At 45.2% G+C, this 70,022-nt stretch overlaps 4 protein-coding genes across 4 annotated transcripts; 2 read left to right on the top strand and 2 right to left on the bottom strand.

The window, feature by feature from the left end:
• Positions 1-8,384: 8,384 nt before the first annotated feature.
• On the top strand, positions 8,385-11,596 carry LOC132525957 (serum amyloid A-2 protein-like). Its single transcript, XM_060159557.1, has 4 exons — positions 8,385-8,472; positions 8,800-8,891; positions 10,796-10,934; positions 11,325-11,596. Exons 1-4 carry the CDS (start codon positions 8,468-8,470, stop codon positions 11,485-11,487), a joined length of 399 nt encoding a protein of 132 aa, XP_060015540.1. The 5' UTR covers positions 8,385-8,467; the 3' UTR covers positions 11,488-11,596.
• Positions 11,597-29,895: 18,299 nt separating this feature from the next.
• On the bottom strand, positions 29,896-32,689 carry LOC132525959 (serum amyloid A-2 protein). Its single transcript, XM_060159559.1, has 3 exons — positions 32,602-32,689; positions 30,558-30,696; positions 29,896-30,167 (listed from the first exon to the last, which is right to left on the bottom strand). The coding sequence occupies exons 1-3, from the start codon at positions 32,687-32,689 to the stop codon at positions 30,005-30,007; spliced, it is 390 nt and encodes a 129-aa protein (XP_060015542.1). The 3' UTR covers positions 29,896-30,004.
• An 11,322-nt stretch (positions 32,690-44,011) lies between these two features.
• On the top strand, positions 44,012-46,699 carry LOC132525226 (serum amyloid A-2 protein-like). The gene is made up of 3 exons (XM_060157761.1): positions 44,012-44,102; positions 46,008-46,146; positions 46,537-46,699. Exons 1-3 carry the CDS (start codon positions 44,015-44,017, stop codon positions 46,697-46,699), a joined length of 390 nt encoding a protein of 129 aa, XP_060013744.1. The 5' UTR covers positions 44,012-44,014.
• An 18,388-nt stretch (positions 46,700-65,087) lies between these two features.
• Positions 65,088-67,881, bottom strand: LOC132525225 (serum amyloid A-2 protein). Its single transcript, XM_060157760.1, has 3 exons — positions 67,794-67,881; positions 65,750-65,888; positions 65,088-65,359 (listed from the first exon to the last, which is right to left on the bottom strand). The coding sequence occupies exons 1-3, from the start codon at positions 67,879-67,881 to the stop codon at positions 65,197-65,199; spliced, it is 390 nt and encodes a 129-aa protein (XP_060013743.1). The 3' UTR covers positions 65,088-65,196.
• Positions 67,882-70,022: the final 2,141 nt, after the last annotated feature.

Below are 70,022 nucleotides of genomic sequence, written 5' to 3'. Positions count from 1 at the left end.
GCTGAGGCCTGGGCCACCTGGGCTGTGGAGAAGAGGGTGTGGAGCTCCAGGAAGGAGGCCCCCAGGCTGCTGGCAGGTGTGTGGTTAGAGGATACTCCTCCAGCCTGGACCTTGCTTTCCTGGTCGTTTCCTCAGGATGGTCCCTTCTGGACCAGACAGCCGATGTGTCAGAAATTAAATCCTTTGAACTCACGTGTAAAGCCCTTGAGCTTCAAAACTGACAGGCCACCCCACCGAATGTCGTGGGTGCCCCGAGCACTTTCCACCACTCTGTGTACCTGTGCTGAGCTCTCCGCTCCAGGGCAGAGAAAGCCCTCTCAGCCTCTCAGCCATGCATTTCATATGGGTCAGCACCTATCATGACAACAAAAAAGAGAGGTATTATAAAATAATGAGAGGCTTTTTGACTTGATAAAGGTTAAATACCAATAATCTATAGCAGCAGTTCTCACAGTGTGTTCTAGGGAAACCTGAGGGTCTCTTAAGACCCTTTCAGGGGAGTCTGTGGGATCAAAACTATTTTCACAGTAGCACTAAGATATTCTTTTCCTTTTTCATTCTCATTTTTTTCATGAGTGTACTGGGTATGAAATGTTCATTGATATGGTTTGAGATTTCTACATTGCAACTGACCTTTAAGAAACTACCACTTGTCAAGTTTTGGTATCGTATCAAAGAATTGCCTGAATTATCATAAAATGCTATTAAAATGCTCTCCAGTTTTCTACCTATATGTTATATCTGTGTGATGTTGAATTTTTTTGTATACTTCAACCCAAATAATGTATTGTGACAGACTGAGTGTAGGATCAGACATGTGAATCCAGCTATCTTCTATTAAGCTAGATATTTAAAATTTTTCAAAAATGTAAAGCTACTATTTTTGTTATTAATCTTTTTGTTTTGGAAAAAGATTATTTTCATTAAAATATATTATTTATGTTAACATAATGGATTTATTAATGTGCTTTTATTTATTCATTTATTTATTTGACCATTTTTTAGATACTCTGCAAAGGGTTTTTCATAAATTAACTCAATCCTCATAAAACTTCATAACAGCACAATATATTATTGTGTTTTTAAATGCTCAAACATTTTTTCTTTCCAGTGTGTTAAATCCTGATAGAGTCAGGATAAATTAAATTTCTTTGAGGTCCTCAATAATTTTTCAGAGTATAATGGGACCCTGAGACACAAAAGCTTGAGAATCATTGCTCTACAGCAAATCTTATGTGTAAAGAAGACACTTTAGGTGCATTCTCAAGAAGGCCAAGAAGGAGACATGGATGTCCTCTTCTGATCACCTCAGTTTCACATTCTCCTGGAGGACCTGCCCGTTGCTAAGACAAGAAACATGAGGACGATAAGAAATGGAAGAGAAGAAATGAAACTATCATTATTTCTAAATGATGCAAGCTTTTACGTAGAAAACCCATCAGAATCAAATGGTACACTAATGAAGCCATTAAGAGAATTCAGTGAGATTGCCATGTTTCACATAAAAATTCAATTGTGTGTCTCTACACCAATTCTTTTTGTGTTGTTTTTTTGGCTGCGTTGGGTCTTTGTTGCTGCCCGCGGGCTTTCTCTAGTTGCAGCGAGCTGAGGCTACTCTTCAATGCGGGGAATAGGCTTCTCACTGCGGTGGCTTCTCTTGTTGCAGAGCACAGGCTCTAGGTGTGCAGGCTTCAGTAGCTGTGGCTCGCGGGCTCAGTAATTGTAGCTCGCGGGCTCTAGAGCACAGGCTCAGTAGTTGTGGCACATGGGCTTAGTTGCTCCACAGCATGTGGGATCTTCCCGGACCAGGGCTCAAACCCGTGTCTCCTGCATTGGCAGGCGGATTACTGACTACTGCGCCACCAGGGAAGTCCCAACACCAATTCTTAACAGTTAAAAAAATACAATACAAAATAGTACCAAAAACATTAACTATCTAGGGAAAACTTTAAAAATACACAAATATTTACAGAGAAAATTTAAGTTTGTTAAAGGATAAAAAGTGGGGGATGTATGTCATGTTGATGGAGAGGATGTTTTGAGTTAGTAAAGATATCAGTTCTCCTTGGATTAATTTATAAATTCAGTGCAATGCTAATCAAAAATTCCCCGTGGAATTCTTTTAGGGACACAACAGATTTATGTTTTATGGATGAATAAAGGTCCATGAATAAGTAAGTTAAAAAAAATAAGGGCCTAGGGGAGACATACGCTGGTCTCTAAGATGCGTGATCTTGGGATTTACCCCAAGGGGGGAGACAACTGTGATGGTAAGGCCAACAGATCGGGAGACAACTGCCATGAAAAAGAAGTTTGTTACTCACAGATCCCCAAAGAAGGGGGCACATCACACCAAGGGGTGGCCACACGAGGAAGCACCCAGGGTGGGCCAGGGGACAGAGAGAGGGGCAGAAAACGTGACAAACGCCTTTATTGTGGTTTCTGTGGGAGGACCAGTGAGGCACAGTGAGCGGGTTAAGGACTGGCTCATGTGAACACTTTCAGCTCTCGCTCGGCATAGGGGCTGGTTCCTAGTTGTCTGGTACCTGGCTCTGCTGTGATCAGGGCAGGTGGATAGTGGCCCAGAGCGTGAGGGCGCAATGAAGGAGGTGGTTGAAGTGTGAGCTCTGGATTGGTTGGTTTGTATTTGAAAGGCTCACTCACAGGTTACTTTACTATCACAGGTTAGTTTACTAATCTGTAAGAATTGGCTACCTCTGGGAGAAGCAGTCCCTCCAGGGGCAGGGAGGCCCCAGGATGTGAAAGCATCAAAAACACAGATACAGAATGGAAAAACATGTTTAACACAACTTCTGAGGCATCCTTGGAGTGGCTCGGGCATCTCGCTGCTGTCAGATGAGCCAGGCTGTATGAAGCTCTTGTCAGTGGATGTTGGATCCTTGCCTGGCTTGCTTTATCTTGTTGTAAATCCCTGTAATCTCTACTCTTCTACCTAAATGTCTCCGGTCTCAATCCACACCCAGCGGTCCACTCTTCCTCCTCTGCAGAATGGTCAAGGACCTAGTGAACTCCTCAACGGCAGGTTCAACTATGTTCTAGAGTTCTTGTCAGTCAGAGTGCAAGTGCCTCCTTTTCTCGGCTTTTACACATTTTTGTCCCCAGCCTGCCACTCCACAATCACAACCCAAAAAGTGCACTCTCTCTGTCCTCCGCCACCTGCCTGCATCCATCCCACGGAAGCTTCCATTCCTACATCCCCAGTGTGTTCCATCCACTGTTCACACTCTTCTTTCCCCGGTCTGCACCACACCTCAAGGAACAATCCGGTCACCTTGATGCCACAGAGCACTGGCTGCACTACTTGTGCCTGTGCAGGGAGGATGAGATCGGGCGCCCATTGGGTCCTCACCATCTCTGCCACATCTCTCATGAACCGTTCCCGGGTGCAGTCCAACACCATTTTAACATTGCCTGTAGGATGGTGAGACGGAGGATGGTACACACACTTCTCCATGGGTACCCATTGCTTGATGTGAAATTGTTTCATCCACATCTGGGTTAAGGACGATCTTCAAAGCTGTGTGGCTCTACTTCTCTGGTGCCTATTCTGGACATAACTGGTGCTGCAAACATCTCTCAGTTCTCTTGGTCCCTGGGGATGCCCTCTGGCCCAAAGACAGAGACAGCAGTCACAGTTGTCTCCCCCCTTGGGGTAAATCCCAAGATCACGCATCTTAGAGACCAGTGCATGTCTCCTCTTGGTCCTTATTTTTTTTAATTTACTTATTCATGGACTTTTATTCATCTATAGAAAACAAATCTGGTGTGTCCCTAAAAGAATTCCACGGGGAATTTTGATTAGCATTGCACTGAATTTATAAATTAATCCAAGGAAACTGATACCTTTACTAAGTCAAAACATCCTCTCCATGAACATGACATACATCCCCCACTTTTTATCCTTTAACAAACTTAAATTTTCTCTGTAAATATTTGTGTATTTTTAAAGTTTTCCCTAGATAGTTAATGTTTTTGGTACTATTTTGTATTGTATTTTTTTAACTGTTAAGAATTGGTGTTGGGACTTCCCTGGTGGCGCAGTGGTCAGTAATCCGCCTGCCAGTGCAGGAGACACGGGTTTGAGCCCTGGTCCGGGAAGATCCCATATGCTGTGGAGCAACTAAGCCCGTGTGCCACAACTACTGAGCCTGTGCTCTAGAGCCCGTGAGCTACAACTACTGAGCCCGCAAGGCACAGCTACTGAAGCCTGCACACCTAGAGCCTGTGCTCTGCAACAAGAGAGCCACAGCAGTGAGAAGCCTGTGCACCGCATTGAAGAGTATCCCCCGTTCGCTGCAACTAGAGGAAGCCCGTGGGCAGCAACGAAGACCCAACGCAGCCAAAAACACGACAAAAAAAGAATTGGTGTAGAGAAACACAATTGATTTTTTATGTGAAACAAGGTAACGTTTCACATAAAACCCGGTGGAGCAGACCTGCTGGGGACAGGTGGCTGAATTTATACTGAGCCATCCCTGCTGGGGTCATGGGGTGAGAAGGAAAGCTGGACTGGTGCCTGGGGGAGAGTCCCTGCAGGTCATTTCTCCTACAAAACTGCAAAGGGTAACTTACTGGAGACCAGTGGCTGTCCTCATCCACAGGTCATATTCCGCATTGTGCAACCCTGAGAAAACAGCAAGGCCTGTTCTGCCTGGTGGCCACTGTCAGGGGTGGAGGGGCTGAGGCCTGGGCCACCTGGGCTGTGGAGAAGAGGGTGTGGAGCTCCAGGAAGGAGGCCCCCAGGCTGCTGGCAGGTGTGTGGTTAGAGGATACTCCTCCAGCCTGGACCTTGCTTTCCTGGTCGTTTCCTCAGGATGGTCCCTTCTGGACCAGACAGCCGATGTGTCAGAAATTAAATCCTTTGAACTCACGTGTAAAGCCCTTGAGCTTCAAAACTGACAGGCCACCCCACCGAATGTCGTGGGTGCCCCGAGCACTTTCCACCACTCTGTGTACCTGTGCTGAGCTCTCCGCTCCAGGGCAGAGAAAGCCCTCTCAGCCTCTCAGCCATGCATTTCATAAAGGTCAACACCTATTATGACAACAAAAAAGGGAGGTATTATAAAATAATGAGAGGCTTTTTGACTTGATAAAGGTTAAATACCAATAATCTATAGCAGCAGTTCTCACAGTGTGTTCTAGGGAAACCTGAGGGTCTCTTAAGACCCTTTCAGGGGAGTCTGTGGGATCAAAACTATTTTCACAGTAGCACTAAGATATTCTTTTCCTTTTTCATTCTCATTTTTTTCATGAGTGTACTGGGTATGAAATGTTCATTGATATGGTTTGAGATTTCTACATTGCAACTGACCTTTAAGATACTACCACTTGTCAAGTTTTGGTATCGTATCAAAGAATTGCCTGAATTATCATAAAATGCTATTAAAATGCTCTCCAGTTTTCTACCTATATGTTATATCTGTGTGATGTTGAATTTTTTTGTATACTTCAACCCAAATAATGTATTGTGACAGACTGAGTGTAGGATCAGACATGTGAATCCAGCTATCTTCTATTAAGCTAGATATTTAAAATTTTTCAAAAATGTAAAGCTACTATTTTTGTTATTAATCTTTTTGTTTTGGAAAAAGATTATTTTCATTAAAATATATTATTTATGTTAACATAATGGATTTATTAATGTGCTTTTATTTATTCATTTATTTATTTGACTATTTTTTAGATACTCTGCAAAGGGTTTTTCATAAATTAACTCAATCCTCATAAAACTTCATAACAGCACAATATATTATTGTGTTTTTAAATGCTCAAACATTTTTTCTTTCCAGTGTGTTAAATCCTGATAGAGTCAGGATAAATTAAATTTCTTTGAGGTCCTCAATAATTTTTCAGAGTATAATGGGACCCTGAGACACAAAAGCTTGAGAATCATTGCTCTACAGCAAATCTTATGTGTAAAGAAGACACTTTAGGTGCATTCTCAAGAAGGCCAAGAGGGAGACATGGATGTCCTCTTCTGATCACCTCAGTTTCACATTCTCCTGGAAGACCTGCCCGTTGCTAAGACAAGAAACATGAGGACAATAAAAATGGAAGAGAAGAAATGAAACTATCATTATTTCTAAGTGATGCAAGCTTTTACATAGAGAACCCATCAGAATCAAATGGCACACTAATGAAGCCATTAAGAGAATTCAGTGAGATTGCCATGTTTCACATAGTTAATGTTTTTGGTACTATTTTGTATTGTATTTTTTTAACTGTTAAGAATTGGTGTTGGGACTTCCCTGGTGGCGCAGTGGTCAGTAATCCGCCTGCCAATGCAGGAGACACGGGTTTGAGCCCTGGTCCGGGAAGATCCCACATGCCGTGGAGCAGCTAAGCCCGTGTGCCACAACTACTGAGCCTGTGCTCTAAAGCCCGCGAGCTATAACTACTGAGACCGCGAGCCACAGCTACTGAAGCCTGCACACGTAGAGCCTGTGCTCTGCAACAAGAGAAGCCACCGCAGTGAGAAGCCCATGCACCGCATTGAAGAGTAGCCTCAGCTCGCTGCAACTAGAGAAAGCCCGCGGGCAGCAACGAAGACCCAACGCAGCCAAAAAAACAACACAAAAAGAATTGGTGTAGAGAAACACAATTGATTTTTTATGTGAAACATGGCAATCTCACTGAATTCTCTTAATGGCTTCATTAGTGTGCCATTTGATTCTGATGGGTTCTCTACGTAAAAGCTTGCATCACTTAGAAATAATGATAGTTTCATTTCTTCTCTTCCATTTTTATTGTCCTCATGTTTCTTGTCTTAGCAATGGGCAGGTCTTCCAGGAGAATGTGAAACTGAGGTGATCAGAAGAGGACATCCATGTCTCCTTCTTGGCCTTCTTGAGAATGCACCTAAAGTGTCTTCTTTACACATAAGATTTGCTGTAGAGCAATGATTCTCAAGCTTTTGTGTCTCAGGGTCCCATTATACTCTGAAAACTTATTGAGGACCTCAAAGAAATTTAATTTATCCTGACTCTATCAGGATTTAACACACTGGAAAGAAAAAATGTTTGAGCATTTAAAAACACAATAATATATTGTGCTGTTATGAAGTTTTATGAGGATTGAGTTAATTTATGAAAAACTCTTTGCAGATTATCTAAAAAGTGGTCAAATAAATAAATGAATAAATAAAAACACAATAATAAATCCATTTGTTAACATAAGTAATATATTTTAATGAAAATAATCTTTTTCCAAAACAAAAAGATTAATAAGAAAAATAGTAGCTTTACATTTTTGAAAAATTTTAAATATCTAGCTTAATAGAAGATAGCTAGATTCACATGTCTGATCCTACACTCAGTCTGTCACAATACATTATTTGGGTTGAAGTATAGAAAAAAATTCAACATCACACAGATATAACATATAGGTAGAAAACTGGAGAGCATTTTAATAGCATTTTATGATAATTCAGGCAATTCTTTGATACGATACCAAAACTTGACAAGTGGTAGTTTCTTAAAGGTCAGTTGCAATGTAGAAATCTCAAACCATATCAATGAACATTTCATACCCAGTACACTCATGAAAAAAATGAGAATGAAAAAGGAAAAGAATATCTTAGTGCTACTGTGAAAATAGTTTTGATCCCACAGACTCCCCTGAAAGGGTCTTAAGAGACCCTCAGGTTTCCCTAGAACACACTGTGAGAACTGCTGCTATAGATTATTGGTATTTAACCTTTATCAAGTAAAAAGCCTCTCATTATTTTATAATACCTCTCTTTTTTGTTGTCATGATAGGTGCTGACCCATATGAAATGCATGGCTGAGAGGCTGAGAGGGCTTTCTCTGCCCTGGAGCGGAGAGCTCAGCACAGGTACACAGAGTGGTGGAAAGTGCTCGGGGCACCCACGACATTCGGTGGGGTGGCCTGTCAGTTTTGAAGCTCAAGGGCTTTACACGTGAGTTCAAAGGATTTAATTTCTGACACATCGGCTGTCTGGTCCAGAAGGGACCATCCTGAGGAAACGACCAGGAAAGCAAGGTCCAGGCTGGAGGAGTATCCTCTAACCACACACCTGCCAGCAGCCTGGGGGCCTCCTTCCTGGAGCTCCACACCCTCTTCTCCACAGCCCAGGTGGCCCAGGCCTCAGCCCCTCCACCCCTGACAGTGGCCACCAGGCAGAACAGGCCTTGCTGTTTTCTCAGGGTTGCACAATGCGGAATATGACCTGTGGATGAGGACAGCCACTGGTCTCCAGTAAGTTACCCTTTGCAGTTTTGTAGGAGAAATGACCTGCAGGGACTCTCCCCCAGGCACCAGTCCAGCTTTCCTTCTCACCCCATGACCCCAGCAGGGATGGCTCAGTATAAATTCAGCCACCTGTCCCCAGCAGGTCTGCTCCACCGGGTTCAGGTGAGAAAGTTCTCCAAGGAGTGATTTCTTTGAAAACACTTACTTTAATTCTTCTCTTCTGTATTTGTGCTGAATGAGGTCAGTGCTGGCAGCGTGGTGCATGGGAAATGCTTTTTGATTAATTACAGGCTGCTTTAGCAAGACACAGCTACGTCCCAGCTGCTCTCTTCTTCCACCATACACACCTTGGTGACCTCTTAGACAGGCTTGGGTTCAGGGTTGGTGGGTTCAGAGCTGAGGGCTAGTGGCTCCGAGTGAGGTCCTACTGCAATATTGCCTAGGTGGACCACTGAGAGTCTAATGAGAACAAGTGGAAAGAACAGCCGGGCTCTCCTCGACATACAAATCCCAAAGTGGGTGTACAAGGCTTGTCCGTGTCTCCCTGACCCTCTCCTTTCATTTCAGCACAATGAAGCTTTTCACAGGCCTCATTCTCTGCTCCTTGGTGCTGGGAGTCCACAGCCGATGGTTTTCCTTCCTTGGTGAGGCTTATGAAGGTAAGGCTGGTGGAGGGGGGATGACACCCATGGGCCTCTGGGATTCACCATGAGCGCTCTTAAGGGTTGGAGCTACTGTCTTAGGCGGTGCTGCCCTATGTGGTAGAATGTGCCAGGTGTTTGGGGAGCTTTTTTTCAGACAGATTGAAAACCACAGGATTTATGTCGATCAGTCACTAGAGAAAGAACAGTCATCATTCCCAGCTGAAATGGAAGTTTGAATGGAAGACATAAAATAAGTCTTGAAATGGTACAGCATTTCCCTCAGACCAATTGCATGAAGGAGGATGGAAGCTATCCATCTATTTCCCCTCTCTTCTTCTCTCCCTCCACTCATTTCTCCCTTCCTCCCTCCCTTTCCCTCTTCCTTCCTTCCTTCCTCTCTTCTTCTTCTCTTCCTTCTTACCTTCCATTTCCTAATTGGATAATTCAGGGACCTTCAGCTTAGCTCTTGCTCCTGCTTCCTATACTCAGTGACACTGTCCCTGTTCAGTCTGTTTCCTACCCTTTTATAGCCTTTTAACTGACAAAAAAACCCGTGTGCGACCGGGGTGGGGAACCTAATAACATATCTCAAGCTTCCGGTAGGAACTCGGCCCTTATATGCACTTCAGGGTGACCAACTCTCCTGCTTTGCCCAGGTCTGAGGACTTTTCCAGGACACTTTCAACGCTAACTGGGGCAGTTCCAGGAAAACAGGTGCAGTTCTGGTTAGGCTGGGACAGGTGGTCACCTACTTACCTGCAGAATACCTCCGTGAGGGAGGCATCTCCCCCCATCTGAAGGGGAGAAAACCGAGGCTGAGAGCAGCCGAGTCTGCTGCCCAGGGACTAAGTGCCAGTCAGCAGGTGGCAGGACAGAAGTTTGAACCCAGCTGTGCACGAGGCCACAGCTCTTGCTGGGCAGACTTGTCCCAGTGCCACTCCCTCAAGCTAGGGGCTTATCAATCTCAGCTGCATGTTGGATTCACCTGGGGAGCAGTGAAAACTATTGATGCCTGAGACCCACCCCAGAGAGTGTGAGGTAACTGGCCTGGGCTGTGAGGTAGGTCTCATGGGACTTTCAGTACCTCCCCAGCTGATTGGAAGGTGTAACCAGGCTGAGGCAAAGACCCACTGCTCGAGGGCTTGCTTCCTCAGGCAGCCCACGTCATCAATACCGTCCACTAGAAAGTCCTCAGGATGCCATTCACGTGCCTAACAGGCAGGGGAATCAAGTCACATTGAGTGCATTCGCGAAGCAGGAATACATTTCTTAGGCGTCAGGGCAGAGGTGCTGCATGTCTGCCCCTTTCTCAGAATCTGTCCTCCATGTCACCTCCTCACTCACCCAAATCCCCTGGATCTCATCCTATGCGGCTTCCTTTTATAACAGTGGTTCGGGGCCAAGGGCAATTTTGTGTCCTGGAGATATCTGGCAATGTTTGGAAACACTTTTGGTTGTCACACTTGGGGAATAGGTTGCCTGTTAGTGGGTAAAAGTGAGGGATGCTGTTAAACGTGTTACAATACCCAGGACAGCCCTGAACAGCAAAGAATTATCTGGCTTAAAATGTCAATAGTATGAAGCTGAGGAATCCTGCCCTATAAAGATAGCTCCCTTCTCTCCTTAAACGTATCACATAGAGCCCTAAATGAGATGCAGTCCAGAGACAGCATCGTAGGGGCCCGACAACCAGGTCCAACGCAGCTGTGCCCCTCCCCCCATAACGACTCTCATTCGAGTTACCAGGAGCAGGAAACTAGACACAAAGAATGCTCTGCTCAATCTATGGCACTCATGGTGCTATAGCCACAGGATGAAACTGAGTCAGTGGAAGATTTTTCATTCCTTGATTCTTCCCTAAGGTGTGTCACAGTTTTCTGTCCACCTGATAATCCTTTCTCTATGTGCTTTCCTCCCAGGGGCTAAAGACATGTGGCGAGCCTACTCTGACATGAAAGAATCCAGGTACAAAGATGCAGACAAGTACTTTCACGCCCGGGGCAACTATGACGCTGCCCAAAGGGGACCTGGGGGCGTCTGGGCTGCTGAAGTGATCAGGTACCAGGGGCCCTGAGGATGCAGGGATGGGTGTGAGAGCCTCGGACAGCCAGGAGGGGCCAAGCCCTGGAGAACTTCCTGTAGGGCTGTGGCCTCTCCTCCTCTTATCCACCCTCACCCTCTGTGTCCTGTGTGGGGTCTGAGTGGCTGAAGAGCAGAGCAAGGCTGGTGGGACAGACGATTCCCAAGCCTCCCCCATGGGTGCTGTTCACCCAGCATAAGGGGACCCGCAGGGCTGAGGTGGGCTGAGCCCGGGCAGCCTCAGGCTTCATTCCCTCTTTCCTAGCTCCTGTCAGAGTCCTCGATTCCTTGGAAAGAGGAGAGATGGGGAGGGTGGGCTGTTGCTCGTCAGCCCTGGAGTAATCCCCTACCTGCCCTCCTCCATTCCAGCGATGCCAGGGAGAATATTCAGAGAGTCACAGACCTTTTTAAGCATGGAGACAGTGGCCACGGACGGGAGGACTCGGAGGCCGACCAGTTGGCCAATAGATGGGGCCGGAGCGGCAAAGACCCCAATTACTTCCGACCTGCTGGCCTGCCCGACAAGTACTGAGCTGCCTCTCACTCTGCTCAGGAGACGACGGGGCTGTGAGCCCCCAAGGGCAGGGACGCTGAGCTAGTGAGTTCTCTGTCCACAGAAGCCAGCAGATCTAATAAATGCTTAAGAGATTGAATGTTGAAAACCGTGTATTATTCTTTGATATAAGGACAGCCTGTTTGTTCCCAAGGGGTGATGGCTGGACACCCACGTGAAGGCCGAGTCTGTGCCTGTGTCTTGGGTGTCGGGGCCACAATCTCAGCATCATACAGGGCAGACACCCTGCTCCACCCCTTCCCCTAATCAGACCCGCTCCCCTCCAGGCCCCTCTTTTTACAGTGGTGCTCTTTCTAAGCCCTTCTGTATTCAGGCCTCTTCACTCCCTGGCAGTAGGGTCCTGTCAGCTTCTCTGCCCTGGGGTCTAGTGCCCTTAGTGCGTCCTCAGTGGTGTCTGTGTGCGGGCAGGGGACACAGCCTCGGGACGACTGGATCGTGGAATCCTGCTCCAGCAGCTGCACCTTGATCTTCTGCTCATCTCTCAGCAACACCTACAAATCCATCTATGAACCAATTTCTGTCTGTGCCATCCAGAAGTGCCTCCAACGCTGTCTCCCTTCACTCTATATTCCTTGCCTGATGCAAGTGTCCAGGAATAAACATGTCCAGAAACGGAGGCATAGGGACGCCATCAAGATTAAGTATCAGGAGGTTTTGTATTGCATTGGATATGTATCAGGTCCTTGAGAAGAAGTCACTTTCCCTCCCTGGACCCTTCCCAACAGAGGAAAGCCAGCAGCATGTTACTCTTTTTCCAGTCATGCCGCATGGCTTGTGGGATCTTAGTTCTCCCCCCAGGGATTGAACCCAGGCCCACGGCAGTGAGAGCTCCAAGTCTTAACCACTGGACTGCCACGGAAGTCCCAGCATGTTACTTCTTACTGAGGAAAACGGTGTCTAATAAAAGGGGTTTGGGCCTGTTAGAGCACAGGAATTATGAGTGACTCTATAAATCACAAATTCCTAGAGAAACCAATAACCTTCTTCCTTGGATAAAAATTTGGTTTTGGTGTTTAGTTTTTTCAGATTAGAGATTCCAAGAAGTAAAATGATCTAACACTTTAAAGAGTGGGGAACAGGGGCTTCTGTGGTGGCACAGTGGTTAAGAATCCACCTGCCAATGCAGGGGACACGGGTTCGAGCCCTAGTCCGGGAAGATCCACATGCCGCAAAGCAACTAAGCCTGTGCACCACAACTACCGAGCCTGCGCTCTAGAGCCCGCGAGCCACAACTACTGATCCCACACGCCACAACTACAGAAGCCCGCGCGCCTAGAGCCCGTGCTCCGCAGCAAGAGAAGCCACCGCAATGAGAAGCCCACGCACCGCAACGAAGAGTAGCCCCCGCTCGCCGCAACTAGAGAAAGCCCGCGTGCAACAACGAAGACCCAATGCAGCCCCCAAAAAAAAAGAATGGTGAATAGACTTCTGTATCCAACTTTGATTTCAAGTAATAAAAAGGCTGATTATTAAATTTTTCCTATTTACAATAATTTGGAGAACTTGCTTTATCTAAACTTTCAAGTCATCCTTTCTCCTACTTCTCCTTTCTTTCCCCTCATTTTGCAAATTCTATACCTTCAGTACCTGGGATAGAAATCTAATAGTGAACATTCTCATAATAGGAGTCTCCTTACAACCTGGGGTCTGTTGAGACTTTACCACTAGAGCCCTAAACTCAGCAGTGCTTTGAGCCTGTTCTTGCCAGCCAATCTGCCACCACACTCTCCCTAATCCCGGTTACCCTGCTCCTGCTTTATTTTGTCAGACTCACTTTTCTGAGACACAGCCTTAATCCTCCTTAAACCTCCTCTACGTACACCTCTGACAGTGCCTTCTGATGGGAACTGTATGAGAAAGTTCTCCTGTGACTAACTACCTTACAGACACACTTTTTCTTCCTCCTTGACAAGGAAGTTAAACTTGTCTTTCCCCTACAGGGATCATTTCATCATGAATCGTCTCCCCTTAGGAGTGCTCCTGAATCCCACTTTCAGAGGAGAAGCGTGTGCCGGTTATCAGTTTATTTACTCTGAGCTCCACGTCCACCCTTCTTTGCCCCGCTTGTGGTGCTGGGACTGGTAAACATTTCCCCCGTGCCAGCTGGGCACGGTGTTAATCTCTGTCCTTTCAGGGCGCAGGAGGGACGTTGTAGGACACAAACACTTCCTGGTTTGTGCTCTCCTTCTGCCCAGCTCCTGTGGTGCTCTTCTCTTGCACAGGACACGCAGTGACACTCACGCCAGGGAGGAAAATGTGCTTGTTCCTCACATGGGCAAAACCTTGCAGAGTCCAGACAGTCAGTAACAGCTTTCCCAATAAAGCACCACATTGAAAACCCTGCGTTCAATCCACATCACTCTTCACTCTTGCACGTTTTCCTCTTCCTCTTTATAGTCAGACTTGTTGAAAACCTGCCCATCTGCACTTTCTGATTCCTCGCTTCTGACTCACACTTGAACCCACACCAGCCTGTCCTCTGTCCCCACCACTCAGCAAAACAGCTCTGGTCACCACTGACCTCCATGTTGCCAAAACAACTGACATGTTTCTCTCCTCCTATCAGGAGGCCTCTGAGCCATGCTCAGCACAGTTGTCCTCTCCCTCCTTCCTGGAAGGTTCTCTCTTGGCTTCATAGTACCACACTCTCCTTTTGCTTCCCTTCAGTTTTCCTTTATCTCCTTAGCTGGGTCTTTTCATCTCCCCAAACTCTAAGTGGCCCTCAGACTTGGTTCTGGGCTCGCACTTTTTATTTCTCTGTATTCTCCCCAACAAGCGCAGCTAATAGTATCTACATGCTGACGCCTCTGAAACTTATATCTCCCCCTCAGAACCTGGTTTCCAAGCTCCATGCTTGTTTATCTGATTGGCCTCCTGAAACCTCTGATTGGATGGCTTCCAGAGATCTCACACTCTGCTTGTCCAAAGGAAACGCTCATCTCCGTCCAGAACTCTTCACCCCCAGGCCACTCCAATTCAGCAAATGACACGACTCTTCCCTCTGTGGCTCACCCCAGATATTGGGAAATGTGCTTGATGCTTCCCTTGCCTTTACCTCCACATCCCATCCACTAGCAAGCCCTGTGATTCTACTTCCAAAATTCGTCTCTAGCCCATCAGCTTGGTCTCACGTGCACCTCCACGCTCCTGGCCACACCTGTTCTCACCTGGGTTCCTGCAACAGCTGTCTCAGTAGTCTCCCCATCTTCATGGCTTCCGCCTCTGCTTAAGTGTGACTGTATAGTTTATCATCTAAGCCAAGTCACTTTCCATTGTGAAAGGGACATTATTGATAATTATACCTGGATGACAGGAATAAGCTGGAACTGTCCTGGGCAAAAGAGAGCATGTAGTTACCCTACCTCTCAGTCTAGCATACAAACTATACTCAGATCATGTCTCTCCCCTGCTTAAAATCCTTCAATGGATTCCCATGTCCCTTAAAATATAATCCAGGTGCTTATCACGGCTTACAAAGCCCAGTGTGATCTGTCCCTGGCCACCCTCCAGCAGCATCTCATGCCACCCCTTCCTAAGCTCCCCACTCTCCAGTATCACCAACAAACCAAGATTTTCTTTGGCACAGGACGTTTGCAGGTGACATTTTCTCTGCCCACATACTCCTCTGCTCGCTTTTCACAAGGATGGGAATGTCTCACCTGTGGGGCTCTCCCGAATTCACTCTTTCTTGAGAGAGGCCTTCCTGGTCATCCTGGCTGGCTCACTCTGGTTATTCTTTACAGTTTACCAATTTTTAACATGTGGGATTCTTTTACTCAATTTTTGGTTTATTCTTCTAATTTTTGTTTGGGTTTTCTTTTGGTCCATCTTCCTCCCTTGTATTATAAAATCAGTGAGAGAAGTGACCATTTCTCTCTTGTTCACCCCTAATATCCAGTACCTGGCATATAATGGCATCTCAACAAATGCTTATTGAAAATGAATAATTGACCTAGTCTTTTATTTTACTAATACAAGAAAGGTTTTCTTTCAAAGAAGGTCAGACTAGTTATAAGGAACAGGAAGGCGCTAAGGAAGAGGGAGATAAGAAAGGTAAAGAAGAAGGAATAAGAGCAGAGTCAAGGGGAAGCAAGAGGCAGAGGGATCAAACCCACAAAGGATGGTTAACCCCAAGGGGAGCAGAAACTTCTCTGGCTCTGAGAAAGGAACGAGGGTGAAGAGAGTGGGGTCAGGGGATGCAGCACATTTGAGATGGACGACAGGGACCTGAGGGAATCTGGTTGTACCTGCTCTTGCTGTAGGTGAGTGTCCCCAGGACTCGTCACACTCCAGTGCGTTCGCCCGTTTTCTTGTCTGTCTTTAGAGCCAGTAGGTAGGGAACCCAAGGGCGAAGGCCTGTCTCTTTTATTGTGTGTTGTCATTGTATCCACAGTGCCTGTCATAGGGCCTCACAAATAGTAGCTGCTTTATACATATTTGTTGAAATGAATGAATAAAGTCTGAGAAGAGTATTGTTCAGAAGTGGACAGAACTGGGGGGAGGGTTTGGGAGTTGTAGAAAGTATGGATGTGGTTTGGATCTGCAGAATGTGGTAATGAGTCACTTTGAGGTGACTACTAAATCTGTACAAATATCATACTCACACCAGCCAAAATGATATAATTTTACTTCATCATAGAAAATATTCAGTTTTCTCCAACGATACTGTGCACACTCCCTCATAGAAATGAAAATGAGGAACGCCATGTGCAAATAAACTGTTAGTCGTTGTGGTAGCTGATGAGAAGCCTTGGGAGAAATAAATGAATATTTTGAATTTCCAAAGTACTGTGCTGATTATCAGAGGGGCAAGTTAGCAGAGAACACTCTGTGAGACTAGAGGAGGGGAAAAAGGACACACTGTATTTCTCTGAGTCTAAGACCCCTAGACTGAAAGATGTGTTACTATTTATACACCACCAAGAAAAAAGATGCTACCATTTAGATTCAGACATAATGTTTTCTTATCACTCTGAATTTTTACTTTACACTTACTGAGAGAGTTCTTTTAAACTTAGACATAGATTTTAATCTTACATCACTCTTGTGTATAAACAAAAAGGAAAGCATACACAAAATTAATATATTAATATATTTTATATTAATAATATAATAATAATATATTAATATATTTTTAAGGTTTTTCCAGTTTTTGAACTTTCTGTAAATAGATTTCTATTGTATGGATTCACTAGTCATTTGCTTATTTTGGTCAACAATATGTTCCTTAGACATAGGCATGTTGATGACTGTTGCAGTAGTTCTTCCATTTTCAATGCTGAAGACTATTGCCAAGCATGAATGTAACACAGCTTATTTCAACATTTGGGTTTTTTCTGTTTCGCTATTACAGTGTTGCTTCTGGCAATCTTGTGCAAATATTCCAGTACAAGAGTTCAAAAGGTAGAGACCTAGAAGTGAAATAGAATATGATTATGTTGAACCTTAGTTGGTAATACCAAATTATCTTTCCAAAATGGTTATATATATATATTTACAATACATATTTCTATATTTTATATATTTATATTCCCACAAGTAGTGGATACATGGCCCCCTTGCTCCACATCCTAGGCCATATTTGTTTTTTATGTCAAGTTGGTGAGTGATAAATAGTATCACATTGTAGTTTAAATTTGTGTTTTCCTGATTGTCAATGAGATTCCCCATTTTTACATATTGATGAGCCATTTGTACTTTCTCTTCTGTGAAATTTATATTTATTTCCTTTTCCTTTTTTATTGATTAGTAGGAGCTCTTTATATACTTCATATAAAGCCTTTTTGATTATGTATGTTACAAGTATCTTCCCCCAGCTTGTGGCTTTTATTTTCATGTTTTCAGTCATTTTCATGGGAGTAATGTATTTGGTTTTATATTTAACAAACTTACGATTCAACAAAATTATAATGTACAGCTATGCACTAATTCTTTTAAAATGCTTTCTTTCCCTTTATTTATCAATGTTTAGAGTAATAAGTTTAATCCCAGCAACTGCAAAGTTGTCTAATAAATTTGCTTTTTTAAAAAGTTTCTTTATGGTATCTTTTGATGAACACTAATGCTTACCTTTGTTGTAGCTTTTTTTCAATTAAGAACCATCTTTTAAAGTGGAAAATTATCTTATTCATTCTCTGACAACCAACTTCTATAACTTATTAATGTATTTGCTCAAGGTACAGAATATATATAACCTATGACGTAGCTATCTTTGCAAGCACTGTGGGAAGTAAACTTTAATTTTTCTCTCAACAGAGTTTTCTTAAAAAGCCAGTACTTTTTATTTTTTATTTATTTATTTATTTTTAGGCCATGCTGTGCCTCATGCAGGATGCTAGTTCCCCAACCAGGGATCAGACCCGTGCCCCCTGCATTGGGAGCTGAGAATCTTAACCACTGGACTGCCAGGGAAGTCCAAAGCCAGTGCTTTTTAAAAGAGTTTGGTTTGCTTCTTATTTTCACCTGGGAAATCTTTGAAACTTTCAACTTAGTTTCAAAGGTATAGCTGGTAGTCTCTACCCTTTGGAAGTGGATTACCTTCTGGTGTGCTGGAATCAGCTCATACTAGCTCAGGAGAGCTAACTGTTACATTTTCAGGGATTTTGCAAGCCAACTGTTAAGTCTTCGTCTTTTGAAATTAGCTGTGGTGGCAGTATTTACACCATGGAAATCGACAAACACTTAAGTCAGGGTTTTTTTTGTTTTGTTTTTTTGTTTTGCGGTACGCGGGCCTCTCACTGTTGTGGCCTCTCCTGTTGCGGAGCACGGGCTCCGGACGCGCAGGCTCAGCGGCCATGGCTCACGGGCCTAGCCGCTCCGCGGCATGTGGGATCTTCCCGGACCGGGGCACGAACCCGTGTCCCCTGAATCGGTAGGCGGACTCTCAACCACTGCGCCACTAGGGAAGCCCAAGTCAGTGTTTTTGTTTTTTCTTCCAGAGAGCCATCTCTTAATTCCCAGCACATGCCTGGGACTACTTCTAATTCCAAGTTCCACAGGTCCTTTCCTTTGTTCTTCTAGGCGCTGACAAACCAATCCTTGAGGCAAGGGCAGCTTCTGCAAATACACAGCTTCAGCACCAGAAAGGCTGGATTCCCCATTCCCTATCCTTCAGTTCACTCAGGGAGATTAAAAGAGATATTACATTCAAACAACTTAAGAAATATTAAATTCTTGTGTACACTCTTGATTATATGACTGCATTTTCTCCCCAAGAAAACAAACATGGGGGGCAAATGCATCCATCAGAAAAGGAAACATTTTTTACACAGCTGCTCTGAGCTTCCTGAGACCAGGACCTACACTTGCCTATATGTTTATCTGGTAGAGGGCAGCAGCTCCCTAATACTGAGGCGAGGCAACCTGCTAGGAGGTGGGTGGTTTCTGCTCTGGGGGGCTTCTCACTCTTCCCATGCTCCAAGAGTGCGGGAAAACACCCTCCACTGGACTGCAAGTGTCATAAAGAAATGACCGACTTCCTAGAATCACACACAAGTCTAACACAACTCACTATCAAACCTAGAAACAGCCATTTAAGAGAACAGATCTACCGCGTTTCTCCTCTCAGTCAACCACTGGTGGCTCACACGTAAGACTGCACCTGCATTCTTCTGGCAGAAGTCACAAGACAGCATTCAACAACAACAATGACTGGACTTCCCTGGTGGTCCGGTGGTTAAGACTCCATTTTTCCAATGCGGGGTACGTGGGTTTGATCCCTGGTGGGGGAATTGGGATCCTACATGTCACATGGCGCGGCAAGAAAACCCAACAACAATAACTGCAACACAACCAAACCCAATAATTATCCTACCTTTAAACGACTATAGCATTTCTCAGCATAAAAGCTCTTCAGCAGCATTATTCTGAGCTGGTTAGAACCAGTTCACAGAGACAGAGATTCCCTATACAGACCCAAATGAGATTAATCTGAGTTCCCCTTTCCTTGTTCAAATTTGGGCTTAATACAGAGTCACTGTTCTCAGATATTCATATAATCAACTTACTGGTGACACACCGTTTGTTAATTTAGATGAACCAACACCCTCAAGGTTATTTGTTTAAGTAAGCATCCTTTTGATGCAAAGAGACATAGACATCTTTAGGAAAACAAATAAGTATTAGATAAGTAGAAGTGGTTGTCAAAGATCTCTCCTCCCAGTATCCTCCACTAAAGCCAGATGGTTTTTCAAGACAGTCTGCTAAAATCTCAGGGGACAGTTAATTCTAAGTTACACAGATTGTTGTAGAAAACCGATAAAGAATGAAGCTGGACAGCCATTTTAAAGAAGCTAGAGTAACTTGGTTCTAAAACAAGAGTGGACAGTACAAGAAAACAATAGTCCCATTTCAATTCCAAAGGTGCAAAAAATTCAAAACACAGCATAGTGTTACCAAACCAAATATGAGTATTAAAGGTGCCTCATAATTGAGTGCGGTTTATTCTTGGAATGCCAACATTACAGAATCAATGTAATTCACCACAATGATAGCTTAAAGGAGAAAATAATATTATCTCAGCTGATTTTTAAAAAGCATTTGATAAAGCTGAAGGCATATTTATGGTTGCTTTTTAAAAATCCTTTAGAAAACTACGTATCAAAGTGAAATTTCTTAATTTTATAAGGTTATTTGCCAAAAAGCTATAGCACATATTTTATTTAATGGAAAAACCTTTAATTCATTGCCGTTCAGGATCTGGAATGAGAAAAGGAATGCTACTATCACCACTGTTGTGTAACACAGCTCTGGAAGCCCTGGCCAATGCCACAGAAAATTTCGAAAGTAAGAGATACAAGGATTGGAAAGGCAGAGATGAAACTGTCATATTTGCAGTTAGTATAATCTTCAACCTCAAAAAGCACACAAAATCAACAAACTATAGAATTACTAAGGAAATTTAATAAGGTTGCCCAACACTTGATCCAAAAGCCAAATCATTTCTCCATAGCAGAAATAACAAAATGGAAAATATGATTAATAATAATAAACAATTCATGGTAACAACATAACTATAAAATTCCTAAGGACTGGTTTCACCAGTAATACACAGCACCACAATGGAGATTTCAAACCTCTAACAAACACCTTAAAAGATGATTCAAACAAATGGAGAGAAGTTCCTGGCTCACTGATGGGATGACTTAATATTGTAGACATGTTGATTCTACCACAAATTAATCCACAAATTTAATGCAATTCTAATGAAAATTCCAGTTGAATTTTCCCAGAACTGAAGAAAATTACTCCAAAATTCATATCAAGAAGTAAAGGTTCATGCATACAAAAGTCAATCCTAAAAAAGGAGAATATTAAGAAGAGGCACTTACCATATGAGGTGTTAAGATGTACAGAAGAGCACAGTAAAAAACAGTAGTATTTGCTCAACAAAAGATATATTGACCAATGGAATAGAATAGAGAGTACAGAGCTAGGGTCACACATATAGGACATTAGTATACGATCAAGGAGACATCACAAATCATTGAAGACAGGATGGGTTACTTAATAGTTTTGGAAAGAGAAAAATAAAACTGGATCCTTACCTAATACGTATACAAATGTTCACTCCAGAAGTATTAAATACATAAACATGAAGGTAAAACTATAAAGTTAATAGAAAAGAATATCAAATAATATATTTGTGATGTAGAGATGAGGAAAAAATTCTTAAACAAAACTTCAAAAGCGGGCTTCCCTGGTGGCGCAGTGGTTGAGAGTCCGCCTGCCGATGCAGGGGACACAGGTTCGTGCCCCGGTCTGGGAAGATCCCACATGCCGCGGAGCGGCTGGGCCCGTGAGCCATGGCTGCTGAGCCTGCGCGTCTGGAGCCTGTGCTCCGCAACGGGAGAGGCCACAACAGTGAGAGGCCCGCGTACCACAAAAAAAAAAAAAGAAAAGAAAAAGAAAAAAATAAAACTTCAAAAGCACAAAACACAAGACATAAAATGGTATTTCATTACATGAAAATTAAGAATTTATTTTCAGATAGAGAATGGGAAAAGACAACGTCTAAATTACGGCAAGGGATTAATATTTCAAATATACAAGGAACTTCTGTGAATCATTAAGAAAAAGACGGCAACCCCAATAGAAAAATGGGTGAAAGGTACACAAAAAATAGTTTACAGACAACACACTAGAAGTAATAAGCTCACAGAGGGATGCACAAATCATTAGTAACCAGAAAAACGCAAATGAAACAAGCAGACGTTACATGCATTGGGCCAGAAAAAAGATGACATCCGCAATGTGCCATGTATATCAAAAGAGTGATATTGCTGGCGTGCACATCCTTGTTTTCACTGTGAAGTGTCACTCTGCTGTCCAGGAGGGCAGCCCGCCCATATGCCCTCCAACAGTTTTGAGGGTTTCTATAGCTCAGTGCCGTTGCCTTGGCATGACCCAGCTGTCCACTTTTCCAGTCTAAAAGCTTCCATCAAAAAAGAATTTTGCTTCAAATACACAGATTAGTGTCTAAATAATAAATAAAGTATTACAGGGTTGCTCTCACAGGACACAGTGACAATCTCTGATGTCTCTTTTGTCGTTGTTGTTGTTTTAAAAAACTCCTCTGTTAGAAATAACTTTTCTGGATACAGTTTTTGTGATCCTATCTGCTATTCTTGCAGCTCCAGGAGAGAGGGAACATTTTCTATTTCTTATCTTGAGGAGACTTCTTTTGCCAGAGACGAGTAGGGCCTATAGTTTTCAAGGTCAAGTGCTGGAAACACATTGTTTAACACTGAAAGAGATGCAGTCCTGAGAGAAAAAGAAATCATATGGAAAAGAAAAGGTCAGAATAGGATTATTAACAGATGGAATATGGCACATAAAGATTAGGGACATCTGGGCTTCCCTGCTGGCGCAGTGGTTGAGAGTCCGCCTGCCGATGCAGGGGACGCGGGCTCCTGCCCTGCTCAGGGAGGATCCCACATGCCGCGGTAGCGGCTGGGCCCGTGAGCCATGGCTGCTGAGCATGCGCGTCGGGAGCCTGTGCTCGGCAACGGGAGAGGCCGCAGCAGAGAAAAGATTAGGGACATCTTTTTTCCTCTTATCTTCCATTATAAATTTTTTATGTGACTCTGACAGGTTTATCGATTCTTATTTTATAATCGTTGTTCATTTCGGTGCGTTATTTATGTGTACGTATGTGTTTGCACATTTAGTGTTGTTGTGGGGAGGTGTGTGTGTAAAGAGAGAGAGGCATATACAAGTCAACTATATTATAAATGGACATTTGCTGTTTTTCCTTATCTCATCCTTGGAATCCCGATCAGGACAGGAACTGGGTTGTTGGTTTTCTTCATCATCATACTCAGTACCTAGGAAAATGCCTAGACACAGGCAGACTTAATGAATCTTATTGGACAAACATGTCCACTGAAGAAAAATCGAAAAATTTAAAATAAGTATAAAAATGAAAATAAAAGCAATACGAATTTCATCAGCCTAGACGGGGCGGGCGCGGTGGTGGGGGTGGGGGACCGGCGTGCAGGAAGAACCTCTGTAGAAACGTCATGTTTCCAATCTATTGTCTCAGTGCATGTAGACATACGAACCCATAAACAAAAACAGGGTGATATAACACTATCGTTTTATGTTCTGCTTTTTCACTCCACAGCTTATCATAATCATTTTTGCATGTTACTACCCTTACCTACCACAGTCAGTGGCAAAGCCGAAATTCAAATCCAGCCTGTGAAGCCTGGGTGTTTGGATTCTTAGCCGTAGGTTATAGAGTTGACACCTGAACTTGGCAGCCGTTATTAGCACATAAACAAGTAACTGGACAATATATTTTAATTCAATTTCATTAAATACTGATTAGCTTAATAATACCTCTCCAGTGGAATGTTACCCGCATGAGAGCACTGATCTTGTCTATCTCAGATTCCCAGCGCCCAGAACAGTTCCTGCCACATACTGGGGGGATCATTAAATGGGTGTTGAATAGTGAATAAAAGGACGAATGAGTTCCGCAGGCATCTTTACTGGAAGGATAAATTGAGGTTTTTAGAGACTCTTTGTTAGACTATTTTGGACAGTCCCAAGTCCACCCTGCAGAGAATAAAGGATGATCTCAGTGCACTGGCTCCCTCCCAGGTCAGATCGTCCAGGAACTAGGCACGCTGGCCAGCCTGAGTTATTGCCCATTTGTCCAACTCTTTCAGGAAACGTATCAGTGGGTCATTGACGGGCGATTTTGCAACTACGGTTTAAACAGAGTGGTTTGACAGGACTCCACAGGTAATAAATGTGTGTGTAAGCAAAGCACACTGTCCTCAGAGAGGACCTGGGTCTTCTTTCCCATAATTACAGATTTCAAAAAGCAAACCTGGGAAACTAGAGAATGGTGAAAGGGCTCCCTATGCACCCGAGAGTGAAAAACAGGCTGTTGAGTGATGCTTCTTTTCTATCACCCACAGCTGAGGACACAGCGGCTCCAAGAACCCCACATCCTAGAGAGGGCATCCAGGAAGCAGGGCCAGACCTCAGTAAACTCCCAAGGCTGACAAAGAGGCAGCAGTGCCGGCCTCTGCAATCAACACCTCTCCAACCCATTCCACCTCTGGTCCACTTAGGAAACGCCAGAGGAAAGGGAGGGAGAGACGGCAGTGTCGTCAGTCTTGTGGGGAGTGCAGTATTTGTGGAGATAGGTGATTTCCTCACATTGGTTCAGGGTGCCAAGAAGAATAGAAGAATGCCTGTTCAGTTCTCAGCTGGGTGCGTGCTCACTGCAAACACTCCCAGCTCATTCTGGTGCCCCTATCAAAGCAGAAGGGAGTACGGTGAGGGAGTTCTTGAGAGAGTTGACATGTGTAGGAGCCGGTGACTGTTCTGGGGATTTCTAAAAGGTTGGAGCACCCATGCCAGCAGAGCTTAAAGAGGCAGTGGTGGAGTGTGACTAGGAAGGAGATGGGGTGAGCTCTTTCCCATCTGCCATCTCTGCAGGAAGAGAAGAGGCCCTCAGTCATTCTGGGGTTAGAATAAAGGCAGTGCTGCGCCAGGTGAGGTGACACCTCAGCTAAGGAGGGAGCTTGGAACATGGACCATCATCAGGACCAGTTGTGGATAACCTGCTCCTCTCTGGGGAGGTCCTCCATAGCTGAGGGGCTGGTATGAAGCTGAACCTCACCTCAGGAGCACCCCCATCACACCTGATGATTAATAATAGCTCAAAGCTTATTATTATTTCTTCTCAGTAAATATAGTGAGAGAGAGAGAACTTGCATAGGTTTACATTTATATCTCATATTTCATCATTTCTAGGACACACATTTCTTGATTATACATTTCTGAAATTAGGATGTGTCTTACATTCACTAATGACCAGGCAGCACTCATGAAATTGTTGTCATTGCTTTAGGATTAATTTTGTGTATGCTTTCCTTTTTGTTTATACACAAGAGTGATGTAAGATTAAAATCTATGTCTAAGTTTAAAAGAACTCTCTCAGTAAGTGTAAAGTAAAAATTCAGAGTGATAAGAAAACATTATGTCTGAATCTAAATGGTAGCATCTTTTTTCTTGGTGGTGTATAAATAGTAACACATCTTTCAGTCTAGGGGTCTTAGACTCAGAGAAATACAGTGTGTCCTTTTTCCCCTCCTCTAGTCTCACAGAGTGTTCTCTGCTAACTTGCCCCTCTGATAATCAGCACAGTACTTTGGAAATTCAAAATATTCATTTATTTCTCCCAAGGCTTCTCATCAGCTACCACAACGACTAACAGTTTATTTGCACATGGCGTTCCTCATTTTCATTTCTATGAGGGAGTGTGCACAGTATCGTTGGAGAAAACTGAATATTTTCTATGATGAAGTAAAATTATATCATTTTGGCTGGTGTGAGTATGATATTTGTACAGATTTAGTAGTCACCTCAAAGTGACTCATTACCACATTCTGCAGATCCAAACCACATCCATACTTTCTACAACTCCCAAACCCTCCCCCCAGTTCTGTCCACTTCTGAACAATACTCTTCTCAGACTTTATTCATTCATTTCAACAAATATGTATAAAGCAGCTACTATTTGTGAGGCCCTATGACAGGCACTGTGGATACAATGACAACACACAATAAAAGAGACAGGCCTTCGCCCTTGGGTTCCCTACCTACTGGCTCTAAAGACAGACAAGAAAACGGGCGAACGCACTGGAGTGTGACGAGTCCTGGGGACACTCACCTACAGCAAGAGCAGGTACAACCAGATTCCCTCAGGTCCCTGTCGTCCATCTCAAATGTGCTGCATCCCCTGACCCCACTCTCTTCACCCTCGTTCCTTTCTCAGAGCCAGAGAAGTTTCTGCTCCCCTTGGGGTTAACCATCCTTTGTGGGTTTGATCCCTCTGCCTCTTGCTTCCCCTTGACTCTGCTCTTATTCCTTCTTCTTTACCTTTCTTATCTCCCTCTTCCTTAGCGCCTTCCTGTTCCTTATAACTAGTCTGACCTTCTTTGAAAGAAAACCTTTCTTGTATTAGTAAAATAAAAGACTAGGTCAATTATTCATTTTCAATAAGCATTTGTTGAGATGCCATTATATGCCAGGTACTGGATATTAGGGGTGAACAAGAGAGAAATGGTCACTTCTCTCACTGATTTTATAATACAAGGGAGGAAGATGGACCAAAAGAAAACCCAAACAAAAATTAGAAGAATAAACCAAAAATTGAGTAAAAGAATCCCACATGTTAAAAATTGGTAAACTGTAAAGAATAACCAGAGTGAGCCAGCCAGGATGACCAGGAAGGCCTCTCTCAAGAAAGAGTGAATTCGGGAGAGCCCCACAGGTGAGACATTCCCATCCTTGTGAAAAGCGAGCAGAGGAGTATGTGGGCAGAGAAAATGTCACCTGCAAACGTCCTGTGCCAAAGAAAATCTTGGTTTGTTGGTGATACTGGAGAGTGGGGAGCTTAGGAAGGGGTGGCATGAGATGCTGCTGGAGGGTGGCCAGGGACAGATCACACTGGGCTTTGTAAGCCGTGATAAGCACCTGGATTATATTTTAAGGGACATGGGAATCCATTGAAGGATTTTAAGCAGGGGAGAGACATGATCTGAGTATAGTTTGTATGCTAGACTGAGAGGTAGGGTAACTACATGCTCTCTTTTGCCCAGGACAGTTCCAGCTTATTCCTGTCATCCAGGTATAATTATCAATAATGTCCCTTTCACAATGGAAAGTGACTTGGCTTAGATGATAAACTATACAGTCACACTTAAGCAGAGGCGGAAGCCATGAAGATGGGGAGACTACTGAGACAGCTGTTGCAGGAACCCAGGTGAGAACAGGTGTGGCCAGGAGCGTGGAGGTGCACGTGAGACCAAGCTGATGGGCTAGAGATGAATTTTGGAAGTAGAATCACAGGGCTTGCTAGTGGATGGGATGTGGAGGTAAAGGCAAGGGAAGCATCAAGCACATTTCCCAATATCTGGGGTGAGCCACAGAGGGAAGAGTCGTGTCATTTGCTGAATTGGAGTGGCCTGGGGGTGAAGAGTTCTGGACGGAGATGAGCGTTTCCTTTGGACAAGCAGAGTGTGAGATCTCTGGAAGCCATCCAATCAGAGGTTTCAGGAGGCCAATCAGATAAACAAGCATGGAGCTTGGAAACCAGGTTCTGAGGGGGAGATATAAGTTTCAGAGGCGTCAGCATGTAGATACTATTAGCTGCGCTTGTTGGGGAGAATACAGAGAAATAAAAAGTGCGAGCCCAGAACCAAGTCTGAGGGCCACTTAGAGTTTGGGGAGATGAAAAGACCCAGCTAAGGAGATAAAGGAAAACTGAAGGGAAGCAAAAGGAGAGTGTGGTACTATGAAGCCAAGAGAGAACCTTCCAGGAAGGAGGGAGAGGACAACTGTGCTGAGCATGGCTCAGAGGCCTCCTGATAGGAGGAGAGAAACATGTCAGTTGTTTTGGCAACATGGAGGTCAGTGGTGACCAGAGCTGTTTTGCTGAGTGGTGGGGACAGAGGACAGGCTGGTGTGGGTTCAAGTGTGAGTCAGAAGCGAGGAATCAGAAAGTGCAGATGGGCAGGTTTTCAACAAGTCTGACTATAAAGAGGAAGAGGAAAACGTGCAAGAGTGAAGAGTGATGTGGATTGAACGCAGGGTTTTCAATGTGGTGCTTTATTGGGAAAGCTGTTACTGACTGTCTGGACTCTGCAAGGTTTTGCCCATGTGAGGAACAAGCACATTTTCCTCCCTGGCGTGAGTGTCACTGCGTGTCCTGTGCAAGAGAAGAGCACCACAGGAGCTGGGCAGAAGGAAAGCACAAACCAGGAAGTGTTTGTGTCCTACAACGTCCCTCCTGCGCCCTGAAAGGACAGAGATTAACACCGTGCCCAGCTGGCACGGGGGAAATGTTTACCAGTCCCAGCACCACAAGCGGGGCAAAGAAGGGTGGACGTGGAGCTCAGAGTAAATAAACTGATAACCGGCACACGCTTCTCCTCTGAAAGTGGGATTCAGGAGCACTCCTAAGGGGAGACGATTCATGATGAAATGATCCCTGTAGGGGAAAGACAAGTTTAACTTCCTTGTCAAGGAGGAAGAAAAAGTGTGTCTGTAAGGTAGTTAGTCACAGGAGAACTTTCTCATACAGTTCCCATCAGAAGGCACTGTCAGAGGTGTACGTAGAGGCTGTGTCTCAGAAAAGTGAGTCTGACAAAATAAAGCAGGAGCAGGGTAACCGGGATTAGGGAGAGTGTGGTGGCAGATTGGCTGGCAAGAACAGGCTCAAAGCACTGCTGAGTTTAGGGCTCTAGTGGTAAAGTCTCAACAGACCCCAGGTTGTAAGGAGACTCCTATTATGAGAATGTTCACTATTAGATTTCTATCCCAGGTACTGAAGGTATAGAATTTGCAAAATGAGGGGAAAGAAAGGAGAAGTAGGAGAAAGGATGACTTGAAAGTTTAGATAAAGCAAGTTCTCCAAATTATTGTAAATAGGAAAAATTTAATAATCAGCCTTTTTATTACTTGAAATAAAAGTTGGATACAGAAGTCTATTCACCATTCTTTTTTTTTTGGGGCTGCATTGGGTCTTCGTTGTTGCACGCGGGCTTTCTCTAGTTGCGGCGAGCGGGGGCTACTCTTCGTTGCGGTGCGTGGGCTTCTCATTGCGGTGGCTTCTCTTGCTGCGGAGCACGGGCTCTAGGCGCGCGGGCTTCTGTAGTTGTGGCGTGTGGGATCAGTAGTTGTGGCTCGCGGGCTCTAGAGCGCAGGCTCGGTAGTTGTGGTGCACAGGCTTAGTTGCTTTGCGGCATGTGGATCTTCCCGGACTAGGGCTCGAACCCGTGTCCCCTGCATTGGCAGGTGGATTCTTAACCACTGTGCCACCACAGAAGCCCCTGTTCCCCACTCTTTAAAGTGTTAGATCATTTTACTTCTTGGAATCTCTAATCTGAAAAAACTAAACACCAAAACCAAATTTTTATCCAAGGAAGAAGGTTATTGGTTTCTCTAGGAATTTGTGATTTATAGAGTCACTCATAATTCCTGTGCTCTAACAGGCCCAAACCCCTTTTATTAGACACCGTTTTCCTCAGTAAGAAGTAACATGCTGGGACTTCCGTGGCAGTCCAGTGGTTAAGACTTGGAGCTCTCACTGCCGTGGGCCTGGGTTCAATCCCTGGGGGGAGAACTAAGATCCCACAAGCCATGCGGCATGACTGGAAAAAGAGTAACATGCTGCTGGCTTTCCTCTGTTGGGAAGGGTCCAGGGAGGGAAAGTGACTTCTTCTCAAGGACCTGATACATATCCAATGCAATACAAAACCTCCTGATACTTAATCTTGATGGCGTCCCTATGCCTCCGTTTCTGGACATGTTTATTCCTGGACACTTGCATCAGGCAAGGAATATAGAGTGAAGGGAGACAGCGTTGGAGGCACTTCTGGATGGCACAGACAGAAATTGGTTCATAGATGGATTTGTAGGTGTTGCTGAGAGATGAACAGAAGATCAAGGTGCAGCTGCTGGAGCAGGATTCCACGATCCAGTCGTCCCGAGGCTGTGTCCCCTGCCCGCACACAGACACCACTGAGGACGCACTAAGGGCACTAGACCCCAGGGCAGAGAAGCTGACAGGACCCTACTGCCAGGGAGTGAAGAGGCCTGAATACAGAAGGGCTTAGAAAGAGCACCACTGTAAAAAGAGGGGCCTGGAGGGGAGCGGGTCTGATTAGGGGAAGGGGTGGAGCAGGGTGTCTGCCCTGTATGATGCTGAGATTGTGGCCCCGACACCCAAGACACAGGCACAGACTCGGCCTTCACGTGGGTGTCCAGCCATCACCCCTTGGGAACAAACAGGCTGTCCTTATATCAAAGAATAATACACGGTTTTCAACATTCAATCTCTTAAGCATTTATTAGATCTGCTGGCTTCTGTGGACAGAGAACTCACTAGCTCAGCGTCCCTGCCCTTGGGGGCTCACAGCCCCGTCGTCTCCTGAGCAGAGTGAGAGGCAGCTCAGTACTTGTCGGGCAGGCCAGCAGGTCGGAAGTAATTGGGGTCTTTGCCGCTCCGGCCCCATCTATTGGCCAACTGGTCGGCCTCCGAGTCCTCCCGTCCGTGGCCACTGTCTCCATGCTTAAAAAGGTCTGTGACTCTCTGAATATTCTCCCTGGCATCGCTGGAATGGAGGAGGGCAGGTAGGGGATTACTCCAGGGCTGACGAGCAACAGCCCACCCTCCCCATCTCTCCTCTTTCCAAGGAATCGAGGACTCTGACAGGAGCTAGGAAAGAGGGAATGAAGCCTGAGGCTGCCCGGGCTCAGCCCACCTCAGCCCTGCGGGTCCCCTTATGCTGGGTGAACAGCACCCATGGGGGAGGCTTGGGAATCGTCTGTCCCACCAGCCTTGCTCTGCTCTTCAGCCACTCAGACCCCACACAGGACACAGAGGGTGAGGGTGGATAAGAGGAGGAGAGGCCACAGCCCTACAGGAAGTTCTCCAGGGCTTGGCCCCTCCTGGCTGTCCGAGGCTCTCACACCCATCCCTGCATCCTCAGGGCCCCTGGTACCTGATCACTTCAGCAGCCCAGACGCCCCCAGGTCCCCTTTGGGCAGCGTCATAGTTGCCCCGGGCGTGGAAGTACTTGTCTGCATCTTTGTAATTGGCTTCTCTCATGTCAGAGTAGGCTCGCCACATGTCTTTAGCCCCTGGGAGGAAAGCACATAGAGAAAGAATTATCAGGTGGACAGAAAACTGTGACACACCTTAGGGAAGAATCAAGGAATGAAAAATCTTCCACTGACTCAGTTTCATCCTGTGGCTATAGCACCATGAGTGCCATAGATTGAGCAGAGCATTCTTTGTGTCTAGTTTCCTGCTCCTGGTAACTCGAATGAGAGTCGTTATGGGGGGAGGGGCACAGCTGCGTTGGACCTGGTTGTCGGGCCCCTACGATGCCGTCTCTGGACTGCATCTCACTTAGGGCTCTATGTGATACGTTTAAGGAGAGAAGGGAGCTATCTTTATAGGGCAGGATTCCTCAGCTTCATACTATTGACATTTTAAGCCAGATAATTCTTTGCTGTTCAGGGCTGTCCTGGGTATTGTAACACGTTTAACAGCATCCCTCACTTTTACCCACTAACGGGCAACCTATTCCCCAAGTGTGACAACCAAAAGTGTTTCCAAACATTGCCAGATATCTCCAGGACACAAAATTGCCCTTGGCCCCGAACCACTGTTATAAAAGGAAGCCGCATAGGATGAGATCCAGGGGATTTGGGTGAGTGAGGAGGTGACCTGGAGGACAGATTCTGAGAAAGGGGCAGACATGCAGCACCTCTGCCCTGACGCCTAAGAAATGTATTCCTGCTGCGCGAATGCGCTCAATGTGACTTGATTCCCCTGCCTGTTAGGCACGTGAATGGCATCCTGAGGACTTTCTAGTGGACGGTATTGATGACGTGGGCTGCCTGAGGAAGCAAGCCCTCGAGCAGTGGGTCTTTGCCTCAGCCTGGTTACACCTTCCAATCAGCTGGGGAGGTACTGAAAGTCCCACGAGACCTACCTCACAGCCCAGGCCAGTTACCTCACACTCTCTGGGGTGGGTCTCAGGCATCAATAGTTTTCACTGCTCCCCAGGTGAATCCAACATGCAGCTGAGATTGATAAGCCCCCAGCTTGAGGGAGTGGCACTGGGACAAGTCTGCCCAGCAAGAGCTGTGGCCTCGTGCACAGCTGGGTTCAAACTTCTGTCCTGCCACCTGCTGACTGGCACTTAGTCCCTGGGCAGCAGACTCGGCTGCTCTCAGCCTCGGTTTTCTCCCCTTCAGATGGGGGGAGATGCCTCCCTCACGGAGGTATTCTGCAGGTAAGTAGGTGACCAACTGTCCCAGCCTAACCAGAACTGCGCCTGTTTTCCTGGAACTGCCCCAGTTACCGTTGAAAGTGTCCTGGAAAAGTCCTCAGACCTGGGCAAAGCAGGAGAGTTGGTCACCCTGAAGTGCATATAAGGGCCGAGTTCCTACCGGAAGCTTGAGATATGTTATTAGGTTCCCCACCCCGGTCGCACACGGGTTTTTTTGTCAGTTAAAAGGCTATAAAAGGGTAGGAAACAGAGTGAACCAGGGACAGTGTCACTGAGTATAGGAAGCAGGAGCAAGAGCTAAGCTGAAGGTCCCTGAATTATCCAATTAGGAAATGGAAGGTAAGAAGGAAGAGAAGAGGAAGAGAGGAAGGAAGGAAGGAAGAGGGAAAGGGAGGGAGGAAGGGAGAAATGAGTGGAGGGAGAGAAGAAGAGAGGGGAAATAGATGGATAGCTTCCATCCTCCTTCATGCAATTGGTCTGAGGGAAATGCTGTACCATTTCAAGACTTATTTTATGTCTTCCATTCAAACTTCCATTTCAGCTGGGAATGATGACTGTTCTTTCTCTAGTGACTGATTGACATAAATCCTGTGGTTTTCAATCTGTCTGAAAAAAAGCTCCCCAAACACCTGGCACATTCTACCACATAGGGCAGCACCGCCTAAGACAGTAGCTCCAACCCTTAAGAGCGCTCATGGTGAATCCCAGAGGCCCATGGGTGTCATCCCCCCTCCACCAGCCTTACCGTCATAAGCCTCACCAAGGAAGGAAAACCATCGGCTGTGGACTCCCAGCACCAAGGAGCAGAGAATGAGGCCTGTGAAAAGCTTCATTGTGCTGAAATGAAAGGAGAGGGTCAGGGAGACACGGACAAGCCTTGTACACCCACTTTGGGATTTGTATGTCGAGGAGAGCCCGGCTGTTCTTTCCACTTGTTCTCATTAGACTCTCAGTGGTCCACCTAGGCAATATTGCAGTAGGACCTCACTCGGAGCCACTAGCCCTCAGCTCTGAACCCACCAACCCTGAACCCAAGCCTGTCTAAGAGGTCACCAAGGTGTGTATGGTGGAAGAAGAGAGCAGCTGGGACGTAGCTGTGTCTTGCTAAAGCAGCCTGTAATTAATCAAAAAGCATTTCCCATGCACCACGCTGCCAGCTCTGACCTCATTCAGCACAAATACAGAAGAGAAGATTTAAGTAAGTGTTTTCAAAGAAATCACTCCTTGGAGAACTTTCTCACCTGAACCCGGTGGAGCAGACCTGCTGGGGACAGGTGGCTGCATTTATACTGAGCCATCCCTGCTGGGGTCATGGGGTGAGAAGGAAAGCTGGACTGGTGCCTGGGGGAGAGTCCCTGCAGGTCATTTCTCCTACAAAACTGCAAAGGGTAACTTACTGGAGACCAGTGGCTGTCCTCATCCACAGGTCGTATTCCGCATTGTGCAACCCTGAGAAAACAGCAAGGCCTGTTCTGCCTGGTGGCCACTGTCAGGGGTGGAGGGGCTGAGGCCTGGGCCACCTGGGCTGTGGAGAAGAGGGTGTGGAGCTCCAGGAAGGAAGCCCCCAGGCTGCTGGCAGGTGTGTGGTTAGAGGATACTCCTCCAGCCTGGACCTTGCCTTCCTGGTCATTTCCTCAGGATGGTCCCTTCTGGACCAGACAGCCGATGTGTCAGAAATTAAATCCTTTGAACTCACGTGTAAAGCCCTTGAGCTTCAAAACTGACAGGCCACCCCAATGAATGTCGTGGGTGCCCCGAGCACTTTCCACCACTCTGTGTACCTGTGCTGAGCTCTCCGCTCCAGGGCAGAGAAAGCCCTCTCAGCCTCTCAGCCACGCATTTCATAAAGATCAGCACCTATCATGACAACAAAAAAGAGAGGTATTATAAAATAATGAGAGGCTTTTTGACTTGATAAAGGTTAAATACCAATAATCTATAGCAGCAGTTCTCACAGTGTGTTCTAGGGAAACCTGAGGGTCTCTTAAGACCCTTTCAGGGGAGTCTGTGGGATCAAAACTATTTTCACAGTAGCACTAAGATATTCTTTTCCTTTTTCATTCTCATTTTTTTCATGAGTGTACTGGGTATGAAATGTTCATTGATATGGTTTGAGATTTCTACATTGCAACTGACCTTTAAGAAACTACCACTTGTCAAGTTTTGGTATCGTATCAAAGAATTGCCTGAATTATGATAAAATGCTATTAAAATGCTCTCCTGTTTTCTACCTATATGTTATATCTGTGTGATGTTGAATTTTTTTCTATACTTCAACCCAAATAATGTATTGTGACAGACTGAGTGTAGGATCAGACGTGAGAATCCAGCTATCTTCTATTAAGCTAGATATTTAAAACTTTTCAAAAATGTAAAGCTACTATTTTTGTTATTTATCTTTTTGTTTTGGAAAAAGATTATTTTCATTAAAATATATTATTTATGTTAACATAATGGATTTATTATTGTGTTTTTATTTATTCATTTATTTATTTGACCATTTTTTAGATACTCTGCAAAGGGTTTTCCATAAATTAAATCAATCCTCATAAAACTTCATAACAGCACAATATATTATTGTGTTTTTAAATGCTCAAACATTTTTTCTTTCCAGTGTGTTAAATCCTGATAGAGTCAGGATAAATAAAATTTCTTTGAGGTCCTCAATAATTTTTCAGAGTATAATGGGACCCTGAGACACAAAAGCTTGAGAATCATTGCTCTACAGCAAATCTTATGTGTAAAGAAGACACTTTAGGTGCATTCTCAAGAAGGCCAAGAAGGAGACATGGATGTCCTCTTCTGATCACCTCAGTTTCACATTCTCCTGGAGGACCTGCCCGTTGCTAAGACAAGAAACATGAGGACGATAAGAAATGGAAGAGAAGAAATGAAACTATCATTATTTCTAAATGATGCAAGCTTTTACGTAGAAAACCCATCAGAATCAAATGGCACACTAATGAAGCCGTTAAGAGAATTCAGTGAGATTGCCATGTTTCACATAAAAATTCAATTGTGTTTCTCTACACCAATTCTTTTTGTGTTGTTTTTTTGGCTGCGTTGGGTCTTCGTTGCTGCCCGCGGGCTTTCTCTAGTTGCAGCGAGCTGAGGCTACTCTTCAATGCGGTGCATAGGCTTCTCACTGCGGTGGCTTCTCTTGTTGCGGAGCACAGGCTCTAGGTGTGCAGGCTTCAGTAGCTGTGGCTCGCGGGCTCAGTAGTTGTAGCTCACGGGCTCTAGAGCACAGGCTCAGTAGTTGTGGCACACGGGCTTAGCTGCTCCACAGCATGTGGGATCTTCCCGGACCAGGGCTCAAACCCGTGTCTCCTGCATTGGCAGGCGGATTACTGACCATTGCGCCACCAGGGAAGTCCCAACACCAATTCTTAACAGTTAAAAAAATACAATACAAAATACTACCAAAAACATTAACTATCTAGGGAAAACTTTAATAATACACAAATATTTACAGAGAAAATTTAAGTTTGTTAAAGGATAAAAAGTGGGGGATGTATGTCATGTTGATGGAGAGGATGTTTTGACTTAGTAAAGATATCAGTTCTCCTTGGATTAATTTATAAATTCAGTGCAATGCTAATCAAAATTCCCAGTGGAATTCTTTTAGGGACACAACAGATTTATGTTTTATGGATGAATAAAGGTCCATGAATAAGTAAGTTAAAAAAAATAAGGGCCTAGGGGAGACATACGCTGGTCTCTAAGATGCGTGATCGTGGGATTTACCTCAAGGGGGGAGACAACTGTGATGGTAAGGCCAACAGATCGGGAGACAACTGCCATGAAAAAGAAGTTTGTTACTCACAGATCCCCAAAGAAGGGGGCACATCACACCAAGGGGTGGCCACACGAGGAAGCACCCAGGGTGGGCCAGGGGACAGAGAGAGGGGCAGAAAACGTGACAAACGCCTTTATTGTGGTTTCTGTGGGAGGACCAGTGAGGCACAGTGAGCGGGTTAAGGACTGGCTCATGTGAACACTTTCAGCTCTTGCTCGGCATAGGGGCTGGTTCCTAGTTGTCTGGTACCTGGCTCTGCTGTGATCAGGGCAGGTGGATAGTGGCCCAGAGCGTGAGGGCGCAATGAAGGAGGTGGTTGAAGTGTGAGCTCTGGATTGGTTGGTTTGTATTTGAAAGGCTCACTCACAGGTTACTTTACTATCACAGGTTAGTTTACTAATCTGTAAGAATTGGCTACCTCTGGGAGAAGCAGTCCCTCCAGGGGCAGGGAGGCCCCAGGATGTGAAAGCATCAAAAACACAGATACAGAATGGAAAAACATGTTTAACACAACTTCTGAGGCATCCTTGGAGTGGCTCGGGCATCTCGCTGCTGTCAGATGAGCCAGGCTGTATGAAGCTCTTGTCAGTGGATGTTGGATCCTTGCCTGGCTTGCTTTATCTTGTTGTAAATCCCTGTAATCTCTACTCTTCTACCTAAATGTCTCCGGTCTCAATCCACACCCAGCGGTCCACTCTTCCTCCTCTGCAGAATGGTCAAGGACCTAGTGAACTCCTCAACGGCAGGTTCAACTATGTTCTAGAGTTCTTGTCAGGCAGAGTGCAAGTGCCTCCTCTTCTCGGCTTTTACACATTTTTGTCCCCAGCCTGCCACTCCACAATCACAACCCAAAAAGTGCACTCTCTCTGTCCTCCGCCACCTGCCTGCATCCATCCCACGGAAGCTTCCATTCCTACATCCCCAGTGTGTTCCATCCACTGTTCACACTCTTCTTTCCCCGGTCTGCACCACACCTCAAGGAACAATCCGGTCACCTTGATGCCACAGAGCACTGGCTGCACTACTTGTGCCTGTGCAGGGAGGATGAGATCGGGCGCCCACTGGGTCCTCACCATCTCTGCCACATCTCTCATGAACCGTTCCCGGGTGCAGTCCAACACCATTTTAACATTGCCTGTAGGATGGTGAGACGGAGGATGGTACACACACTTCTCCATGGGTACCCATTGCTTGATGTGAAATTGTTTCATCCACATCTGGGTTAAGGACGATCTTCAAAGCTGTGTGGCTCTACTTCTCTGGTGCCTATTCTGGACATAACTGGTGCTGCAAACATCTCTCAGTTCTCTTGGTCCCTGGGGATGCCCTCTGGCCCAAAGACAGAGACAGCAGTCACAGTTGTCTCCCCCCTTGGGGTAAATCCCAAGATCACGCATCTTAGAGACCAGTGCATGTCTCCTCTTGGTCCTTATTTTTTTTAATTTACTTATTCATGGACTTTTATTCATCTATAGAAAACAAATCTGGTGTGTCCCTAAAAGAATTCCACGGGGAATTTTGATTAGCATTGCACTGAATTTATAAATTACTCCAAGGAGAACTGACACCTTTACTAAGTCAAAACATCCTCTCCATGAACATGACATACATTCCCCACTTTTTTTCCTTTAACAAACTTAAATTTTCTCTGTAAATATTTGTGTATTTTTAAAGTTTTCCCTAGATAGTTAATGTTTTTGGTACTATTTTGTATTGTATTTTTTTAACTGTTAAGAATTGGTGTTGGGACTTCCCTGGTGGCGCAGTGGTCAGTAATCCGCCTGCCAGTGCAGGAGACACGGGTTTGAGCCCTGGTCCGGGAAGATCCCACATGCTGTGGAGCAACTAAGCCCGTGTGAAACAAGGTAATGTTTCACATAAAACCCGGTGGAGCAGACCTGCTAGGGACACATGGCTGCGATTATACTGAGCCATCCCTGCTGGGGTCATGGGGTGAGAAGGAAAGCTGGACTGGTGCCTGGGAGAGAGTCCCTGCAGGTCATTTCTCCTACAAAACTGCAAAGGGTAACTTACTGGAGACCAGTGGCTGTCCTCATCCACAGGTCGTATTCCGCATTGTGCAACCCTGAGAAAACAGCAAGGCCTGTTCTGCCTGGTGGCCACTGTCAGGGGTGGAGGGGCTGAGGCCTGGGCCACCTGGGCTGTGGAGAAGAGGGTGTGGAGCTCCAGGAAGCAGGCCCCCAGGCTGCTGGCAGGTGTGTGGTTAGAGGATACTCCTCCAGCCTGGACCTTGCTTTCCTGGTCGTTTCCTCAGGATGGTCCCTTCTGGACCAGACAGCCGATGTGTCAGAAATTAAATCCTTTGAACTCACGTGTAAAGCCCTTGAGCTTCAAAACTGACAGGCCACCCCAATGAATGTCGTGGGTGCCCCGAGCACTTTCCACCACTCTGTGTACCTGTGCTGAGCTCTCCGCTCCAGGGCAGAGAAAGCCCTCTCAGCCTCTCAGCCACGCGTTTCATATGGGTCAGCACCTATCATGACAACAAAAAAGAGAGGTATTATAAAATAATGAGAGGCTTTTTGACTTGATAAAGGTTAAATACCAATAATCTATAGCAGCAGTTCTCACAGTGTGTTCTAGGGAAACCTGAGGGTCTCTTAAGACCCTTTCAGGGGAGTCTGTGGGATCAAAACTATTTTCACAGTAGCACTAAGATATTCTTTTCCTTTTTCATTCTCATTTTTTTCATGAGTGTACTGGGTATGAAATGTTCATTGATATGGTTTGAGATTTCTACATTGCAACTGACCTTTAAGAAACTACCACTTGTCAAGTTTTGGTATCGTATCAAAGAATTGCCTGAATTATCATAAAATGCTATTAAAATGCTCTCCTGTTTTCTACCTATATGTTATATCTGTGTGATGTTGAATTTTTTTCTATACTTCAACCCAAATAATGTATTGTGACAGATTGAGTGCAGGATCAGACGTGAGAATCCAGCTATCTTCTATTAAGCTAGATATTTAAAATTTTTCAAAAATGTAAAGCTACTATTTTTGTTATTTATCTTTTTGTTTTGGAAAAAGATTATTTTCATTAAAATATATTATTTATGTTAACATAATGGATTTATTATTGTGTTTTTATTTATTCATTTATTTATTTGACCATTTTTTAGATACTCTGCAAAGGGTTTTCCATAAATTAAATCAATCCTCATAAAACTTCATAACAGCACAATATATTATTGTGTTTTTAAATGCTCAAACATTTTTTCTTTCCAGTGTGTTAAATCCTGATAGAGTCAGGATAAATAAAATTTCTTTGAGGTCCTCAATAATTTTTCAGAGTATAATGGGACCCTGAGACACAAAAGCTTGAGAATCATTGCTCTACAGCAAATCTTATGTGTAAAGAAGACACTTTAGGTGCATTCTCAAGAAGGCCAAGAAGGAGACATGGATGTCCTCTTCTGATCACCTCAGTTTCACATTCTCCTGGAGGACCTGCCCGTTGCTAAGACAAGAAACATGAGGACGATAAGAAATGGAAGAGAAGAAATGAAACTATCATTATTTCTAAATGATGCAAGCTTTTACGTAGAAAACCCATCAGAATCAAATGGCACACTAATGAAGCCGTTAAGAGAATTCAGTGAGATTGCCATGTTTCACATAAAAATTCAATTGTGTTTCTCTACACCAATTCTTTTTGTGTTGTTTTTTTGGCTGCGTTGGGTCTTCGTTGCTGCCCGCGGGCTTTCTCTAGTTGCAGCGAGCTGAGGCTACTCTTCAATGCGGTGCATAGGCTTCTCACTGCGGTGGCTTCTCTTGTTGCGGAGCACAGGCTCTAGGTGTGCAGGCTTCAGTAGCTGTGGCTCGCGGGCTCAGTAGTTGTAGCTCACGGGCTCTAGAGCACAGGCTCAGTAGTTGTGGCACACGGGCTTAGCTGCTCCACAGCATGTGGGATCTTCCCGGACCAGGGCTCAAACCCGTGTCTCCTGCATTGGCAGGCGGATTACTGACCACTGCGCCACCAGGGAAGTCCCAACACCAATTCTTAACAGTTAAAAAAATACAATACAAAATACTACCAAAAACATTAACTATCTAGGGAAAACTTTAATAATACACAAATATTTACAGAGAAAATTTAAGTTTGTTAAAGGATAAAAAGTGGGGGATGTATGTCATGTTGATGGAGAGGATGTTTTGACTTAGTAAAGATATCAGTTCTCCTTGGATTAATTTATAAATTCAGTGCAATGCTAATCAAAATTCCCAGTGGAATTCTTTTAGGGACACAACAGATTTATGTTTTATGGATGAATAAAGGTCCATGAATAAGTAAGTTAAAAAAAATAAGGGCCTAGGGGAGACATACGCTGGTCTCTAAGATGCGTGATCGTGGGATTTACCTCAAGGGGGGAGACAACTGTGATGGTAAGGCCAACAGATCGGGAGACAACTGCCATGAAAAAGAAGTTTGTTACTCACAGATCCCCAAAGAAGGGGGCACATCACACCAAGGGGTGGCCACACGAGGAAGCACCCAGGGTGGGCCAGGGGACAGAGAGAGGGGCAGAAAACGTGACAAACGCCTTTATTGTGGTTTCTATGGGAGGACCAGTGAGGCACAGTGAGCGGGTTAAGGACTGGCTCATGTGAACACTTTCAGCTCTCGCTCGGCATAGGGGCTGGTTCCTAGTTGTCTGGTACCTGGCTCTGCTGTGATCAGGGCAGGTGGATAGTGGCCCAGAGCGTGAGGGCGCAATGAAGGAGGTGGTTGAAGTGTGAGCTCTGGATTGGTTGGTTTGTATTTGAAAGGCTCACTCACAGGTTACTTTACTATCACAGGTTAGTTTACTAATCTGTAAGAATTGGCTACCTCTGGGAGAAGCAGTCCCTCCAGGGGCAGGGAGGCCCCAGGATGTGAAAGCATCAAAAACACAGATACAGAATGGAAAAACATGTTTAACACAACTTCTGAGGCATCCTTGGAGTGGCTCGGGCATCTCGCTGCTGTCAGATGAGCCAGGCTGTATGAAGCTCTTGTCAGTGGATGTTGGATCCTTGCCTGGCTTGCTTTATCTTGTTGTAAATCCCTGTAATCTCTACTCTTCTACCTAAATGTCTCCGGTCTCAATCCACACCCAGCGGTCCACTCTTCCTCCTCTGCAGAATGGTCAAGGACCTAGTGAACTCCTCAACGGCAGGTTCAACTATGTTCTAGAGTTCTTGTCAGGCAGAGTGCAAGTGCCTCCTCTTCTCGGCTTTTACACATTTTTGTCCCCAGCCTGCCACTCCACAATCACAACCCAAAAAGTGCACTCTCTCTGTCCTCCGCCACCTGCCTGCATCCATCCCACGGAAGCTTCCATTCCTACATCCCCAGTGTGTTCCATCCACTGTTCACACTCTTCTTTCCTCGGTCTGCACCACACCTCAAGGAACAATCCGGTCACCTTGATGCCACAGAGCACTGGCTGCACTACTTGTGCCTGTGCAGGGAGGATGAGATCGGGCGCCCACTGGGTCCTCACCATCTCTGCCACATCTCTCATGAACCGTTCCCGGGTGCAGTCCAACACCATTTTAACATTGCCTGTAGGATGGTGAGACGGAGGATGGTACACACACTTCTCCATGGGTACCCATTGCTTGATGTGAAATTGTTTCATCCACATCTGGGTTAAGGACGATCTTCAAAGCTGTGTGGCTCTACTTCTCTGGTGCCTATTCTGGACATAACTGGTGCTGCAAACATCTCTCAGTTCTCTTGGTCCCTGGGGATGCCCTCTGGCCCAAAGACAGAGACAGCAGTCACAGTTGTCTCCCCCCTTGGGGTAAATCCCAAGATCACGCATCTTAGAGACCAGTGCATGTCTCCTCTTGGTCCTTATTTTTTTTAATTTACTTATTCATGGACTTTTATTCATCTATAGAAAACAAATCTGTTGTGTCCCTAAAAGAATTCCACGGGGAATTTTGATTAGCATTGCACTGAATTTATAAATTACTCCAAGGAGAACTGACACCTTTACTAAGTCAAAACATCCTCTCCATGAACATGACATACATTCCCCACTTTTTTTCCTTTAACAAACTTAAATTTTCTCTGTAAATATTTGTGTATTTTTAAAGTTTTCCCTAGATAGTTAATGTTTTTGGTACTATTTTGTATTGTATTTTTTTAACTGTTAAGAATTGGTGTTGGGACTTCCCTGGTGGCGCAGTGGTCAGTAATCCGCCTGCCAATGCAGGAGACACGGGTTTGAGCCCTGATGGGTTTTCTACGTAAAAGCTTGCATCATTTAGAAATAATGATAGTTTCATTTCTTCTCTTCCATTTCTTATCGTCCTCATGTTTCTTGTCTTAGCAACGGGCAGGTCCTCCAGGAGAATGTGAAACTGAGGTGATCAGAAGAGGACATCCATGTCTCCTTCTTGGCCTTCTTGAGAATGCACCTAAAGTGTCTTCTTTACACATAAGATTTGCTGTAGAGCAATGATTCTCAAGCTTTTGTGTCTCAGGGTCCCATTATACTCTGAAAAATTATTGAGGACCTCAAAGAAATTTAATTTATCCTGACTCTATCAGGATTTAACACACTGGAAAGAAAAAATGTTTGAGCATTTAAAAACACAATAATATATTGTGCTGTTATGAAGTTTTATGAGGATTGAGTTAATTTATGAAAAACCCTTTGCAGAGTATCTAAAAAATGGTCAAATAAATAAATGAATAAATAAAAGCACATTAATAAATCCATTATGTTAACATAAATAATATATTTTAATGAAAATAATCTTTTTCCAAAACAAAAAGATTAATAACAAAAATAGTAGCTTTACATTTTTGAAAAATTTTAAATATCTAGCTTAATAGAAGATAGCTGGATTCACATGTCTGATCCTACACTCAGTCTGTCACAATACATTATTTGGGTTGAAGTATACAAAAAAATTCAACATCACACAGATATAACATATAGGTAGAAAACTGGAGAGCATTTTAATAGCATTTTATGATAATTCAGGCAATTCTTTGATACGATACCAAAACTTGACAAGTGGTAGTTTCTTAAAGGTCAGTTGCAATGTAGAAATCTCAAACCATATCAATGAACATTTCATACCCAGTACACTCATGAAAAAAATGAGAATGAAAAAGGAAAAGAATATCTTAGTGCTACTGTGAAAATAGTTTTGATCCCACAGACTCCCCTGAAAGGGTCTTAAGAGACCCTCAGGTTTCCCTAGAACACACTGTGAGAACTGCTGCTATAGATTATTGGTATTTAACCTTTATCAAGTCAAAAAGCCTCTCATTATTTTATAATACCTCTCTTTTTTGTTGTCATGATAGGTGCTGACCCATATGAAATGCATGGCTGAGAGGCTGAGAGGGCTTTCTCTGCCCTGGAGCGGAGAGCTCAGCACAGGTACACAGAGTGGTGGAAAGTGCTCGGGGCACCCACGACATTCGGTGGGGTGGCCTGTCAGTTTTGAAGCTCAAGGGCTTTACACGTGAGTTCAAAGGATTTAATTTCTGACACATCGGCTGTCTGGTCCAGAAGGGACCATCCTGAGGAAACGACCAGGAAAGCAAGGTCCAGGCTGGAGGAGTATCCTCTAACCACACACCTGCCAGCAGCCTGGGGGCCTGCTTCCTGGAGCTCCACACCCTCTTCTCCACAGCCCAGGTGGCCCAGGCCTCAGCCCCTCCACCCCTGACAGTGGCCACCAGGCAGAACAGGCCTTGCTGTTTTCTCAGGGTTGCACAATGCGGAATACGACCTGTGGATGAGGACAGCCACTGGTCTCCAGTAAGTTACCCTTTGCAGTTTTGTAGGAGAAATGACCTGCAGGGACTCTCTCCCAGGCACCAGTCCAACTTTCCTTCTCACCCCATGACCCCAGCAGGGATGGCTCAGTATAAATGCAGCCACCTGTCCCCAGCAGGTCTGCTCCACCGGGTTCAGGTGAGAAAGTTCTCCAAGGAGTGATTTCTTTGAAAACACTTACTTAAATCTTCTCTTCTGTATTTGTGCTGAATGAGGTCAGAGCTGGCAGCGTGGTACATGGGAAATGCTTTTTGATTAATTACAGGCTGCTTTAGCAAGACACAGCTACGTCCCAGCTGCTCTCTTCTTCCACCATACACACCTTGGTGACCTCTTAGACAGGCTTGGGTTCAGGGTTGGTGGGTTCAGAGCTGAGGGCTAGTGGCTCCGAGTGAGGTCCTACTGCAATATTGCCTAGGTGGACCACTGAGAGTCTAATGAGAACAAGTGGAAAGAACAGCCGGGCTCTCCTCGACATACAAATCCCAAAGTGGGTGTACAAGGCTTGTCCGTGTCTCCCTGACCCTCTCCTTTCATTTCAGCACAATGAAGCTTTTCACAGGCCTCATTCTCTGCTCCTTGGTGCTGGGAGTCCACAGCCGATGGTTTTCCTTCCTTGGTGAGGCTTATGACGGTAAGGCTGGTGGAGGGGGGATGACACCCATGGGCCTCTGGGATTCACCATGAGCGCTCTTAAGGGTTGGAGCTACTGTCTTAGGCGGTGCTGCCCTATGTGGTAGAATGTGCCAGGTGTTTGGGGAGCTTTTTTTCAGACAGATTGAAAACCACAGGATTTATGTCGATCAGTCACTAGAGAAAGAACAGTCATCATTCCCAGCTGAAATGGAAGTTTGAATGGAAGACATAAAATAAGTCTTGAAATGGTACAGCATTTCCCTCAGACCAATTGCATGAAGGAGGATGAAAGCTATCCATCTATTTCCCCTCTCTTCTTTTCTCCCTCCACTCATTTCTCCCTTCCTCCCTCCCTTTCCCTCTTCCTTCCTTCCTTCCTCTCTTCTTCTTCTCTTCCTTCTTACCTTCCATTTCCTAATTGGATAATTCAGGGACCTTCAGCTTAGCTCTTGCTCCTGCTTCCTATACTCAGTGACACTGTCCCTGTTCAGTCTGTTTCCTACCCTTTTATAGCCTTTTAACTGACAAAAAAACCCGTGTGCGACCGGGGTGGGGAACCTAATAACATATCTCAAGCTTCCGGTAGGAACTCGGCCCTTATATGCACTTCAGGGTGACCAACTCTCCTGCTTTGCCCAGGTCTGAGGACTTTTCCAGGACACTTTCAACGGTAACTGGGGCAGTTCCAGGAAAACAGGCGCAGTTCTGGTTAGGCTGGGACAGTTGGTCACCTACTTACCTGCAGAATACCTCCGTGAGGGAGGCATCTCCCCCCATCTGAAGGGGAGAAAACCGAGGCTGAGAGCAGCCGAGTCTGCTGCCCAGGGACTAAGTGCCAGTCAGCAGGTGGCAGGACAGAAGTTTGAACCCAGCTGTGCACGAGGCCACAGCTCTTGCTGGGCAGACTTGTCCCAGTGCCACTCTCTCAAGCTGGGGGCTTATCAATCTCAGCTGCATGTTGGATTCACCTGGGGAGCAGTGAAAACTATTGATGCCTGAGACCCACCCCAGAGAGTGTGAGGTAACTGGCCTGGGCTGTGAGGTAGGTCTCATGGGACTTTCAGTACCTCCCCAGCTGATTGGAAGGTGTAACCAGGCTGAGGCAAAGACCCACTGCTCGAGGGCTTGCTTCCTCAGGCAGCCCACGTCATCAATACCGTCCACTAGAAAGTCCTCAGGATGCCATTCACGTGCCTAACAGGCAGGGGAATCAAGTCACATTGAGCGCATTCGCACAGCAGGAATACATTTCTTAGGCGTCAGGGCAGAGGTGCTGCATGTCTGCCCCTTTCTCAGAATCTGTCCTCCAGGTCACCTCCTCACTCACCCCAATCCCCTGGATCTCATCCTATGCGGCTTCCTTTTATAACAGTGGTTCGGGGCCAAGGGCAATTTTGTGTCCTGGAGATATCTGGCAATGTTTGGAAACATTTTTGGTTGTCACACTTGGGGAATAGGTTGCCCGTTAGTGGGTAAAAGTGAGGGATGCTGTTAAACGTGTTACAATACCCAGGAGAGCCCTGAACAGCAAAGAATTATCTGGCTTAAAATGTCAATAGTATGAAGCTGAGGAATCCTGCCCTATAAAGATAGCTCCCTTCTCCCCTTTAAACATGTCACATGGAGCCCTAAGTGAGATGCAGTCCAGAGACAGCATCATAGGGGCCCGACAACCAGGTCCAACGCAGCTGTGCCCATCCCCCCCATAACGACTCTCATTCGAGTTACCAGGAGCAGGAAACTAGACACAAGAATGCTCTTCTCACTCTATGGCACTCATGGTGCTATAGCCACAGGATGAAACTGAGTCAGTGGAAGATTTTTCATTCCTTGATTCTTCCCTAAGGTGTGTCACAGTTTTCTGTCCACCTGATAATTCTTTCTCTATGTGCTTTCCTCCCAGGGGCTAAAGACATGTGGCGAGCCTACTCTGACATGAGAGAAGCCAATTACAAAAATTCCGACAAGTACTTCCACGCCCGGGGCAACTATGACGCTGCCCAAAGGGGACCTGGGGGCGTCTGGGCTGCTGAAGTGATCAGGTACCAGGGGCCCTGAGGATGCAGGGATGGGTGTGAGAGCCTCGGACAGCCAGGAGGGGCCAAGCCCTGGAGAACTTCCTGTAGGGCTGTGGCCTCTCCTCCTCTTATCCACCCTCACCCTCTGTGTCCTGTGTGGGGTCTGAGTGGCTGAAGAGCAGAGCAAGGCTGGTGGGACAGACGATTCCCAAGCCTCCCCCATGGGTGCTGTTCACCCAGCATAAGGGGACCCGCAGGGTTGAGGTGGGCTGAGCCCGGGCAGCCTCAGGCTTCATTCCCTCTTTCCTAGCTCCTGTCAGAGTCCTCGATTCCTTGGAAAGAGGAGAGATGGGGAGGGTGGGCTGTTGCTCGTCAGCCCTGGAGTAATCCCCTACCTGCCCTCCTCCATTCCAGCGATGCCAGGGAGAATCTTCAGAGAGTCACAGACCTTTTTAAGCATGGAGACAGTGGCCACGGACGGGAGGACTCGGAGGCCGACCAGTTGGCCAATAGAATGGGCCGGAGCGGTGTAGACCCCAATATCTTCCGACCTCCTGGCCTGCCCAGCAAGTACTGAGCTGCCTCTCACTCTGCTCAGGAGACGACGGGGCTGTGAGCCCCCAAGGGCAGGGACGCTGAGCTAGTGAGTTCTCTGTCCACAGAAGCCAGCAGATCTAATAAATGCTTAAGAGATTGAATGTTGAAAACCGTGTATTATTCTTTGATATAAGGACAGCCTGCTTGTTCCCAAGGGGTGATGGCTGGACACCCACGTGAAGGCCGAGTCTGTGCCTGTGTCTTGGGTGTCGGGGCCACAATCTCAGCATCATACAGGGCAGACACCCTGCTCCACCCCTTCCCCTAATCAGACCCGCTCCCCTCCAGGCCCCTCTGGTTACAGTGGTGCTCTTTCTAAGCCCTTCTGTATTCAGGCCTCTTCACTCCCTGGCAGTTGGGTCCTGTCAGCTTCTCTGCCCTGGGGTCTAGTGCCCTTAGTGCGTCCTCAGTGGTGTCTGTGTGCGGGCAGGGGACACAGCCTCGGGACGACTGGATCGTGGAATCCTGCTCCAGCAGCTGCACCTTGATCTTCTGTTCATCTCTCAGCAACACCTACAAATCCATCTATGAACCAATTTCTGTCTGTGCCATCCAGAAGTGCCTCCAACGCTGTCTCCCTTCACTCTATATTCCTTGCCTGATGCAAGTGTCCAGGAATAAACATGTCCAGAAACGGAGGCATAGGGACGCCATCAAGATTAAGTATCAGGAGGTTTTGTATTGCATTGGATATGTATCAGGTCCTTGAGAAGAAGTCACTTTCCCTCCCTGGACCCTTCCCAACAGAGGAAAGCCAGCAGCATGTTACTCTTTTTCCAGTCATGCCGCATGGCTTGTGGGATCTTAGTTCTCCCCCCAGGGATTGAACCCAGGCCCACGGCAGTGAGAGCTCCAAGTCTTAACCACTGGACTGCCACGGAAGTCCCAGCATGTTACTTCTTACTGAAGAAAACGGTGTCTAATAAAAGGGGTTTGGGCCTGTTAGAGCACAGGAATTATGAGTGACTCTATAAATCACAAATTCCTAGAGAAACCAATAACTTTCTTCCTTGGATAAAAATTTGGTTTTGGTGTTTGGTTTTTTCAGATTAGAGATTCCAAGAAGTAAAATGATCTAACACTTTAAAGAGTGGGGAACGGGGGCTTCTGTGGTGGCACAGTGGTTAAGAATCCACCTGCCAATGCAGGGGACACGGGTTCGAGCCCTAGTCCGGGAAGATCCACATGCCGCAAAGCAACTAAGCCTGTGCACCACAACTACCGAGCCTGCGCTCTAGAGCCCGCGAGCCACAACTACTGATCCCACACGCCACAACTACAGAAGCCCGCGCGCCTAGAGCCCGTGCTCCGCAGCAAGAGAAGCCACCGCAATGAGAAGCCCACGCACCGCAACGAAGAGTAGCCCCCGCTCGCCGCAACTAGAGAAAGCCCGCGTGCAACAACGAAGACCCAATGCAGCCCCAAAAAAAAAAGAATGGTGAATAGACTTCTGTATCCAACTTTTATTTCAAGTAATAAAAAGGCTGATTATTAAATTTTTCCTATTTACAATAATTTGGAGAACTTGCTTTATCTAAACTTTCAAGTCATCCTTTCTCCTACTTCTCCTTTCTTTCCCCTCATTTTGCAAATTCTATACCTTCAGTACCTGGGATAGAAATCTAATAGTGAACATTCTCATAATAGGAGTCTCCTTACAACCTGGGGTCTGTTGAGACTTTACCACTAGAGCCCTAAACTCAGCAGTGCTTTGAGCCTGTTCTTGCCAGCCAATCTGCCACCACACTCTCCCTAATCCCGGTTACCCTGCTCCTGCTTTATTTTGTCAGACTCACTTTTCTGAGACACAGCCTCTACGTACACCTCTGACAGTGCCTTCTGATGGGAACTGTATGAGAAAGTTCTCCTGTGACTAACTACCTTACAGACACACTTTTTCTTCCTCCTTGACAAGGAAGTTAAACTTGTCTTTCCCCTACAGGGATCATTTCATCATGAATCGTCTCCCCTTAGGAGTGCTCCTGAATCCCACTTTCAGAGGAGAAGCGTGTGCCGGTTATCAGTTTATTTACTCTGAGCTCCACGTCCACCCTTCTTTGCCCCGCTTGTGGTGCTGGGACTGGTAAACATTTCCCCCGTGCCAGCTGGGCACGGTGTTAATCTCTGTCCTTTCAGGGCGCAGGAGGGACGTTGTAGGACACAAACACTTCCTGGTTTGTGCTTTCCTTCTGCCCAGCTCCTGTGGTGCTCTTCTCTTGCACAGGACACGCAGTGACACTCACGCCAGGGAGGAAAATGTGCTTGTTCCTCACATGGGCAAAACCTTGCAGAGTCCAGACAGTCAGTAACAGCTTTCCCAATAAAGCACCACATTGAAAACCCTGCGTTCAATCCACATCACTCTTCACTCTTGCACGTTTTCCTCTTCCTCTTTATAGTCAGACTTGTTGAAAACCTGCCCATCTGCACTTTCTGATTCCTCGCTTCTGACTCACACTTGAACCCACACCAGCCTGTCCTCTGTCCCCACCACTCAGCAAAACAGCTCTGGTCACCACTGACCTCCATGTTGCCAAAACAACTGACATGTTTCTCTCCTCCTATCAGGAGGCCTCTGAGCCATGCTCAGCACAGTTGTCCTCTCCCTCCTTCCTGGAAGGTTCTCTCTTGGCTTCATAGTACCACACTCTCCTTTTGCTTCCCTTCAGTTTTCCTTTATCTCCTTAGCTGGGTCTTTTCATCTCCCCAAACTCTAAGTGGCCCTCAGACTTGGTTCTGGGCTCGCACTTTTTATTTCTCTGTATTCTCCCCAACAAGCGCAGCTAATAGTATCTACATGCTGACGCCTCTGAAACTTATATCTCCCCCTCAGAACCTGGTTTCCAAGCTCCATGCTTGTTTATCTGATTGGCCTCCTGAAACCTCTGATTGGATGGCTTCCAGAGATCTCACACTCTGCTTGTCCAAAGGAAACGCTCATCTCCGTCCAGAACTCTTCACCCCCAGGCCACTCCAATTCAGCAAATGACACGACTCTTCCCTCTGTGGCTCACCCCAGATATTGGGAAATGTGCTTGATGCTTCCCTTGCCTTTACCTCCACATCCCATCCACTAGCAAGCCCTGTGATTCTACTTCCAAAATTCATCTCTAGCCCATCAGCTTGGTCTCACGTGCACCTCCACGCTCCTGGCCACACCTGTTCTCACCTGGGTTCCTGCAACAGCTGTCTCAGTAGTCTCCCCATCTTCATGGCTTCCGCCTCTGCTTAAGTGTGACTGTATAGTTTATCATCTAAGCCAAGTCACTTTCCATTGTGAAAGGGACATTATTGATAATTATACCTGGATGACAGGAATAAGCTGGAACTGTCCTGGGCAAAAGAGAGCATGTAGTTACCCTACCTCTCAGTCTAGCATACAAACTATACTCAGATCATGTCTCTCCCCTGCTTAAAATCCTTCAATGGATTCCCATGTCCCTTAAAATATAATCCAGGTGCTTATCACGGCTTACAAAGCCCAGTGTGATCTGTCCCTGGCCACCCTCCAGCAGCATCTCATGCCACCCCTTCCTAAGCTCCCCACTCTCCAGTATCACCAACAAACCAAGATTTTCTTTGGCACAGGACGTTTGCAGGTGACATTTTCTCTGCCCACATACTCCTCTGCTCGCTTTTCACAAGGATGGGAATGTCTCACCTGTGGGGCTCTCCCGAATTCACTCTTTCTTGAGAGAGGCCTTCCTGGTCATCCTGGCTGGCTCACTCTGGTTATTCTTTACAGTTTACCAATTTTTAACATGTGGGATTCTTTTACTCAATTTTTGGTTTATTCTTCTAATTTTTGTTTGGGTTTTCTTTTGGTCCATCTTCCTCCCTTGTATTATAAAATCAGTGAGAGAAGTGACCATTTCTCTCTTGTTCACCCCTAATATCCAGTACCTGGCATATAATGGCATCTCAACAAATGCTTATTGAAAATGAATAATTGACCTAGTCTTTTATTTTACTAATACAAGAAAGGTTTTCTTTCAAAGAAGGTCAGACTAGTTATAAGGAACAGGAAGGCGCTAAGGAAGAGGGAGATAAGAAAGGTAAAGAAGAAGGAATAAGAGCAGAGTCAAGGGGAAGCAAGAGGCAGAGGGATCAAACCCACAAAGGATGGTTAACCCCAAGGGGAGCAGAAACTTCTCTGGCTCTGAGAAAGGAACGAGGGTGAAGAGAGTGGGGTCAGGGGATGCAGCACATTTGAGATGGACGACAGGGACCTGAGGGAATCTGGTTGTACCTGCTCTTGCTGTAGGTGAGTGTCCCCAGGACTCGTCACACTCCAGTGCGTTCGCCCGTTTTCTTGTCTGTCTTTAGAGCCAGTAGGTAGGGAACCCAAGGGCGAAGGCCTGTCTCTTTTATTGTGTGTTGTCATTGTATCCACAGTGCCTGTCATAGGGCCTCACAAATAGTAGCTGCTTTATACATATTTGTTGAAATGAATGAATAAAGTCTGAGAAGAGTATTGTTCAGAAGTGGACAGAACTGGGGGGAGGGTTTGGGAGTTGTAGAAAGTATGGATGTGGTTTGGATCTGCAGAATGTGGTAATGAGTCACTTTGAGGTGACTACTAAATCTGTACAAATATCATACTCACACCAGCCAAAATGATATAATTTTACTTCATCATAGAAAATATTCAGTTTTCTCCAACGATACTGTGCACACTCCCTCATAGAAATGAAAATGAGGAACGCCATGTGCAAATAAACTGTTAGTCGTTGTGGTAGCTGATGAGAAGCCTTGGGAGAAATAAATGAATATTTTGAATTTCCAAAGTACTGTGCTGATTATCAGAGGGGCAAGTTAGCAGAGAACACTCTGTGAGACTAGAGGAGGGGAAAAAGGACACACTGTATTTCTCTGAGTCTAAGACCCCTAGACTGAAAGATGTGTTACTATTTATACACCACCAAGAAAAAAGATGCTACCATTTAGATTCAGACATAATGTTTTCTTATCACTCTGAATTTTTACTTTACACTTACTGAGAGAGTTCTTTTAAACTTAGACATAGATTTTAATCTTACATCACTCTTGTGTATAAACAAAAAGGAAAGCATACACAAAATTAATCCTAAAGCAATGACAACAATTTCATGAGTGCTGCCTGGTCATTAGTGAATGTAAGACACATCCTAATTTCAGAAATGTATAATCAAGAAATGTGTGTCCTAGAAATGATGAAATATGAGATATAAATGTAAACCTATGCAAGTTCTCTCTCTCTCACTATATTTACTGAGAAGAAATAATAATAAGCTTTGAGCTATTATTAATCATCAGGTGTGATGGGGGTGCTCCTGAGGTGAGGTTCAGCTTCATACCAGCCCCTCAGCTATGGAGGACCTCCCCAGAGAGGAGCAGGTTATCCACAACTGGTCCTGATGATGGTCCATGTTCCAAGCTCCCTCCTTAGCTGAGGTGTCACCTCACCTGGCGCAGCACTGCCTTTATTCTAACCCCAGAATGACTGAGGGCCTCTTCTCTTCCTGCAGAGATGGCAGATGGGAAAGAGCTCACCCCATCTCCTTCCTAGTCACACTCCACCACTGCCTCTTTAAGCTCTGCTGGCATGGGTGCTCCAACCTTTTAGAAATCCCCAGAACAGTCACCGGCTCCTACACATGTCAACTCTCTCAAGAACTCCCTCACCGTACTCCCTTCTGCTTTGATAGGGGCACCAGAATGAGCTGGGAGTGTTTGCAGTGAGCACGCACCCAGCTGAGAACTGAACAGGCATTCTTCTATTCTTCTTGGCACCCTGAACCAATGTGAGGAAATCACCTATCTCCACAAATACTGCACTCCCCACAAGACTGACGACACTGCCGTCTCTCCCTCCCTTTCCTCTGGCGTTTCCTAAGTGGACCAGAGGTGGAATGGGTTGGAGAGGTGTTGATTGCAGAGGCCGGCACTGCTGCCTCTTTGTCAGCCTTGGGAGTTTACTGAGGTCTGGCCCTGCTTCCTGGATGCCCTCTCTAGGATGTGGGGTTCTTGGAGCCGCTGTGTCCTCAGCTGTGGGTGATAGAAAAGAAGCATCACTCAACAGCCTGTTTTTCACTCTCGGGTGCATAGGGAGCCCTTTCACCATTCTCTAGTTTCCCAGGTTTGCTTTTTGAAATCTGTAATTATGGGAAAGAAGACCCAGGTCCTCTCTGAGGACAGTGTGCTTTGCTTACACACACATTTATTACCTGTGGAGTCCTGTCAAACCACTCTGTTTAAACCGTAGTTGCAAAATCGCCCGTCAATGACCCACTGATACGTTTCCTGAAAGAGTTGGACAAATGGGCAATAACTCAGGCTGGCCAGCGTGCCTAGTTCCTGGACGATCTGACCTGGGAGGGAGCCAGTGCACTGAGATCATCCTTTATTCTCTGCAGGGTGGACTTGGGACTGTCCAAAATAGTCTAACAAAGAGTCTCTAAAAACCTCAATTTATCCTTCCAGTAAAGATGCCTGCGGAACTCATTCGTCCTTTTATTCACTATTCAACACCCATTTAATGATCCCCCCAGTATGTGGCAGGAACTGTTCTGGGCGCTGGGAATCTGAGATAGACAAGATCAGTGCTCTCATGCGGGTAACATTCCACTGGAGAGGTATTATTAAGCTAATCAGTATTTAATGAAATTGAATTAAAATATATTGTCCAGTTACTTGTTTATGTGCTAATAACGGCTGCCAAGTTCAGGTGTCAACTCTATAACCTACGGCTAAGAATCCAAACACCCAGGCTTCACAGGCTGGATTTGAATTTCGGCTTTGCCACTGACTGTGGTAGGTAAGGGTAGTAACATGCAAAAATGATTATGATAAGCTGTGGAGTGAAAAAGCAGAACATAAAACGATAGTGTTATATCACCCTGTTTTTGTTTATGGGTTCGTATGTCTACATGCACTGAGACAATAGATTGGAAACATGACGTTTCTACAGAGGTTCTTCCTGCACGCCGGTCCCCCACCCCCACCACCGCGCCCGCCCCGTCTAGGCTGATGAAATTCGTATTGCTTTTATTTTCATTTTTATACTTATTTTAAATTTTTCGATTTTTCTTCAGTGGACATGTTTGTCCAATAAGATTCATTAAGTCTGCCTGTGTCTAGGCATTTTCCTAGGTACTGAGTATGATGATGAAGAAAACCAACAACCCAGTTCCTGTCCTGATCGGGATTCCAAGGATGAGATAAGGAAAAACAGCAAATGTCCATTTATAATATAGTTGACTTGTATATGCCTCTCTCTCTTTACACACACACCTCCCCACAACAACACTAAATGTGCAAACACATACGTACACATAAATAACGCACCGAAATGAACAACGATTATAAAATAAGAATCGATAAACCTGTCAGAGTCACATAAAAAATTTATAATGGAAGATAAGAGGAAAAAAGATGTCCCTAATCTTTTCTCTGCTGCGGCCTCTCCCGTTGCCGAGCACAGGCTCCCGACGCGCATGCTCAGCAGCCATGGCTCACGGGCCCAGCCGCTACCGCGGCATGTGGGATCCTCCCTGAGCAGGGCAGGAGCCCGCGTCCCCTGCATCGGCAGGCGGACTCTCAACCACTGCGCCAGCAGGGAAGCCCAGATGTCCCTAATCTTTATGTGCCATATTCCATCTGTTAATAATCCTATTCTGACCTTTTCTTTTCCATATGATTTCTTTTTCTCTCAGGACTGCATCTCTTTCAGTGTTAAACAATGTGTTTCCAGCACTTGACCTTGAAAACTATAGGCCCTACTCGTCTCTGGCAAAAGAAGTCTCCTCAAGATAAGAAATAGAAAATGTTCCCTCTCTCCTGGAGCTGCAAGAATAGCAGATAGGATCACAAAAACTGTATCCAGAAAAGTTATTTCTAACAGAGGAGTTTTTTAAAACAACAACAACGACAAAAGAGACATCAGAGATTGTCACTGTGTCCTGTGAGAGCAACCCTGTAATACTTTATTTATTATTTAGACACTAATCTGTGTATTTGAAGCAAAATTCTTTTTTGATGGAAGCTTTTAGACTGGAAAAGTGGACAGCTGGGTCATGCCAAGGCAACGGCACTGAGCTATAGAAACCCTCAAAACTGTTGGAGGGCATATGGGCGGGCTGCCCTCCTGGACAGCAGAGTGACACTTCACAGTGAAAACAAGGATGTGCACGCCAGCAATATCACTCTTTTGATATACATGGCACATTGCGGATGTCATCTTTTTTCTGGCCCAATGCATGTAACGTCTGCTTGTTTCATTTGCGTTTTTCTGGTTACTAATGATTTGTGCATCCCTCTGTGAGCTTATTACTTCTAGTGTGTTGTCTGTAAACTATTTTTTGTGTACCTTTCACCCATTTTTCTATTGGGGTTGCCGTCTTTTTCTTAATGATTCACAGAAGTTCCTTGTATATTTGAAATATTAATCCCTTGCCGTAATTTAGACGTTGTCTTTTCCCATTCTCTATCTGAAAATAAATTCTTAATTTTCATGTAATGAAATACCATTTTATGTCTTGTGTTTTGTGCTTTTGAAGTTTTATTTTTTTCTTTTTCTTTTCTTTTTTTTTTTTTGTGGTACGCGGGCCTCTCACTGTTGTGGCCTCTCCCGTTGCGGAGCACAGGCTCCAGACGCGCAGGCTCAGCAGCCATGGCTCACGGGCCCAGCCGCTCCGCGGCATGTGGGATCTTCCCAGACCGGGGCACGAACCTGTGTCCCCTGCATCGGCAGGCGGACTCTCAACCACTGCGCCACCAGGGAAGCCCGCTTTTGAAGTTTTGTTTAAGAATTTTTTCCTCATCTCTACATCACAAATATATTATTTGATATTCTTTTCTATTAACTTTATAGTTTTACCTTCATGTTTATGTATTTAATACTTCTGGAGTGAACATTTGTATACGTATTAGGTAAGGATCCAGTTTTATTTTTCTCTTTCCAAAACTATTAAGTAACCCATCCTGTCTTCAATGATTTGTGATGTCTCCTTGATCGTATACTAATGTCCTATATGTGTGACCCTAGCTCTGTACTCTCTATTCTATTCCATTGGTCAATATATCTTTTGTTGAGCAAATACTACTGTTTTTTACTGTGCTCTTCTGTACATCTTAACACCTCATATGGTAAGTGCCTCTTCTTAATATTCTCCTTTTTTAGGATTGACTTTTGTATGCATGAACCTTTACTTCTTGATATGAATTTTGGAGTAATTTTCTTCAGTTCTGGGAAAATTCAACTGGAATTTTCATTAGAATTGCATTAAATTTGTGGATTAATTTGTGGTAGAATCAACATGTCTACAATATTAAGTCATCCCATCAGTGAGCCAGGAACTTCTCTCCATTTGTTTGAATCATCTTTTAAGGTGTTTGTTAGAGGTTTGAAATCTCCATTGTGGTGCTGTGTATTACTGGTGAAACCAGTCCTTAGGAATTTTATAGTTATGTTGTTACCATGAATTGTTTATTATTATTAATCATATTTTCCATTTTGTTATTTCTGCTATGGAGAAATGATTTGGCTTTTGGATCAAGTGTTGGGCAACCTTATTAAATTTCCTTAGTAATTCTATAGTTTGTTGATTTTGTGTGCTTTTTGAGGTTGAAGATTATACTAACTGCAAATATGACAGTTTCATCTCTGCCTTTCCAATCCTTGTATCTCTTACTTTCGAAATTTTCTGTGGCATTGGCCAGGGCTTCCAGAGCTGTGTTACACAACAGTGGTGATAGTAGCATTCCTTTTCTCATTCCAGATCCTGAACGGCAATGAATTAAAGGTTTTTCCATTAAATAAAATATGTGCTATAGCTTTTTGGCAAATAACCTTATAAAATTAAGAAATTTCACTTTGATACGTAGTTTTCTAAAGGATTTTTAAAAAGCAACCATAAATATGCCTTCAGCTTTATCAAATGCTTTTTAAAAATCAGCTGAGATAATATTATTTTCTCCTTTAAGCTATCATTGTGGTGAATTACATTGATTCTGTAATGTTGGCATTCCAAGAATAAACCGCACTCAATTATGAGGCACCTTTAATACTCATATTTGGTTTGGTAACACTATGCTGTGTTTTGAATTTTTTGCACCTTTGGAATTGAAATGGGACTATTGTTTTCTTGTACTGTCCACTCTTGTTTTAGAACCAAGTTACTCTAGCTTCTTTAAAATGGCTGTCCAGCTTCATTCTTTATCGGTTTTCTACAACAATCTGTGTAACTTAGAATTAACTGTCCCCTGAGATTTTAGCAGACTGTCTTGAAAAACCATCTGGCTTTAGTGGAGGATACTGGGAGGAGAGATCTTTGACAACCACTTCTACTTATCTAATACTTATTTGTTTTCCTAAAGATGTCTATGTCTCTTTGCATCAAAAGGATGCTTACTTAAACAAATAACCTTGAGGGTGTTGGTTCATCTAAATTAACAAACGGTGTGTCACCAGTAAGTTGATTATATGAATATCTGAGAACAGTGACTCTGTATTAAGCCCAAATTTGAACAAGGAAAGGGGAACTCAGATTAATCTCATTTGGGTCTGTATAGGGAATCTCTGTCTCTGTGAACTGGTTCTAACCAGCTCAGAATAATGCTGCTGAAGAGCTTTTATGCTGAGAAATGCTATAGTCGTTTAAAGGTAGGATAATTATTGGGTTTGGTTGTGTTGCAGTTATTGTTGTTGGGTTTTCTTGCCGCGCCATGTGACATGTAGGATCCCAATTCCCCCACCAGGGATCAAACCCACGTACCCCGCATTGGAAAAATGGAGTCTTAACCACCGGACCACCAGGGAAGTCCAGTCATTGTTGTTGTTGAATGCTGTCTTGTGACTTCTGCCAGAAGAATGCAGGTGCAGTCTTACGTGTGAGCCACCAGTGGTTGACTGAGAGGAGAAACGCGGTAGATCTGTTCTCTTAAATGGCTGTTTCTAGGTTTGATAGTGAGTTGTGTTAGACTTGTGTGTGATTCTAGGAAGTCGGTCATTTCTTTATGACACTTGCAGTCCAGTGGAGGGTGTTTTCCCGCACTCTTGGAGCATGGGAAGAGTGAGAAGCCCCCCAGAGCAGAAACCACCCACCTCCTAGCAGGTTGCCTCGCCTCAGTATTAGGGAGCTGCTGCCCTCTACCAGATAAACATATAGGCAAGTGTAGGTCCTGGTCTCAGGAAGCTCAGAGCAGCTGTGTAAAAAATGTTTCCTTTTCTGATGGATGCATTTGCCCCCCATGTTTGTTTTCTTGGGGAGAAAATGCAGTCATATAATCAAGAGTGTACACAAGAATTTAATATTTCTTAAGTTGTTTGAATGTAATATCTCTTTTAATCTCCCTGAGTGAACTGAAGGATAGGGAATGGGGAATCCAGCCTTTCTGGTGCTGAAGCTGTGTATTTGCAGAAGCTGCCCTTGCCTCAAGGATTGGTTTGTCAGCGCCTAGAAGAACAAAGGAAAGGACCTGTGGAACTTGGAATTAGAAGTAGTCCCAGGCATGTGCTGGGAATTAAGAGATGGCTCTCTGGAAGAAAAAACAAAAACACTGACTTGGGCTTCCCTAGTGGCGCAGTGGTTGAGAGTCCGCCTACCGATTCAGGGGACACGGGTTCGTGCCCCGGTCCGGGAAGATCCCACATGCCGCGGAGCGGCTAGGCCCGTGAGCCATGGCCGCTGAGCCTGCGCGTCCGGAGCCCGTGCTCCGCAACAGGAGAGGCCACAACAGTGAGAGGCCCGCGTACCGCAAAACAAAAAAACAAAACAAAAAAAACCCTGACTTAAGTGTTTGTCGATTTCCATGGTGTAAATACTGCCACCACAGCTAATTTCAAAAGACGAAGACTTAACAGTTGGCTTGCAAAATCCCTGAAAATGTAACAGTTAGCTCTCCTGAGCTAGTATGAGCTGATTCCAGCACACCAGAAGGTAATCCACTTCCAAAGGGTAGAGACTACCAGCTATACCTTTGAAACTAAGTTGAAAGTTTCAAAGATTTCCCAGGTGAAAATAAGAAGCAAACCAAACTCTTTTAAAAAGCACTGGCTTTGGACTTCCCTGGCAGTCCAGTGGTTAAGATTCTCAGCTCCCAATGCAGGGGGCACGGGTCTGATCCCTGGTTGGGGAACTAGCATCCTGCATGAGGCACAGCATGGCCTAAAAATAAATAAATAAATAAAAAATAAAAAGTACTGGCTTTTTAAGAAAACTCTGTTGAGAGAAAAATTAAAGTTTACTTCCCACAGTGCTTGCAAAGATAGCTACGTCATAGGTTATATATATTCTGTACCTTGAGCAAATACATTAATAAGTTATAGAAGTTGGTTGTCAGAGAATGAATAAGATAATTTTCCACTTTAAAAGATGGTTCTTAATTGAAAAAAAGCTACAACAAAGGTAAGCATTAGTGTTCATCAAAAGATACCATAAAGAAACTTTTTAAAAAAGCAAATTTATTAGACAACTTTGCAGTTGCTGGGATTAAACTTATTACTCTAAACATTGATAAATAAAGGGAAAGAAAGCATTTTAAAAGAATTAGTGCATAGCTGTACATTATAATTTTGTTGAATCGTAAGTTTGTTAAATATAAAACCAAATACATTACTCCCATGAAAATGACTGAAAACATGAAAATAAAAGCCACAAGCTGGGGGAAGATACTTGTAACATACATAATCAAAAAGGCTTTATATGAAGTATATAAAGAGCTCCTACTAATCAATAAAAAAGGAAAAGGAAATAAATATAAATTTCACAGAAGAGAAAGTACAAATGGCTCATCAATATGTAAAAATGGGGAATCTCATTGACAATCAGGAAAACACAAATTTAAACTACAATGTGATACTATTTATCACTCACCAACTTGACATAAAAAACAAATATGGCCTAGGATGTGGAGCAAGGGGGCCATGTATCCACTACTTGTGGGAATATAAATATATAAAATATAGAAATATGTATTGTAAATATATATATATAACCATTTTGGAAAGATAATTTGGTATTACCAACTAAGGTTCAACATAATCATATTCTATTTCACTTCTAGGTCTCTACCTTTTGAACTCTTGTACTGGAATATTTGCACAAGATTGCCAGAAGCAACACTGTAATAGCGAAACAGAAAAAACCCAAATGTTGAAATAAGCTGTGTTACATTCATGCTTGGCAATAGTCTTCAGCATTGAAAATGGAAGAACTACTGCAACAGTCATCAACATGCCTATGTCTAAGGAACATATTGTTGACCAAAATAAGCAAATGACTAGTGAATCCATACAATAGAAATCTATTTACAGAAAGTTCAAAAACTGGAAAAACCTTAAAAATATATTAATATATTATTATTATATTATTAATATAAAATATATTAATATATTAATTTTGTGTATGCTTTCCTTTTTGTTTATACACAAGAGTGATGTAAGATTAAAATCTATGTCTAAGTTTAAAAGAACTCTCTCAGTAAGTGTAAAGTAAAAATTCAGAGTGATAAGAAAACATTATGTCTGAATCTAAATGGTAGCATCTTTTTTCTTGGTGGTGTATAAATAGTAACACATCTTTCAGTCTAGGGGTCTTAGACTCAGAGAAATACAGTGTGTCCTTTTTCCCCTCCTCTAGTCTCACAGAGTGTTCTCTGCTAACTTGCCCCTCTGATAATCAGCACAGTACTTTGGAAATTCAAAATATTCATTTATTTCTCCCAAGGCTTCTCATCAGCTACCACAACGACTAACAGTTTATTTGCACATGGCGTTCCTCATTTTCATTTCTATGAGGGAGTGTGCACAGTATCGTTGGAGAAAACTGAATATTTTCTATGATGAAGTAAAATTATATCATTTTGGCTGGTGTGAGTATGATATTTGTACAGATTTAGTAGTCACCTCAAAGTGACTCATTACCACATTCTGCAGATCCAAACCACATCCATACTTTCTACAACTCCCAAACCCTCCCCCCAGTTCTGTCCACTTCTGAACAATACTCTTCTCAGACTTTATTCATTCATTTCAACAAATATGTATAAAGCAGCTACTATTTGTGAGGCCCTATGACAGGCACTGTGGATACAATGACAACACACAATAAAAGAGACAGGCCTTCGCCCTTGGGTTCCCTACCTACTGGCTCTAAAGACAGACAAGAAAACGGGCGAACGCACTGGAGTGTGACGAGTCCTGGGGACACTCACCTACAGCAAGAGCAGGTACAACCAGATTCCCTCAGGTCCCTGTCGTCCATCTCAAATGTGCTGCATCCCCTGACCCCACTCTCTTCACCCTCGTTCCTTTCTCAGAGCCAGAGAAGTTTCTGCTCCCCTTGGGGTTAACCATCCTTTGTGGGTTTGATCCCTCTGCCTCTTGCTTCCCCTTGACTCTGCTCTTATTCCTTCTTCTTTACCTTTCTTATCTCCCTCTTCCTTAGCGCCTTCCTGTTCCTTATAACTAGTCTGACCTTCTTTGAAAGAAAACCTTTCTTGTATTAGTAAAATAAAAGACTAGGTCAATTATTCATTTTCAATAAGCATTTGTTGAGATGCCATTATATGCCAGGTACTGGATATTAGGGGTGAACAAGAGAGAAATGGTCACTTCTCTCACTGATTTTATAATACAAGGGAGGAAGATGGACCAAAAGAAAACCCAAACAAAAATTAGAAGAATAAACCAAAAATTGAGTAAAAGAATCCCACATGTTAAAAATTGGTAAACTGTAAAGAATAACCAGAGTGAGCCAGCCAGGATGACCAGGAAGGCCTCTCTCAAGAAAGAGTGAATTCGGGAGAGCCCCACAGGTGAGACATTCCCATCCTTGTGAAAAGCGAGCAGAGGAGTATGTGGGCAGAGAAAATGTCACCTGCAAACGTCCTGTGCCAAAGAAAATCTTGGTTTGTTGGTGATACTGGAGAGTGGGGAGCTTAGGAAGGGGTGGCATGAGATGCTGCTGGAGGGTGGCCAGGGACAGATCACACTGGGCTTTGTAAGCCGTGATAAGCACCTGGATTATATTTTAAGGGACATGGGAATCCATTGAAGGATTTTAAGCAGGGGAGAGACATGATCTGAGTATAGTTTGTATGCTAGACTGAGAGGTAGGGTAACTACATGCTCTCTTTTGCCCAGGACAGTTCCAGCTTATTCCTGTCATCCAGGTATAATTATCAATAATGTCCCTTTCACAATGGAAAGTGACTTGGCTTAGATGATAAACTATACAGTCACACTTAAGCAGAGGCGGAAGCCATGAAGATGGGGAGACTACTGAGACAGCTGTTGCAGGAACCCAGGTGAGAACAGGTGTGGCCAGGAGCGTGGAGGTGCACGTGAGACCAAGCTGATGGGCTAGAGATGAATTTTGGAAGTAGAATCACAGGGCTTGCTAGTGGATGGGATGTGGAGGTAAAGGCAAGGGAAGCATCAAGCACATTTCCCAATATCTGGGGTGAGCCACAGAGGGAAGAGTCGTGTCATTTGCTGAATTGGAGTGGCCTGGGGGTGAAGAGTTCTGGACGGAGATGAGCGTTTCCTTTGGACAAGCAGAGTGTGAGATCTCTGGAAGCCATCCAATCAGAGGTTTCAGGAGGCCAATCAGATAAACAAGCATGGAGCTTGGAAACCAGGTTCTGAGGGGGAGATATAAGTTTCAGAGGCGTCAGCATGTAGATACTATTAGCTGCGCTTGTTGGGGAGAATACAGAGAAATAAAAAGTGCGAGCCCAGAACCAAGTCTGAGGGCCACTTAGAGTTTGGGGAGATGAAAAGACCCAGCTAAGGAGATAAAGGAAAACTGAAGGGAAGCAAAAGGAGAGTGTGGTACTATGAAGCCAAGAGAGAACCTTCCAGGAAGGAGGGAGAGGACAACTGTGCTGAGCATGGCTCAGAGGCCTCCTGATAGGAGGAGAGAAACATGTCAGTTGTTTTGGCAACATGGAGGTCAGTGGTGACCAGAGCTGTTTTGCTGAGTGGTGGGGACAGAGGACAGGCTGGTGTGGGTTCAAGTGTGAGTCAGAAGCGAGGAATCAGAAAGTGCAGATGGGCAGGTTTTCAACAAGTCTGACTATAAAGAGGAAGAGGAAAACGTGCAAGAGTGAAGAGTGATGTGGATTGAACGCAGGGTTTTCAATGTGGTGCTTTATTGGGAAAGCTGTTACTGACTGTCTGGACTCTGCAAGGTTTTGCCCATGTGAGGAACAAGCACATTTTCCTCCCTGGCGTGAGTGTCACTGCGTGTCCTGTGCAAGAGAAGAGCACCACAGGAGCTGGGCAGAAGGAGAGCACAAACCAGGAAGTGTTTGTGTCCTACAACGTCCCTCCTGCGCCCTGAAAGGACAGAGATTAACACCGTGCCCAGCTGGCACGGGGGAAATGTTTACCAGTCCCAGCACCACAAGCGGGGCAAAGAAGGGTGGACGTGGAGCTCAGAGTAAATAAACTGATAACCGGCACACGCTTCTCCTCTGAAAGTGGGATTCAGGAGCACTCCTAAGGGGAGACGATTCATGATGAAATGATCCCTGTAGGGGAAAGACAAGTTTAACTTCCTTGTCAAGGAGGAAGAAAAAGTGTGTCTGTAAGGTAGTTAGTCACAGGAGAACTTTCTCATACAGTTCCCATCAGAAGGCACTGTCAGAGGTGTACGTAGAGGCTGTGTCTCAGAAAAGTGAGTCTGACAAAATAAAGCAGGAGCAGGGTAACCGGGATTAGGGAGAGTGTGGTGGCAGATTGGCTGGCAAGAACAGGCTCAAAGCACTGCTGAGTTTAGGGCTCTAGTGGTAAAGTCTCAACAGACCCCAGGTTGTAAGGAGACTCCTATTATGAGAATGTTCACTATTAGATTTCTATCCCAGGTACTGAAGGTATAGAATTTGCAAAATGAGGGGAAAGAAAGGAGAAGTAGGAGAAAGGATGACTTGAAAGTTTAGATAAAGCAAGTTCTCCAAATTATTGTAAATAGGAAAAATTTAATAATCAGCCTTTTTATTACTTGAAATAAAAGTTGGATACAGAAGTCTATTCACCATTCTTTTTTTTTTGGGGCTGCATTGGGTCTTCGTTGTTGCACGCGGGCTTTCTCTAGTTGCGGCGAGCGGGGGCTACTCTTCGTTGCGGTGCGTGGGCTTCTCATTGCGGTGGCTTCTCTTGCTGCGGAGCACGGGCTCTAGGCGCGCGGGCTTCTGTAGTTGTGGCGTGTGGGATCAGTAGTTGTGGCTCGCGGGCTCTAGAGCGCAGGCTCGGTAGTTGTGGTGCACAGGCTTAGTTGCTTTGCGGCATGTGGATCTTCCCGGACTAGGGCTCGAACCCGTGTCCCCTGCATTGGCAGGTGGATTCTTAACCACTGTGCCACCACAGAAGCCCCTGTTCCCCACTCTTTAAAGTGTTAGATCATTTTACTTCTTGGAATCTCTAATCTGAAAAAACTAAACACCAAAACCAAATTTTTATCCAAGGAAGAAGGTTATTGGTTTCTCTAGGAATTTGTGATTTATAGAGTCACTCATAATTCCTGTGCTCTAACAGGCCCAAACCCCTTTTATTAGACACCGTTTTCCTCAGTAAGAAGTAACATGCTGGGACTTCCGTGGCAGTCCAGTGGTTAAGACTTGGAGCTCTCACTGCCGTGGGCCTGGGTTCAATCCCTGGGGGGAGAACTAAGATCCCACAAGCCATGCGGCATGACTGGAAAAAGAGTAACATGCTGCTGGCTTTCCTCTGTTGGGAAGGGTCCAGGGAGGGAAAGTGACTTCTTCTCAAGGACCTGATACATATCCAATGCAATACAAAACCTCCTGATACTTAATCTTGATGGCGTCCCTATGCCTCCGTTTCTGGACATGTTTATTCCTGGACACTTGCATCAGGCAAGGAATATAGAGTGAAGGGAGACAGCGTTGGAGGCACTTCTGGATGGCACAGACAGAAATTGGTTCATAGATGGATTTGTAGGTGTTGCTGAGAGATGAACAGAAGATCAAGGTGCAGCTGCTGGAGCAGGATTCCACGATCCAGTCGTCCCGAGGCTGTGTCCCCTGCCCGCACACAGACACCACTGAGGACGCACTAAGGGCACTAGACCCCAGGGCAGAGAAGCTGACAGGACCCTACTGCCAGGGAGTGAAGAGGCCTGAATACAGAAGGGCTTAGAAAGAGCACCACTGTAAAAAGAGGGGCCTGGAGGGGAGCGGGTCTGATTAGGGGAAGGGGTGGAGCAGGGTGTCTGCCCTGTATGATGCTGAGATTGTGGCCCCGACACCCAAGACACAGGCACAGACTCGGCCTTCACGTGGGTGTCCAGCCATCACCCCTTGGGAACAAACAGGCTGTCCTTATATCAAAGAATAATACACGGTTTTCAACATTCAATCTCTTAAGCATTTATTAGATCTGCTGGCTTCTGTGGACAGAGAACTCACTAGCTCAGCGTCCCTGCCCTTGGGGGCTCACAGCCCCGTCGTCTCCTGAGCAGAGTGAGAGGCAGCTCAGTACTTGTCGGGCAGGCCAGCAGGTCGGAAGTAATTGGGGTCTTTGCCGCTCCGGCCCCATCTATTGGCCAACTGGTCGGCCTCCGAGTCCTCCCGTCCGTGGCCACTGTCTCCATGCTTAAAAAGGTCTGTGACTCTCTGAATATTCTCCCTGGCATCGCTGGAATGGAGGAGGGCAGGTAGGGGATTACTCCAGGGCTGACGAGCAACAGCCCACCCTCCCCATCTCTCCTCTTTCCAAGGAATCGAGGACTCTGACAGGAGCTAGGAAAGAGGGAATGAAGCCTGAGGCTGCCCGGGCTCAGCCCACCTCAGCCCTGCGGGTCCCCTTATGCTGGGTGAACAGCACCCATGGGGGAGGCTTGGGAATCGTCTGTCCCACCAGCCTTGCTCTGCTCTTCAGCCACTCAGACCCCACACAGGACACAGAGGGTGAGGGTGGATAAGAGGAGGAGAGGCCACAGCCCTACAGGAAGTTCTCCAGGGCTTGGCCCCTCCTGGCTGTCCGAGGCTCTCACACCCATCCCTGCATCCTCAGGGCCCCTGGTACCTGATCACTTCAGCAGCCCAGACGCCCCCAGGTCCCCTTTGGGCAGCGTCATAGTTGCCCCGGGCGTGGAAGTACTTGTCTGCATCTTTGTAATTGGCTTCTCTCATGTCAGAGTAGGCTCGCCACATGTCTTTAGCCCCTGGGAGGAAAGCACATAGAGAAAGAATTATCAGGTGGACAGAAAACTGTGACACACCTTAGGGAAGAATCAAGGAATGAAAAATCTTCCACTGACTCAGTTTCATCCTGTGGCTATAGCACCATGAGTGCCATAGATTGAGCAGAGCATTCTTTGTGTCTAGTTTCCTGCTCCTGGTAACTCGAATGAGAGTCGTTATGGGGGGAGGGGCACAGCTGCGTTGGACCTGGTTGTCGGGCCCCTACGATGCCGTCTCTGGACTGCATCTCACTTAGGGCTCTATGTGATACGTTTAAGGAGAGAAGGGAGCTATCTTTATAGGGCAGGATTCCTCAGCTTCATACTATTGACATTTTAAGCCAGATAATTCTTTGCTGTTCAGGGCTGTCCTGGGTATTGTAACACGTTTAACAGCATCCCTCACTTTTACCCACTAACGGGCAACCTATTCCCCAAGTGTGACAACCAAAAGTGTTTCCAAACATTGCCAGATATCTCCAGGACACAAAATTGCCCTTGGCCCCGAACCACTGTTATAAAAGGAAGCCGCATAGGATGAGATCCAGGGGATTTGGGTGAGTGAGGAGGTGACCTGGAGGACAGATTCTGAGAAAGGGGCAGACATGCAGCACCTCTGCCCTGACGCCTAAGAAATGTATTCCTGCTGCGCGAATGCGCTCAATGTGACTTGATTCCCCTGCCTGTTAGGCACGTGAATGGCATCCTGAGGACTTTCTAGTGGACGGTATTGATGACGTGGGCTGCCTGAGGAAGCAAGCCCTCGAGCAGTGGGTCTTTGCCTCAGCCTGGTTACACCTTCCAATCAGCTGGGGAGGTACTGAAAGTCCCATGAGACCTACCTCACAGCCCAGGCCAGTTACCTCACACTCTCTGGGGTGGGTCTCAGGCATCAATAGTTTTCACTGCTCCCCAGGTGAATCCAACATGCAGCTGAGATTGATAAGCCCCCAGCTTGAGGGAGTGGCACTGGGACAAGTCTGCCCAGCAAGAGCTGTGGCCTCGTGCACAGCTGGGTTCAAACTTCTGTCCTGCCACCTGCTGACTGGCACTTAGTCCCTGGGCAGCAGACTCGGCTGCTCTCAGCCTCGGTTTTCTCCCCTTCAGATGGGGGGAGATGCCTCCCTCACGGAGGTATTCTGCAGGTAAGTAGGTGACCAACTGTCCCAGCCTAACCAGAACTGCGCCTGTTTTCCTGGAACTGCCCCAGTTACCGTTGAAAGTGTCCTGGAAAAGTCCTCAGACCTGGGCAAAGCAGGAGAGTTGGTCACCCTGAAGTGCATATAAGGGCCGAGTTCCTACCGGAAGCTTGAGATATGTTATTAGGTTCCCCACCCCGGTCGCACACGGGTTTTTTTGTCAGTTAAAAGGCTATAAAAGGGTAGGAAACAGAGTGAACCAGGGACAGTGTCACTGAGTATAGGAAGCAGGAGCAAGAGCTAAGCTGAAGGTCCCTGAATTATCCAATTAGGAAATGGAAGGTAAGAAGGAAGAGAAGAGGAAGAGAGGAAGGAAGGAAGGAAGAGGGAAAGGGAGGGAGGAAGGGAGAAATGAGTGGAGGGAGAGAAGAAGAGAGGGGAAATAGATGGATAGCTTCCATCCTCCTTCATGCAATTGGTCTGAGGGAAATGCTGTACCATTTCAAGACTTATTTTATGTCTTCCATTCAAACTTCCATTTCAGCTGGGAATGATGACTGTTCTTTCTCTAGTGACTGATTGACATAAATCCTGTGGTTTTCAATCTGTCTGAAAAAAAGCTCCCCAAACACCTGGCACATTCTACCACATAGGGCAGCACCGCCTAAGACAGTAGCTCCAACCCTTAAGAGCGCTCATGGTGAATCCCAGAGGCCCATGGGTGTCATCCCCCCTCCACCAGCCTTACCGTCATAAGCCTCACCAAGGAAGGAAAACCATCGGCTGTGGACTCCCAGCACCAAGGAGCAGAGAATGAGGCCTGTGAAAAGCTTCATTGTGCTGAAATGAAAGGAGAGGGTCAGGGAGACACGGACAAGCCTTGTACACCCACTTTGGGATTTGTATGTCGAGGAGAGCCCGGCTGTTCTTTCCACTTGTTCTCATTAGACTCTCAGTGGTCCACCTAGGCAATATTGCAGTAGGACCTCACTCGGAGCCACTAGCCCTCAGCTCTGAACCCACCAACCCTGAACCCAAGCCTGTCTAAGAGGTCACCAAGGTGTGTATGGTGGAAGAAGAGAGCAGCTGGGACGTAGCTGTGTCTTGCTAAAGCAGCCTGTAATTAATCAAAAAGCATTTCCCATGCACCACGCTGCCAGCTCTGACCTCATTCAGCACAAATACAGAAGAGAAGATTTAAGTAAGTGTTTTCAAAGAAATCACTCCTTGGAGAACTTTCTCACCTGAACCCGGTGGAGCAGACCTGCTGGGGACAGGTGGCTGCATTTATACTGAGCCATCCCTGCTGGGGTCATGGGGTGAGAAGGAAAGCTGGACTGGTGCCTGGGAGAGAGTCCCTGCAGGTCATTTCTCCTACAAAACTGCAAAGGGTAACTTACTGGAGACCAGTGGCTGTCCTCATCCACAGGTCGTATTCCGCATTGTGCAACCCTGAGAAAACAGCAAGGCCTGTTCTGCCTGGTGGCCACTGTCAGGGGTGGAGGGGCTGAGGCCTGGGCCACCTGGGCTGTGGAGAAGAGGGTGTGGAGCTCCAGGAAGGAAGCCCCCAGGCTGCTGGCAGGTGTGTGGTTAGAGGATACTCCTCCAGCCTGGACCTTGCCTTCCTGGTCATTTCCTCAGGATGGTCCCTTCTGGACCAGACAGCCGATGTGTCAGAAATTAAATCCTTTGAACTCACGTGTAAAGCCCTTGAGCTTCAAAACTGACAGGCCACCCCAATGAATGTCGTGGGTGCCCCGAGCACTTTCCACCACTCTGTGTACCTGTGCTGAGCTCTCCGCTCCAGGGCAGAGAAAGCCCTCTCAGCCTCTCAGCCACGCATTTCATAAAGATCAGCACCTATCATGACAACAAAAAAGAGAGGTATTATAAAATAATGAGAGGCTTTTTGACTTGATAAAGGTTAAATACCAATAATCTATAGCAGCAGTTCTCACAGTGTGTTCTAGGGAAACCTGAGGGTCTCTTAAGACCCTTTCAGGGGAGTCTGTGGGATCAAAACTATTTTCACAGTAGCACTAAGATATTCTTTTCCTTTTTCATTCTCATTTTTTTCATGAGTGTACTGGGTATGAAATGTTCATTGATATGGTTTGAGATTTCTACATTGCAACTGACCTTTAAGAAACTACCACTTGTCAAGTTTTGGTATCGTATCAAAGAATTGCCTGAATTATGATAAAATGCTATTAAAATGCTCTCCTGTTTTCTACCTATATGTTATATCTGTGTGATGTTGAATTTTTTTCTATACTTCAACCCAAATAATGTATTGTGACAGACTGAGTGTAGGATCAGACGTGAGAATCCAGCTATCTTCTATTAAGCTAGATATTTAAAACTTTTCAAAAATGTAAAGCTACTATTTTTGTTATTTATCTTTTTGTTTTGGAAAAAGATTATTTTCATTAAAATATATTATTTATGTTAACATAATGGATTTATTATTGTGTTTTTATTTATTCATTTATTTATTTGACCATTTTTTAGATACTCTGCAAAGGGTTTTCCATAAATTAAATCAATCCTCATAAAACTTCATAACAGCACAATATATTATTGTGTTTTTAAATGCTCAAACATTTTTTCTTTCCAGTGTGTTAAATCCTGATAGAGTCAGGATAAATAAAATTTCTTTGAGGTCCTCAATAATTTTTCAGAGTATAATGGGACCCTGAGACACAAAAGCTTGAGAATCATTGCTCTACAGCAAATCTTATGTGTAAAGAAGACACTTTAGGTGCATTCTCAAGAAGGCCAAGAAGGAGACATGGATGTCCTCTTCTGATCACCTCAGTTTCACATTCTCCTGGAGGACCTGCCCGTTGCTAAGACAAGAAACATGAGGACGATAAGAAATGGAAGAGAAGAAATGAAACTATCATTATTTCTAAATGATGCAAGCTTTTACGTAGAAAACCCATCAGAATCAAATGGCACACTAATGAAGCCGTTA

The sequence above is a fragment of the Lagenorhynchus albirostris genome, chromosome 9 (genome assembly GCF_949774975.1).
Source record: "Lagenorhynchus albirostris chromosome 9, mLagAlb1.1, whole genome shotgun sequence".
Taxonomy (NCBI): Eukaryota; Metazoa; Chordata; class Mammalia; order Artiodactyla; family Delphinidae; genus Lagenorhynchus; species Lagenorhynchus albirostris.
This window is presented reverse-complemented; position numbering and strand designations above follow the sequence as displayed.

Bases quoted from the DNA above. Each gene is read 5' to 3' on its own strand.
- LOC132525957 (XM_060159557.1), top strand. The intron at 8,892-10,795 runs GTAAGGCTGGTG...CTTTCCTCCCAG, and splicing joins CCTTGGTGAGGCTTATGAAG to GGGCTAAAGACATGTGGCGA. The intron at 10,935-11,324 runs GTACCAGGGGCC...CCTCCATTCCAG, and splicing joins TGGGCTGCTGAAGTGATCAG to CGATGCCAGGGAGAATATTC.
- LOC132525959 (XM_060159559.1), bottom strand. From the start codon at position 32,689: ATGAAGCTTTTCACAGGCCTCATTCTCTGCTCCTTGGTGCTGGGAGTC. The intron at 30,697-32,601 runs GTAAGGCTGGTG...CTTTCCTCCCAG, and splicing joins CCTTGGTGAGGCTTATGACG to GGGCTAAAGACATGTGGCGA. The intron at 30,168-30,557 runs GTACCAGGGGCC...CCTCCATTCCAG, and splicing joins TGGGCTGCTGAAGTGATCAG to CGATGCCAGGGAGAATATTC.
- LOC132525225 (XM_060157760.1), bottom strand. From the start codon at position 67,881: ATGAAGCTTTTCACAGGCCTCATTCTCTGCTCCTTGGTGCTGGGAGTC. The intron at 65,889-67,793 runs GTAAGGCTGGTG...CTTTCCTCCCAG, and splicing joins CCTTGGTGAGGCTTATGACG to GGGCTAAAGACATGTGGCGA. The intron at 65,360-65,749 runs GTACCAGGGGCC...CCTCCATTCCAG, and splicing joins TGGGCTGCTGAAGTGATCAG to CGATGCCAGGGAGAATATTC.
- LOC132525226 (XM_060157761.1), top strand. From the start codon at position 44,015: ATGAAGCTTTTCACAGGCCTCATTCTCTGCTCCTTGGTGCTGGGAGTC. The intron at 44,103-46,007 runs GTAAGGCTGGTG...CTTTCCTCCCAG, and splicing joins CCTTGGTGAGGCTTATGACG to GGGCTAAAGACATGTGGCGA. The intron at 46,147-46,536 runs GTACCAGGGGCC...CCTCCATTCCAG, and splicing joins TGGGCTGCTGAAGTGATCAG to CGATGCCAGGGAGAATCTTC.